General features: G+C 45.1%; 1 protein-coding gene and 1 long non-coding RNA gene across 2 annotated transcripts; both read left to right on the forward strand.

The window, feature by feature from the left end:
* The first annotated feature begins 28,975 nt into the window (after positions 1–28,975).
* On the forward strand, positions 28,976–31,034 carry LOC123184934 (cytochrome P450 709B1). Its single transcript, XM_044596966.1, has 4 exons — positions 28,976–29,334; positions 29,410–29,633; positions 29,731–29,975; positions 30,084–31,034. Exons 1-4 carry the CDS (start codon positions 29,061–29,063, stop codon positions 30,883–30,885), a joined length of 1,545 nt encoding a protein of 514 aa, XP_044452901.1. The 5' UTR covers positions 28,976–29,060; the 3' UTR covers positions 30,886–31,034.
* Positions 31,035–34,632: 3,598 nt separating this feature from the next.
* On the forward strand, positions 34,633–36,082 carry LOC123184935 (uncharacterized). The gene is made up of 2 exons (XR_006493123.1): positions 34,633–35,177; positions 35,630–36,082. It is a non-coding gene; the product is annotated as an uncharacterized lncRNA (long non-coding RNA).
* The last annotated feature ends 36,007 nt before the right edge of the window (positions 36,083–72,089 follow it).

A 72,089-nucleotide genomic window follows, 5' to 3' on the forward strand; every position in this document is an offset into this window, starting at 1 on the left:
TTGCATTCATCATTGTTAATTTATATTGGGTACGACTATGATTGGATCTCTTTTACCATGAATTACAATGTCTAGTCAGTTCTTGATCTTTAAAGGTGCTTTGCATTTATGTTTTGCAGTCTCAGAAAGGGCTAGCGAGATACCATCTTGTTATATCATATTATGATTGTTTTGAGAAAGTGTTGTCATCCGAGATTTATTATTATGGATTGCTAGTTGATTATGCTATTGACATGAGTAATTATGAGACCTGAGAATTATTGCAAATGTGGTTAGTTATGATCTATGCTGAAAACTTGAATGCTGGCTTGACATAGTTACAACAACAAGAGCAACCAGAGTTTGTAAAAGTTTTTCTTTCTTTCTTTCAGTTTGTCAACTGAATTGCTTGAGGACAAGCAAGGGTTTAAGCTTGGGGGAGTTGATACATCTCCGTCGTATCTACTTTTCCAAACACTTCTGCCCTTGTTTTGGACTCTAACTTGTATGATTTGAAAGGAATTAACCCGGACTGACGCTGTTTTCAGCAGAATTGCCATGGTGTTGTTTTATGTGCAGAAAACAAATATTCTCGGAATGACCTGAAACTCCACAGAACATCTTAGAAAAAATAATAAAAAATCCTAGCCAGAGATGAAGACCAGGGGGCCCACACCCTTCTCATGAGGGTGGGGGCGCCCCCCCCTAGGGCGCGCCCCCTACCTCGTGGGCCCCCTGGATGCCCTCCGACGCCAACTCCAACTCTATATATTTGCTTTCAAAGAGAAGAAATCATCACGTTTTACGATACGGAGCCGCCACCAAGCCCTAAAACCTCTCGGGAGGGCTGATCTGGAGTCCGTTCGGGGCTCCAGAGAGGGGGATTCGTCGTTGTCATCATCAACCATCCTCCATCACCAATTTCATGATGCTCACCGCCGTGCGTGAGTAATTCCATCGTAGGCTTGCTGGACGGTGATGGGTTGGATGAGATTTATCATGTAATCGAGTTAGTTTTTTAGGGTTTGATCCCTAGTATCCACTATGTTCTGAGATTGATGTTGCTATGACTTTACTATGCTTAATGCTTGTCACTAGGGCCTGAGTGCCATGATTTCAGATCTGAACCTATTATGTTTTCATGAATATATGTGAGTTCTTGATCCTATCTTGCAAGTCTATAGTCACCTACTATGCGTTATGATCCGGCAACCCCGAAGTGACAATAATCGAGACCACTCCCGGTGATGACCATAGTTTGAGGAGTTCATGTATTCACTATGTGCTAATGCTTTGTTCTGGTTCTCTATTAAAAGGAGGCCTTAATATCCCTTAGTTTCCAATAGGACCCCGCTGCCACGGGAGGGTAGGACAAAAGATGTCATGCAAGTTCTTTTCCATAAGCACGTATGACTATATACGGAATACATGCCTACATTACATTAATGAATTGGAGCTAGTTCTGTGTCACCCTATGTTATGACTGTTACATGATGAACCGCATCCGGCATAATTATCCATCACTGATCCGGTGCCTACGAGTTTCCCATATACTAGTTTATGCTTATTTACTTTCCCGCTGCTACTGTTACAATCACTACAAAATACCAAAAACATTACTTTTGTTGTCTTTACTTTTGTTGCCGCTACCACCACTATCATATTACTTGCTACTAAACACTTTGCCGCAGATACTATGTTTCTAGGTGTGGTTGAATTGATAACTCAGCTGCTAATACTTGAGAATATTCTTTGGCTCCCCTTGTGTCGAATCAATAAATTTGGGTTGAATACTCTACCCTCGAAAGCTGTTGCGATCCCCTATACTTGTGTGTTATCAGGCTCAAAGTTTTTAACGTGAAGCCGAAGGTGGCGGATGGCCAGCACGCGGAGTGTGGAGGAGCCATGGAAACCAAGCTGTCCAATGTCTCCTGGACCAAAGGTACCTTTGTGGACACGGTAAAGGAGTGAAAGAAGCAGTGGTTCTACATCACAGAACCTCGCGGCACCACTTGGGCCGCAGCTGCTGAATTTCGCTCCGGCGCTCCCATGCGACTCACCTCCTGGGTCAAGAAGAGTCCGGACTGGGGTTCCCCTGACGAGGTGATGGCGCTGTAGGCGCGCGTTCAAAGCATGTTAACCAAGAATGTCAAGCTCGTTGACGTGATCCAGGTGATGCTAGTTCGCCAGATCCTTTCGTGCCAGTGCCGAAGCCATCCTCTGTGGGAGTTCAACCCGAAGAAGCACCAGACCCTGGTGAGGCTCTTCGAGACTACTCACGAAGGTGCATGGAAGTTCCTCTTCAAGGGCAACGAGAAACCGCCGGCTGCAGATTCAGATCGCGGGCATAGCGCTAAACACCTCGCTAGCGAGGTATGTCTCTTTTGATGCATCCTCCACTTGTTTGTTTCAAGGCTAATGCCTGAGCTTTTATTGTTGCTTTTTTAGGACTGGATGGTGAGGGCGAAGCGGATCCAGTGTCCGGCTCCGCTACCCGAAGAACCGGTCATCCCGCGTCTAGCGAATATGCTGGTGTCAGTGGCTTATAAGGCGCCGGAGAAGAAGGCCAAGAGGAAGGCCAAGGGGGCCAAGAGTGGCCCTCAGTGCAAGGGTACTTTAGACGTGACGTTTGAAGACGATGAGGCTCCTTCCTCTGTCCCCGAGGATAATGGCGAGGAAGAGGAGGAGGAGGAGGAAAACAATCCTCCCCCTGAGGAGAGGAGGAAGAAGAAGAGGGCGGCTTCGGCGCATCCGGAGGCGGAAACGCCTAAGAAGGGGAAGGGCGCCCCAACAATCAACACTGCATGGGACGTTGATAGCAATCCGGAACGACGCCCCGCACTAAGCCCCAGGCCGCATCGTAAGTGACATGACTCGCTCATGCGCGCATCCGGCCCTTTCTCTTCATTATCCTGACATAGTTAATTGTATTATTGCAATCCAGTCGGCGACCTTATCCAGCAATCCTCATCTGGAGGTTCGTTGGCTCCGTCGGAGATGGCGAGCATGTCGCCACCACCTTCTTATTCCCCCGGGGCCAGGGACAACACCGAAGTGTTATCTTGGAGGACCGCTCCGATCCGGGGAGGAGCCCAGGACACCATCCGGGAGGTGCCACAAGGCGAGACCTCCACTGCCGTACACATGGAGGAGCCGATCCCCATGGAGACTAGCGAAGAGGGCGGCATCCAGTTCGGCCCTCAGCCGAATAGGATTCCGGAGGCCCATATGGCTCCGGACTCGGGCGAGCAGCCCCCTTTGAAGGATGGGGGGTGCGCCGCTTCCACCGGTGACCCCTGTCTATCCAGGGGCGTCGGATAACCTGATGGAGGCGCCTCCATCGTGGAAGAGCATCGTGTCCTTATGGGTGCGGTGATCGAGAAGATTCAGTCCGCCAAGAGTGGACTGAATGAAGCCTGCAGCAGCCTGTTGACAGGTTTCGAGGTAAGAAAGAGAAAAACCCCGTGTAGACAGTAGCCCTAAGACACTGTCTGGTGTTCGGCAAGAAGAACCAGACAGAGGATCAATCTTTTGTTATGGGAGACTAACGTAATATGTATGAATAAGTAGGCGTCACTGCTGGTCGTAACCACGCATGCTGCCGAAGTCTATGAACTGAGGCAGAGGCTGGAGCGGACCGAGAACAAGCTCGGCGAGGTTAATGTTCGGCTCCAGGAGAAGCAAGGTGAGTGACAACTTGTTGTGTGTTTGAAAAGGATAGGCGCTGCATATTGACCGAAGTGTCGTGATATGTGCAGGAGCCGCGGCCGAGGTCAAGGCCCTAAGGAAGGCCCTGGGCGAGGCCGAGGAGAAGGCTGTCCAGCAGCAAGGCACCCATAAGAAGCTCAAGGCCCGGGTCAAAGAAGTCCAGCAGGAGCTCCAGTATGCGGTCAAGAAATGTGAAGCCTTGGAGCATGATGCGTCGGTTCAAGGTACTAACCTCGCCAAGGCACGTCAGAGCACGGAGACCGCACGGAATGAGGCCCAGGCCGCCCTCCAGGAGATCCAGGAGGCCAAGAAGATCACGACAGGTAAGGCATTTAAGATGCAAAGCAAGTATGCAGAGAAGAATTACCTTTTACTAACCCGGGTTCGGAGTTCCCCAGGGGCTTCTGCGGATTTACCACACAGTGTATCAGATGCCGCGGAGTTCTATCGAGCCAAAGGAGGGGGTTCTACGGAGAAGCTATTCTAGTCGTAGTATGCGGCGCCAGAGCATCTCGTGACCTTCACCGATCAGCTAAAACAGCTGGTGGAGCTGCATAGGGTGGCCGAACTAGCCATGAAGGATTTCATAATCCGGCTATGGCCAGACGAAGCTCTGCCAAGCAGCTACTTCGGACTCGTGAGGCGGATGGTGAACGCATGTCCTCGGCTGGACATCGGCAAGCGCTCGGCCTGCATTGAAGGTGCACGCATGGCCTTTGCCCGTTGCAAGATGTGGTGGGCGAAGATGGACGTCGTCGAGGTGACCAGAGGGCCACCGGAGGGCAAGGAGCACCGCACACCCAAACGGTATTTTGCGGATGTCCTGGAGGGGTCTCGCCTTGCGGCAGCACAATGTTCACAGGACGTTGTATTCGAATAAATGTATTCAAGTTGCCTTTGCCTTGTCTTATAAAAAACAGAGCCTGTTTTGTGATGTAATTTTTTTATGCTTTAATTGTTTCCTCCTGTGCGGCCGTTTTGTATGTAATCTGAGGGTTGGTCAGTCGTCGGCTTCTGCCCTCACGTAGGTAGTACGGAGGTGTTCGAGATGGAATCTAAACAATCTTGATCCAATTATATGGTCCTTGAAGGAGTTGTTTAGCGCAACGAACAAGGCAATCAGACTATACGGCTTAAACGCCCTCACTTAGCCATAGGAGTTTTATAATAAAGCATGGGCGCATCCCCCGGTTCAAGCCAGGGTGTTGTCAGCATATGATTGGGAGGTGCCAATCTTTCGCATAATGCGGAAAAAATCTCCAATGATTTGTAACCCTCGAACAGCTGACCGACTCTCGCCGTATCTTGACAGTCAGTTTTTGGCTTTCTCTACTGAGGTGCTCATCTGGTCAAGGCCAGGGCACAATCGCAGTAGTTCTCCCTTTACTATCCTAGCCGATTTAGCGGAACGTAGGGTAGCAAGCACAGGAGCCGGGCAACTCAACTGTTGACCAAAGACATGATTCGGAGCCAATGCATATAATGCTAAATTCGGGATGCCGAACTTATCTTTAAGGATTGTTCGGACTTTGTTGTCGTATCGTGGGGCGATGGGGAGCCCCTGGGAAATATGAAATGTACCAGAGTGTACGGTTGCTAGTAAATAAGTAATATAGAGGAAAACAGAGGGAGATCAGACATAGGATCTGGAGCCCTTGAACTTGGATCATGAACTTTTTCCATTATAGTTGGGTTAATGCGTCCAAGCGCATTGGTACAAAATAATGCAATAAGCAACCGGCTATTTGACATGCCATACCCGAAGGCGGACTGCATGTGGGTCCTGAAAACGGTTAGCCTCTAGGGCTTCCCATGTATGCCTGTGCTCCATGTCAATCCGGTGTGTTTGTCCTTTGACGGGATTGATACGTCTCCGTCGTATCTATAATTTTTGATTGTTCCATGCCAATATTATACAACTTTCATATACTTTTGGCAACTTTTTATACTATTTTTGGGACTAACATATTGGTCTAGTGCCCAGTGCCAGTTCATGTTTGTTGCATGTTTTATGTCTCACAGAATATTCATATCAAATGGAATCCAAACGGGATAAAAACAGACGGAGCTTATTTTTGGAATATCTGGAAAATTCCGGAAGAAAAATCCACGCGAGACGGTGCTTGAGGTGGCCACGAGGCAGGGGGCACGCCCCTAACCCTCGTGGGCCACCCGTAAGGCGGTTGATGCCCTTCTTCGGCCGCAAGACAGCTAATTTTTGGTAAAAAAAATCACGGCGAAGGTTTCGGTCCAATCGGAGTTACGGATCTCCATATATATACGAAACGGTGAAAGGGCGGCATAAGAGAATGCAGAAACAGAGAGAGACAGAGAGGCGGATCCAATCTCGGAGGGGCTCTCACCCCTCCCATGCCATGGAGGCCAAGGACCAGAGGGGAAACCCTTCTCCCATCTAGGGAGGAGGTCAAGGAAGAAGAAGAAGACGAAGGGGCCCCCTCTCCCCTTCTCTTCCGGTGGTGCCGGAACGCTGCCATGGCCATCATCATCATCACCGCGATCTACTCCAACACCTCCGTCATCTTCACCAACATCTCCATCACCTTCCCCCCTCTATCTACAGTGGTCCACTCTCCTGCAACCCATTGTACCCTCTACTTGAACATGGTGCTTTATGCTTCATATTATTATCCAATGATGTGTTGCCATCCTATGATGTCTGAGTAGATTTTCGTTGTCCTATCAGTGGTTGATGAATTGCTACGATTGATTTAATTTTCTTGTGGTTATGTTCTTGTCCTTTGGTGCCCATCATATGATCGCGCGCGTGGATCACACCATAGGGTTAGTTGTATGTTGATAGGACTATGTATTGGAGGGCAAGAGTGACAGAAGCTTCAACCTAGCATAGAAATTGATGCATACGGGATTGAAGGGGGACTAATATATCTTAATGCTATGGTTGGGTTTTACCTTAATGAATGTTAGTAGTTGCGGATGCTTGCTAATAGTTCCAATCATAAGTGCATAGAATTCGAAGTCAGGGATGACATGCTAGCAGTGGCCTCACCCACATAATACTTGCTATCGGTCTAGTAAAGTAGTTGATTGCTTAGGGACAATTTCGCAACTCCTACCACCACTTTTCCACACTCGCTATATTTACTTTATTGCTTCTTTACTTACAACAGCCCCTACTTTTTATTTACTTGCTCTTTATTATCTTGCAAACCTATCCAACAACACCTACAAAGTACCTCTAGTTTCATACTTGCTCTAGGTAAAGCGAACATCAAGCATGTGTAGAGTTGTATCAATGGTCGATAGAACTTGAGGGAATATTTGTTCTGCCCTTAGCTCCTTGTTGGGTTCGACACTCTTACTTATCGAAAACTGTTGTGATCCCCTATACTTGTGGGTTATCAAGACCTATTTCTAGCGCCGTTGCCGGGGAGCAATAGCGCGGGGTGAATATTCTCGTGTGTGCTTGTTTGGTTTATCACTAAGTAATTTTTATTTGCTGTTCTTAGTTGTTTTCTATCTTTAGTTATGGGTAGGAAATTCAAAATACCAAAAAAATTAGTTGTACCTACTAAACCAATGGTTGAAGAACCACTCAAAATCTATCACACTCCTGAATCTTATTACTTGGATCATCTTCGATCCCTATGTGCTTGTGGTGAAACCCCAACTAGCTTAGTTGAGGGCAAATCCTTAGATGAGCATGCTTGTTATGTGCGACACCGAATATCTAAAAAAAGGGAAAATTTTACTGGGTCAAATTCATCGTTTGCAATGCTATGCTTGGAATTTATGCGAAATATATGATATTACTTGTTGTTCTGAAAACCCTAAGAAACATCTTCCCTATAAATGTGAGTCTAGTGATAATGGAATCGTATCTTTGTATGCTAAGGGTGTTTATAGTTACTATGATGTTCAACAAATTGAAGAATTTGTTGCTTTTAAGGGTGCTTATGAAATTGCTTCTTTGATTGAAACATATGATGCTACTCTTTACAAATCTGAAAATTTTGACATACTTAAATATTGCTACGATAATTATGCTTCTAATGACTATCTTGAACCATATATTGACGACTGCCCCGCTGTCCAAGAAGAGACTAATATTTTGCAGGAGTCTATGGAAGAAGAAATTGATGAAACTGTGAGCTCATTGGATGAAAAACATGAGGAGGAGAGCAAACAACAAAAGGAGGAAGAGCGGTTTAGCTACCCATGCCCACCTTATAATGAGACTAACTCTTCAACTCATACATTGTTTAATTTCCCTTTGTGCTTACCGAAGAATCATTGCTATGATGATTGTTATGATCCCGTTGATTCTTTTGAAATATCCCTTTTTAATGATGCTTGCTATGCTTGTGGCCAAGATGCCAATATGAATTATGCTTATGGAGATGAACTTGCTATAGTTCCTTATGTTAAACATGAAATTGTTGCTATTGCACCCACACATGATAGTCCTATTATCTTTTTGAATTCTCCCGACTACACTATATCGGAGAAGTTTGCCCTATTAAGGATTATATTGATGGGTTGCCTTTTACCATTGCACATGATGATTTTGATGAATATAATATTTATGTGCTTGCTTCTCCTACTTGCAATTATTATGAGAGAGGAACTATATCTCCACCTCTCTATGTTTCCAATATGATAAAATTGCAAGAAACTGCTTATGCTATGCATTGGCCTTTACTATGTGTGCATGAATTGTTATGTTATGACATGCCGATGCATAGGAAGAGAGTTAGACTTCGTTGTTACATGATATATGTTACTTTGTGCTCACTACTAAATTACAAATCATTTTTAATTAAAATTGTCTTTGATATACCTTGGGATCCGGGTGGATCCATTACTTGAGCACTATATGCCTAGCTTAATGACTTTAAAGAAAGCGCTACCAGGGAGACAAACCGGAAGTTTTAGAGAGTCATTTATTTCTGTTGAGTGCTTTCATATAGTTTTAAAACAACAAAAATAAAGAGGGGAACCCAAAACTTTTTCAAAAAGGAAAGTGAAAGTGAGAAAGACAAGCTTTGTTGAAGTAGGGGAGCTCCTTGAACTTTGTTCATGCTCACGGAAACTTTGTGAATCTTGATTACAGAAACTTTTCAATAAAAATAATTATCCCCTTGTACAATTCCATTGTATTATAAAAATAATGTGCCAATGTTTGCCTTTAGGATGTTTACTTTGCTTGTTGGTTTGTACGGTGCATGACAGAAACTTTGGCTGTAGTGCGCGATTATACATTTTTAGATGGAATGCCAAATGGTTCTGATTATTTTTGAACTGTCTTTCTATACAAATTGTTTATTTTTTCTAATTTTTGAATAATTTTTCAAGTAGCATAAGTATGGTGAATGTTCAGATTATTATAGACTGTTCTGTTTTAGACTGATTCTGTTTTTGATGCATAGTTTGCTTGTTTTGATGAAACTATCAATTTATATTAGTGGATTAAGCCATGAAAAAGTTATATTACAGTATACACAATGCAAAACAAAATATGAATTGGTTTTCAACAGTACTTAGAGTAGTGATTTGCTTTATTATACTAACGGATCTTATCGAGTTTTCTGTGGAAGTTTTGTGTGGATGAAGTGTTCGATGATCGAGAAGGTCTCGATGTGAGAAGAAGGAAGAGAGGCAAGAGATCAAGCTTGAGGATTCCCGAGGCACCCCAAGTAAATATTCAAGGAGACTCAAGCGTCTAAGCTTGGGGATGCCCCGGAAGGCATCCCCTCTTTCTTCAACAAGTATCGGTATGTTTTCAGATTCGTTTCGTTCATGCGATATGTGCAATCTTGGAGCGTCTTTTGCATTTAGTTTTCATATTTTTCTCATGCACCATGCTGGTATGAGATAGTCCTTGGTTGATTTATAGAATGCTCTATGCACTTCACTTATATATTTTGAGTATGGCTTTATAGAATGCTTCATGTGCTTCACTTATATCATTTGAAGTTTGGATTGCCTGTTTCCCTTTACATAGACAACCGCCATTTGTAGAATGCTCTTTTGCTTCACTTATATTTGTTAGAGAGCGGGCATATCTTTTGTAGAAAGAATTGAACTCTCTTGCTTCACTTATATCCATTTAGAGAGATAACATGAATTGGTCATTCACATGGCTAGTCATAAAATCCTACATAAAAGTTGTAGATCACTGAATATTATATGTTTGATTCCTTGCAATAGTTTTGTGATATAAAGATGGTGATATTAGAGTCATGCTAGTGGGTAGTTGTGGATTAGCAGAAATACTTGTGTTGATGTTTGTGATTCCCGTAGCATGCATGTATGGTGAACCGTTATCTAACGAAGTCGGAGCATGAGGTATTTATTGATTGTCTTCCTTATGAGTGGCGGTCGGGGACGAGCGATGGTCTTTTCCTACCAATCTATCCCCCTAGGGGCATGCATAGTAGTACTTTGCTTCGAGGGCTAATAAACTTTTGCAATAAGTATGTGAGTTCTTTATGACTAATGTTGAGTCCATGGATTATATGCACTCTCACCCTTCCATCATTGCTAGCCTCTCTAGTATCGCCCAACTTTCGCCAGTACCATAACCCACCATATACCTTCCTCAAAACAGCCACCGTACCTACCTATCATGGCATTTCCATAGCCATTCCGAGATAAATTGCCATGCAACTTCCATCATCATCATATACATGACTTGAGCATTCATTGTCATATTTCTTTGCATGGTCGTAAGATAGCTAGCATGATGTTTTCATGGCTTGTCCGTTTTTTGATGGCATTGCTACGCTAGATCATTGCACATCCCGGTACACTGCCGGAGGCATTCATATAGAGTCATATCTTTGTTCTAGATATTGAGTTGTAATATTAAGTTGTAAGTAAATAAAAGTGTGATGATCATCATTATTAGAGCATTGTCCCAGTGAGGAAAGGATGATGGAGACTATCATTCCCCCACAAGTCAGGATGAGACTCCCGACGAAAAAAGAGATAAAGAGCATAAAAAAGGAAGGCCCAAAAAGTAATGAGAGAAAAAGAGAGAAGGGACAATGCTACTATCCTTTTTCCACACTTGTGCTTCAAAGTTGCACCATGTTCTTCATATAGAGAGTCTCTTGAGTTATCACTTTCATATACTAGTGGAAATTTTCATTATAGAACTTGGCTTGTATATTCCAACGATGGGCTTCCTCAAATGCCCTAGGTCTTCGTGAGTAAGCAAGTTGGATGCACACCCACTTAGTTTCGGTTTGAGCTTTCATATACTTATAGCTCTAGTGCATACGTTGCATGGGAATCCCTACTCACTCACAATGATATCTATTGATGGGCATCTCCATAGCCCGTTGATATGCCTAGTTGATGTGAGACTATCTTCTCCTTTTTGTCATCGGGGTTGTGCATGATGTGAATATTTTGTGTGGTGAAGATGGAGCATAGCCAGACTGTATGATTTTGTAGGGATAGCTTTCTTTGGCCTTGTTATTTTGAAAAGACATGATTGCTTTATTAGTGGGCTTGAAGTATTAGTGTTTTTTATGTCAAATGATAGACTATTGCTTTGAATCACTCGTATCTTAATATTCATTCCATGATTAGATATGTGATCAAGATTATGCTAGGTAGCACTCCACATCAAAAATTATCTTTTTTATCATTTACCTACTCGAGGACGGGAAGGAATTAAGCTTGGGGATGCTGATACGTCTCCGTCGTATCTATAATTTTTGATTGTCCCATGCCAATGTTATACAACTTTCATATACTTTTGGCAACTTTTTATACTATTTTTGGGACTAACATATTGATCTAGTGCCTAGTGCCAGTTCCTATTTGTTGCATGTTTTATGTCTCGCAGAATATCCATATCAAACGGAATCCAAACGGGATAAAATGGATAGAGCTTATTTTTGGAATATATGGAAAATTCAGGAAGAAAAATCCACGCGATACGGTGCCCGAGGTGGCCACGAGGCAGGGGGCGCGCCCCTGACCCTCGTGGGCCACCCGTAAGGCGGTTGATGCCCTTCTTCGGCCGCAAGAAAGCTAATTTTTGGTAAAAAATCACGGCGAAGGTTTCGGTCCAATCGGAGTTACGGATCTCCATATATACGAAACGGTGAAAGGGCAGCAGAAGAGAATGTAGAAACAGAGAGAGACAGAGAGACAGATCCAATCTCGGAGGGGCTCTCGCCCCTCCCATGCCATGGATGCTAAGGACCAGAGGGGAAACCCTTCTCCCACCTAGGGAGGAGGTCAAGGAAGAAGAAGACGAAGGGGCCCCCTCTCCCCTTCTCTTCTGGTGGCACCGGAACGCTGACGTGGCCATCATCATCACCGCGATCTACTCCAACACCTCCGCCATCTTCACCAACATCTCCATCACCTTCCCCCCTCTATCTACAGCGGTCCACTCTCCCGCAACCCGCTGTACCCTCTACTTGAACATGATGCTTTATGCTTCATATTATTATCCAATGATGTGTTTCCATCCTATGATGTCTGAGTAGATTTTCGTTGTCCTATCGGTGGTTGATGAATTGCTATGATTGATTTAATTTGCTTGTGGTTATGTTGTTGTCCTTTGGTGCCCATCATATGATCGCGCGCGTGGATCACACCATAGGGTTAGTTGTATGTTGATAGGACTATGTATTGGAGGGCAAGAGTGACAGAAGCTTCAACCTAGCATAGAAATTGATGCACACGGGATTGAAGGGGGACCAATATATCTTAATGCTATGGTTGGGTTTTACCTTAATGAACGTTAGTAGTTTCGGATGCTTGCTAATAGTTCCAATCATAAGTGCATAGAATTCCAAGTCAGGGATGACATGCTAGCAGTGGCCTCTCCCACAAAATACTTGCTATCGGTCTAGTAAAGTAGTCAATTGCTTAGGGACAATTTCGCAACTCCTGCCACCACTTTTCCACACTCGCTATATTTACTTTATTGCTTCTTTACTTACAACAGCCCCTACTTTTTATTTACTTGCTCTTTATTATCTTGCAAACCTATCCAACAACACCTACAAAGTACCTCTAGTTTCATACTTGCTCTAGGTAAAGCGAACATCAAGCGTGCGTAGAGTTGTATCGGTAGTCGATAGAACATGAGGGAATATTTGTTCTGCCTTTAGCTCCTCGTTGGGTTTGACACTCTTACTTATCAAAAACTGTTGCGATCCCCTATACTAGTGGGTTATCAGGGATCGTTAATCAGGCCGTCGAAGGAGGCCCCCATAGGAGAAACCTGAAACAAGGGAAAAGGAGATAGTAAAGTTATATGTGTGTCCGGGATCGGTCTAGCCGAACCGTGGATCCCGGGATAGCTCGTGCCTCCGTCGATGCCCATGGAATTTTGAGTGCATAGTTATGGACGTGTGGTATGAATGCCACTATCTCATCAGGATTGGGACGGAGGCCGAATGGCTAATCGAGCTCTTGACGAGCCATGCTGTCATGTTGCAATGTAGTCCGGACCCTCTTAATGATGTCCAGGGGCTTGGCAGCCAGACTATGATGTTGCTTGAGAAGGCCGCTTTGTACCTCTGCTGCTAGGGCGGCGGTGTGCTCCTCTGTCCGGAGGGAGCGTTCTGTGTTTCCGTTGACTGTTATGACACCGCGCGGACCGGGCATCTTCAGCTTGAGATAAGTATAGTGTGGCACCGCGTTGAATCTAGCAAACACGGTTCGTCCGAGCAGTGCGTGGTAGCCGCTGCGGAAGGGGATGATATCGAAGATTAACTCCTTGCTTCGGAAGTTGTCCGGAGAACCGAAGACCACCTCCAGCGTGATTGAACCTGTGCAGCGGGCCTCAACGCCTAGTATGACTCCTTTAAAGGTAGTCTTTGTGGGTTTGATTCGTCAGGGATTAATGGCCATCTTCCGCACTATATCCTGATAGAGCAGGTTGAGGCTACTACCACCGTCCATTAGGACTCGTGTTAGGTGAAATCCGTCGATGATTGGGTCGAGGACCAGTGCGACTGAACTGCCATGCCGGATACTGGTTGGATGATCTCGACGATCGAACGTGATCGGGAATGACGACCACAGATTGAATTTTGGGGCGACTGGCTCTACCGCATAGACGTCCCTAAGTGCTCGCTTGCGCTCCCTTTTGGGGATGTGTGTAGCGTATATCATGTTCACCGTTTTGACTTGAGGGGGCAATTTCTTCTGCCCTCCAGTGTTCGGCTGCCGGGGCTCTTCATCCTCTTCCTCACTTTGTGATCCATTTTCTTTGTTTTCGGCATTTAACTTGCCAGCCTATTTGAAAACCCAACAGTCTCTGTTGGTGTGATTGGCTTGTTTATCTGGGGTACCATGTATCTGGCACGGACGATCGAGTATGCGATCCAGGCTGGATGGTCCCTGACTGTTCCTTTTGTAGGGCTTCTTTCACTAGCTGGACTTGGAGCCGCTGAATCCGGCGTTAACGATGGTGTCATCGGTGTTGTCGCCATTGCTTCGATGTTTGTGTTTGTTGCGCCGGAGCTTGCCGGCGCTGTTCTTGGCCTCAGAGGGGCCTGTCTCGCTAGCTGTGTTTTTGCTATGAGCCAGCCAGCTATCCTCACCCGTGCAAAAGCGGGTCATGAGTGTCGTAAGGGCTGCCATGGACTTCGGCTTTTCTTGGCCGAGGTGACGTGCTAGCCATTCGTCACGGATGCTGTGTTTAAAGGCCGCTAGGGCTTCGGTATTCGGACAGTCAATGATCTGGTTCTTTTTGGTTAGGAACCTAGTCCAGAATTTTTTGACTGATTCTCCAGGTTGTTGAACTATGTGGCTTAAGTCATCGGCATCGGGTGGCCGGACATATGTACCTTGGAAGTTGTCAAGGAAGGCCTCTTCCAAGTCCTCCCAGCCACCGATGGAATTCTCGGGCAGGCTATTCAGCCAGTGTCTAGCTGGCCCTTTGAGTTTCAGTGGGAGGTATTTGATGGCGTGGAGGTCGTCTCCACGGGCCATGTGGATATGGAGAATAAAGTCCTCAATCCATACTGCGGGTCGGTTGTTCTGTGGTATGATTCAATATTGACGGGCTTGAACCCCTCGGGGAATTGGTGATCCAGCACCTCATCTGTGAAGCAGAGAGGGTGTGCGGCGCCTCTATATCGGGCTGCATCACGGCGCACCTCCGATGGAGTCCGTCTGCGGTTATCAGCCCGGGTGTGACTAGGTTTGTCACGCCCGAATAGGTAGCCGTCATCCCGAGTCGGGAAGCGTCCTCGCGATTCGTAGATTGATCTGGTGTGTTCTGCTCTACTGTCCAGCTCCTGCCGAAGGTCATATGTATGGTCCCGAGCTATTCTGTCCCTGTTTTTGCGAGGTGGTGGGGCGGGCTGTTGTTTGGACTGAGTTGCCGCTTTATCCCGACTGCGGGATGGTCGGTCTGCCGCACTATCCCGACCGCGTGGTGGTCGGTCCGCATTGCGTGAGGGAGGTATGGGATCTGGTGCCTCCTCATCGAACTGAGGTAGCAGTCTGTGCTTTGGGTAACTCTTGGATGGGCGCTTGAGGCTGTATTCTTCGGCTGCCAGGACATCAGTCCACCTATCAATGAGAAGGTCTTGATCCGCTTGAAGCTGCTGCTTCTTCTTCTTCAAGCTTCTTGTAGTGGCTATTAGTTGGCACTTGAAGCTCTCCTGCTCGAGGGGTGCCTCAGGCACGATGAAGTCCTCATTGCCGAGGCTCTCATCATCCTCAAAGACTGGACGATGACTGTCATCATCTGGGTCATTAGGCATGGCCTGTTTATCAGGGTTATCTTGCCTGTTGTATTGTTTCTCCTGTTCGGATGCAGCCCCGACAGGGTCTTCATTGTTTTCGGCGTCGCCCGGAGTACTATTTTCTCCGGTTCCAGTGGTGCCATCGTTTGAGTGACGAGGCTTGAAGCGGCGTTTAGGGCGCCGGCACTTGGACTGTGTCTCAGAAGGTTTATTCGCAATTGGATCTCCTTTGTCATTGTAGCTAGCTTTTTTAGGTGTGTCGACCATGTACACATCGTACAAAGAGGTGGCCGTCCAATGTCTAGTAAATGGCAGGTTTTGGCCTTGCTCCTGGTCGGCATCGTCGTCCATACCATCAATGTCTTCAGAGCCGTAATCAAGCACGCCGGTTAAGTCATCGACAGTGGCTATGAAGTGGGTGGCGGGTGGGAAACGAAATTTCCTATCATCAGCCTCTGGCTCAAACCGAACATAGTTTGGCTGTGAGTCCTTCTCCAAGGACAAGTTCTTTAAAGGTTTAGCACATCATCCAAAGATGAGTGCTGGAAGATGTCTGTGGTGCTAAATTCGAAAATCAATAACTGATCCAGCTCAGTGTCCGCAGGCGTACCCAGTCCGGGACTTATAGCCGGAGACGAATCCGGAGTTCCATTGACACAAATATTGCATAGCAATGAGAGGGGAGAGTGTGTCCACGTACCTGTCGGTGTCAAAACCGGCGGATCTCGGGTAGGGGGTCCTGAACTGTGCGTCTAGGATCGACGGTAACAGGAGACGGGGGGCATGATGTTTACCCAGGTTTGGGCCCTCTCTATGGAGGTAATACCCTACGTCCTGCTTGATTTATCTTGATGAATATGAGTGTTACAAGAGTTGATCTACCATGAGATCGTAATGGCTAAACCCTAGAAATCTAGCTTGTATGGCTATGGTAATGAGTATGTCCTTTCCGGACTAACCCCTCCGGTTTATATAGACACCAGGGGGGGATCTAGGGTTACATAGAGTCGGTTACATAAGAAGGAATCTTCATAGTCGGTTGCCAAGCTTGCCTTCCACGCCAAGGAGAGTCCAATCCGGACACAGGTACAGTCTTCGGCCTTCATGTCTTCACAGCCCATCAGTCCGGCTCATGGATAACAGGCCGGACGCCCGAGGACCCCTTAGTACAGGACTCCCTTAGTACCCTCATAGACCGAAAATGGAAGCGTTTAGTAACGCGGTTGATGTAGTCGAACGTCTTCGCGATTCAACCGATCCTAGCACCGAACGTACGACACCTCCGTGTTCAGCACACGTTCAACATGATGACGTCCCTCGAGCTCTTGATCCAGTTGAGGACGAGGGAGAGTTCCTCAGCACAACGGCGTGGCAACGGTGATGATGAAGTTAACGACACAGGGCTTTGCCTAAGCACTACGACGATATGACCGAGGTGTGTAACTATGGAGGGGGCACCGCACACGGCTAAGAGAAGACTTGGTGTGCCTTTGGGGTGCCCCCTCCCATGTATATAAAGGAGGGGGGAAGAGGAGGCCGTCCCAAGGGGGGACGCGCCAAAGGAGGGAGTCCTACTTGGACTCCCGGTCCAAGTAGAATCCCCCCCCTTTCCTATTCCAACTAGGAGAAGGACGGAAGGAGGAAGAGGGGAGAAGGAAAGAGGGGGGGCGCCGCCCCCTCCTAGTCCAATTCAGAACAGCCATGGCGGGGCGCGGCTACCCATTGGGGCCCTTCTCCCCTTTCCACTAAAGCCCATTAAGGTCCACTACTTCCCCGGGGGTTCCGATAACCTCCCGGTACTCCAAAAAATACCCGAAACACTTCGGAACCATTCCGGTGTCCGAATATAACCTTCCAATATATCGATCTTTACCTCTCGACCATTTCGAGACTCCTCGTCATGTCCGTGATCTCATCCGGGACCCCGAACAAGCTTCGGTCATTAAATCACATAACTCATAATACAAATCGTCATCGAACGTTAAGCGTGCGGACCCTACGGGTTTGAGAACTATGTAGACATGACCGAGACACATATCCGGTCAATAACCAATAGCAGAACCTGGATGCTCATATTGGTTCTTACATATTCTACGAAGATCTTTATCGGTCAAACCGCATGACAACATACGTTGTTCCCTTTGTCATCGGTATGTTACTTGCCCGAGATTCGATCGTCATTATCTTCATACCTAGTTCAATCTCGTTACCAGCAAGTCTCTTTGCTCATTCTGTAATGCATCATTCCATAACTAACTCATTAGTCACATTGCTTGCAAGGCTTAGTGATGTGCATTACCGAGAGGGCCTAGAGATACCTCTCTGATACACGGAGTGACAAATCCTAATCTCGATCTATGCCAACTCAACAAACACCATCGGAGACACCTGTAGAGCATCTTTATAATCACCCAGTTACGTTGTGACATTTGATAGCACACAAGGTGTTCCTCCGGTATTTGGGAGTTGCATAATCTCATAGTCAGAGGAACATGTATAAGTCATGATGAAAGCAATAGCAGTAAAACTAAACGATCATTATGCTAAGCTAACGGATGGGTCTTGTCCATCACATCATTCTCTAATGATGTAATCCCGTTCATCAAATAATAACACATGTCTATGGTCAGGAAACTTTAACCATCTTTGATTAACGAGCTAGTCTAGTAGAGGCATACTAGGGACACTATATTTGTCTATGTATTCAGACATGCATGTACTAAGTTTTCGGTTAATACAATTCTAGCATGAATAATAAACATTTATCATGATATAAGGAAATATAAATAACAACTTTATTATTGCCTCTAGGGCATATTTCCTTCGGGTTTCTCAGTCGGCGAGACTGGTTAGTGTCGGCATACGGGCGGACAACTGCATTGAACAGACGTGGTAGATATCCGTCCCATCCCGTCCAGTCACGCATCTCCGACATTGAACAGGCGCGGACACCGAAGATGCATTGCAGGCGGAGCCCTCAGCTGGCGCGCTGTTTCAATGGCGGAGGCAGTGAGAGGTCACATCCGCCCTAAGCCATCTTCAATGTTGAGCGGCGCGCTCTACAGCGGCATGAATGCGGGCAACTGATGCCAGGTGGAAACGCGTGTGAATGAGGGTGAAGGGGTTTTGGTGAGCCAGGACGGTCAGAAGCGTGTTTGGGATCGATCCGGACTTCCGCAAAGCCCCCTACATTTGTCTTCGATTTGCACAGGAAATCGTGTCTAGACCGTGTCGCGGACCGATATAGACCCACACTGGATGGCTTCCATGGTCCAAACAGCGTGGTCCAAATAATTGCAGGAGGTTTGCTAGTCCGCCCTGATGATACCCTTAGTGCTGCTACACATGTGCATGGCGGGTGTATGTTGACTCCTATCCTTTGCTTCGATGAATTAGACTCCACCAGCTACTTCAAGCTGCATCTTTTCAAGAGCAAAATGGCATATGCATGTCGGTTTGGCAAAAGTTAGTAAGCATACACCGGCGACGATAGGCGGCAAGAGACTACAACAAAACACATGGAAAATAGGAAATTACCAAAGAAAATGATGAGGAAAACGGGCAGAACGTGCGCTAACTGGAACTAGTTGTTGATGAACCCGGCTTGGTATTTTATATAGCCGTTGGCTGATAATCCATGGAGTGGAAATCGTTGAAGTCGTAGCTAACGCGTGTGTGTCTGATGTTTGTTGTTTAAATTAAGGGACATTTTATTTCGGGTTGCTTTAATCATCAGCTCTCGGAGGCTACTAATTTATTCACTCGTGTAGTGCCTCTTCAGTTATACCTAGCTACCTCGACTATCATGTGAGTATCAAGCCTTGTTTTGCGTTTGCTTAATGTAATTTGATGTTCCCGGTAACGAAGGAAAAATACTAGTATATCGGTAAACGAATACTTCCTTGGTTCCAAAATAAATGACTTAATTATGTATTAATTTTATAATTTTAAAATTAGTATAAAGTTGAGTCATTTATTTTAAAACAAAAGTAGTATAAGGCATTTTAAATCATTAAAATAGTGAAGAGAGAGAGAGAGAGAAAGTACTAGTCGTGGACCATGTTTGACAAGAAATGGAATCATGCCCGGACGCCGCCGCGCTAATTTCTATCTGCAAAATCACTGTCCTGATCCGCAAGGTCCATGTTTGACCAGAAATGAAGATACTTGGCGAGAAAGACAGGTCAAGTTGGTTTAACCTGGGTGACCGTGTTTGTGTTGACAGCCTCTGTTCTTTGCTCGACAACGTCATATTAGATCGCTATATATATATATATATATATATATATATATATATATATATATATATATATCAGAAAATTACCGATCTATTCATTAACTCTCAAAATAGTATAATGAACACCAGAACTAAAAAATACATTCAGATCCGTAGGGCACCAAACGACGACGACAAGCACTGGAGCGAGTCGAAGACGCGCCATCATCACTTGCCTCTCGCTCGTTGGAGCCGGGCAAACATTATTGTAGTAGACAGTCAGAAAGTCTCGTGCTAAGGCCTTATAGAACCAGCGCACCAGAACAACAATCGTCGCCGATGAAGAGAAGCGTAGATCAAAGGATCCAACCTATAAACACACGAACTCAGACAAACGAAAAACGAATTCACGTGGATCCATCGAAGACAAGCGCCGGCCGAATCCCACGAGATCAGCCAGAGACAAGCCTCCGCACGTCCTCTGATGATGCTAAAAACATCACCGAAACAGAGGCTAGGCGGGAAGGACTTTATTCCATCTACAAAGAGCCACCGCCCCCTCACATCTTTAAGCAAGACACAAAACCTAACAATACTCAAAAAAAATATAAAAGGAACCCTTTCAGCAAGGGCCGAGATTCACCGCGCCTCTATGGTCCTAAGACCACAGAAGACAAGGTAGATCGACGATGGCGCCGGCAGAAGGCAGAAAAAATAATCCTACCACGCTTATTGCAGGGTAGGAGCAGCCATCACTGTGCGTGGTTACCAGATCGTAAAGTTCGCTATACTCATGCAGCGGTCTTACAAATAATATAGCGACCCATGTAAATACGCGGCTGTTTCTTCAAATGTCTAAATATTTCTAAATAGAGTACTGATATCCTTTTAAATCACACAACTGAGGATTTTATATTTTCACAGTATATCTTTGTAACACACACGTGCTCTATCGAGCTCCTTGCAGACAACGAAACCGGCCTGGTACTGTTTATGAGAACTCGGGGCCCTAGCATCTAGGAAAGTATCAGGTGATACCAATCCTTACATGTTATCATGATACCAACTTCTAAAATTCAAATTTAAACACGTCAACAAAATTCTAAAACAGTCATGGATGTTCACAACACATAAGTGGACAACCCTTAAAAAAATTCAAATCAAAATTTGAAACACACATGGAAAAACAAAAAAGATAAATTTAGATGTGAATAATGTCATTTTTTGCTTTTGTCTTCTTTTGACACTATATATGATAGTTTTGTCTTTTTCTCATTCTCCATGTGTATGTTGAATTTTGATCTGAAGTTTTTAGAGGTTGTCGACATATGTATTGTGAATATCCATGATTTTTTTCACAACTTTTTGACATGTTTAAATTTAAATTTTGGAAGTTGGTATCATGGTATCATGGTACCATGTAAGGGTTAGTATCACGTGATATTTCGCCCCTAGCACTTTGCAGTTGGCTAGTGATCAAAGCGTCAAGCAAATCGCCGAAGTCTTACCGTGTGTTGTGGCGATGTTTTCTTTATGGAGGGTCATCCCCGGCTTCTTCATCTGAATGATGCATGCAACCATATCATTAAGAAAAATATTTAAAAATGGTCTGAGAATATAACCTCCAAAGAAGAGCAAAAATAACATGATGAAGTGATAAAAAAGTTGCCACAACAGACGGAAATAGGTCACGATGACTAAACATCTAACCTATTATTGACCGTCATCCAAACCGGTTGTAAGTATCCCGTGCTACCATCTCCTAACGATTGCATCCAATAGCCATATACTCATTAGCTTCCGCATAACTGAGTAACAACCAACGGATCCAAGTAGTGGCTCTGTATATAACCTACAAAAAATCTATAAGAGTTTTTCTGTTAAAAATCATGTCATTTCTGTTGTTTCATATAGCCCAAAGTAATGTGCACACTCCTATCCAAATATGTCCTGCAGTACTTGGCTCCACTCATCCAGCCACGTCCCAAATAACGTGTAATACTAGTTGGAGGGCTAATATTAATAGCTATATGAATCATACACCATAGAAGTTTGGCAAGAGGACATTTGAGAAAGAGGTGTTTTATGGTTTCATCTTGATTACAAAAACAACATCGTTTACTACCCTCGCATCTTCATTTGGCCAAGTTACCTTAGTCAGAGTTACTTTCTTGTGAACAAATCACATTAAGATTTTGATTCTTAAAGGAATTTTAATCTTACAAATATGAATTGATTTCGGAATTGGACTAGAATCAATTAAGTCTAAATACATAGACTTGACGGGGAATATCCCATTCACAGATAACTTCCAATGAATCGAATCTGGCTCATCAGAGAGATGAACGGCCATCAACCTCCGCACAAGATGTAGCCAACTGTCTCATCAGTCACCTACTAGTGACCTCCTGAACTAGATATTTAAAGGATCTGACTGTAATATTGTAGCAATATAAGTGTCCTTATGTTGCACAATATTATAGAGAGAAGAATATTCTGTGGCTAGTGGTGTCTCCCCTAACTAAGTATCTTCCCAGAATCTAGTGTGTTACCGTCCCCAATTATGAATTTAGACTGTAATATTGTAGTAATATAAACGTCATTATGTTGCACAATATTATAGAGAGAAGAATATTGTATGGCTAGTGGTGTATCCCCTAACCAAGTATCTTACCAAGAATCTAGTTGTGTTACCGCTCGCGATTATAAATTTAGTTCTATGAAAGAAGTTTTCTTTCGTCCTTATTAGCCCCTTCCAGAAAGACGGCTCATTGGATCTTACAAGTATCTTCTCAGAATCTAGTCGTGTGGTTGTGATATTAATTGTGTAACGAAACAAGTTTATTCGTTCTTTCATGTACTTTCTACTTTTCAAAATACTTGTCGTGATTTTAATTTGAGTTAGTACTTATTATATATTTGCAAGGAATTAAAAGTTGCGTGCAAAGAAGAAGAAGAAAACCTCACGTATGCAATTTTTTTAGAGAACGTCGGCATTTATTGATTAAGCAAACAAGTTACAACGAGTCTCCCGGATATAATCCGGAGCAGAATGAAAAATACATAGACTCGAAGAGTTCAGACTAGATCTAGCTAAAACATGAGCTAAAACATTGCGATGCTGACGAACATGCTTGAAAGTCACAGACGGAAGAGCTCCAGTTGTCATCTTGAGATCAGCAACAATTGATCCCACAAAGGAGTGGTCCCGGGAGGAAGAATTCAGCTTTTGCACCACAGAGAGGCAGTCTGAATGAAAGATCACATCAGAGTAGTTCTCCTCCCGTACCAGTCGCGCCGCCCGTCGAAGAGCCCATGCCTCCGCCACCTCAGGATCAGTAACACCAATCAAGGGTTTAGAGGCAGCAGCTATGCATTGACCGGAGTGGTCCTAAACCACCACACCAGCGCAAGAATTACCAAGCTCCCATGAGACAGCAGCGTCCGATGAAACTAACAGCGTACCTGGCAGCGGCGGAGACCACATAGAGCTAGAAGCAGGGGTCTCATGCCTAGTTGCAGGAGTAGGCTTGTATAGGTGCTGGAAGATCATATCTATATAAGCTCAAGCCCTTGCTGTCGTGCGTTGGGGGTGAGGAGCTTCAGGTTCGTTCCTTGCAGAGTTCTGGGCCTCCCATATATGCCAGATAGTGACAGTCATTATGGCAGCATCGCGCTCGGAGCCGTGGGAGAGAAAGTCAAACAACCACTACTTAGGCGACGCAAAGGATGAGCGAGACGGCTTGATCCCCATGGACTCTTAGATATCATCCCAAACTGCTCAAGCATGTGCATAGAACAGCAAATCATGTTCAACACTCTCCTGCCGGCCATAGAAACAACAGTCCGTCCGCGTCGGAACCTGGTGGCGTTGGATTTTCTCACCCAAAGGCAAGTAGTTATGAGCAAATCTCCAAAGCACAATCTTCATTTTGTTATGAGCCTTGACCCTCCATAGCTCCTTCCACAATCTTTCCTCTGACTGCCAATTAGAGTGTTGGCCCCTGCCAATGCAGCTGTGGGCTTTCAGGAAGCCAGACGTCCTAGCCATGTTATAGGCAAATTTAACAGAGTACTCGCCCAGTTTGGATAGTGAAAATCAGTTAATGATATAGGCAAATCAGTTAGGACTCAGTTTCACTAGGTGGTAATGATAGTGAAATCTCTAAATCTGTTAATGATATCCTGGATCTTGAAGTGGAACGCGCTTTAGAACTGATTCAAAACTTAGCAGCGGTCAAACCTATGAACGATTCTGACATAGATGCGTTGGGAGTCAGGGTGCTCGATAATTTTTGTGCGGATCTTGCCCCATCCCTTCCCGAGACAGAGGAGGATGATGGTTCTATATCCCTAAGGGACACTACCCTATCGAGTCTCAGGCAGTTAGGTCCACGGAGCCCGGTTGTGAGGACCGGGTGGAGGATCAAAGCAAGCCTAAACGCAAGTGGAAGCGAAAGATTTATCCAGCTTCGGCGGTGTGCAGAAGTGCTAGGAACCGTACTACTAAAAAAATCATGATGAAATATGAGAGGAATCTTTTGGAATAGCAGAGGACCGACAGACTTTGCTAAAAGAAGGTTTCTAGTGGATGCTTCTATCGAGCATATGTTGGATTTTATCGCCCTCTCTGAAACTGGAAGAGATAATTTCTCTCCCCAGTTTCTAAGTACTTTATCAGGAGGTGTCGATTTTGATGGCATTGCCTACCTCCGAGAGGAAGATCAGGTGGGATCTTACTTGGGGTTAGATGTGAGTCGCTGGAAGTCCGAAGTGTGGTTATGGGAGATTACGCCGTCAAGTTTCGGGTTAGATCGAAGGCCGATGGGTTTAATTGGGCACTGGTGGCGGTATATGGCGCCGCGCAGCCAGAACTCAAACCAGATTTTTTTGGCGGATCTTGTTCGAATCTGCGGTTCTGAGCAGCTTCCAATCTTGGTTGGGGCGACTTTAATATTATTAGAAGGAGAGAGAAAAAGAACAATGATAACTTTGACGGCAGGTGGTCGTTTATGTTTAATACCATTATTCAAAGTTTGGATGTGAGAGAGATAGAGCTTTCGGGTAAAAAATTCACTTGGGCTAATACTTGCCAAACCCGACGTTTGAAAAGCCGGACCGAGTCCTCGCGAGCGTCGAATGGGAGCAGAAATTTCCCATGGTAACAGTCCAAGCGTTATCGCGCACAATCTCCGACCACACCCCTTTGTTGGTGGACTCTGGTGAGGCAACACATGTGGGGAATAAAAATACCTTTTCTTTCGAATTGGCGTGGTTTGAAAGAGAAGGTTTCTTGGATCTGATAGCCAGGTAATGGGCTAAAGATGCGGGACTGAGGACTTCTGTTGAAAGATGGCAAAATAAGATAAGACACTTAAGAAGTTTCTTACGTGGGTGGGCTAAGCATTTTAGTGGGATTTATAAGGTTGAAAAGGAGAGGCTCCTTACACTTATTCAGTCCCTAGATTTAAAAGCCGAGTCCACATTTTTAGAGACCACGGAGCTACATGCTAAAGTAAACGCGGAGATGAGATTGAAAGAACTCCTGTGAGAGGAGGAATTGAAGTGGGCATTGCGAGCTAAGGTTCACAAAGTTGTCCAAGGGGATGCTAACACTCAATTCTTTCATATGATCACCAATGGCAAGCACAGAAAGAAAATAATCTTTCAGCTTGAGCAAGACGAGGGGACGATTTTAGGACAGGAAAACCTAAAATTATACATAACCAATTACTACAAGCAGTTGTTTGGGCCTCCGGAGGATAATTTCATATCCTTGGATGAGTCCAGGGTCGAGGATGTTCCTCAACTTGCTGCGGGTGAGAATGATATTTTGACCGCCCCATTTTCGGAGAAAGAGGTGTTTGAAGCTATTTCACAGATGAAGAATAATAAAGCTCTAGGGCCGGATGGATTTCCGGCGGAGTTTTATAAAAAGTGCTGGCATATTATTAAAGGGGATTTGATACCGATGTTCCATGATTTATTCTCTGGACAGCTTCAGTTGTTTCATCTGAATTTTGGAACGATAACTTTGCTTCCTAAGAAAACAGAGGCCGTGAGAATTGAGCAGTTCAGGCCGATCTATCTTCTTAACGTAAGTTTCAAAATTTTCACCATGGTTGGGACTAATAGACTCACGTAGATTGCGCACTCTGTGGTGCAGCCGTCCCAAACTGCTTTCATGCCGGACAGAAACATCCTAGAAGGGGTTGTGGTCCTTCATGAAACGCTCCATGAAATTCACACGAAAAAACTAGACGGGGTTGTTTTCAAAGTGGATTTCGAGAAAGCGTACGATAAAGTCAAATGGCCATTTCTTCAACAGGCCTTGCGTATGAAAGGTTTTGATAGGGCCTGGAGACACCAGGTAGAATCTTTTACGCAAAAAAGGAGTGTTGAATTAAAGTGAATGACGACATAGTTCACTACTTTCAGACACATAAAGGCCTGAGACAAGGAGATCCGATGTCACCTATTCTATTCAACATAGTAGTCGACATGTTGACGATTCTAATAGGAAGGGCTAAGGATGATGGTCAGGTAGGTGGCCTGGTTCCTCATCTAGTTGATGGAGGTGTGTCTATCCTACAATACACCGATGATACTATCATCTTTATGGAGCATGACTTGGCAAAAGCGAGAAACATGAAGCTGGTGTTATGTTTATTCGAACAATTGACCGGGTTATAGATTAACTTCCATAAAAGCGAATTGTTCTGCTTGTGAAGAGCTAATGAGGAACAAGATGCTTACAAACAATTGTTCGGGTGCGAATTGGGGTTTTTACCTTTCACGTATTTGGGTATACCAATTCACCATCGTAAGCTGAGAAACAGAAAATGGAAGTGCATTGAGGATCGATTTGAGAAGAAACTGAGATGCTGGAAGGGCAAGACGATGTCATACGGAGGCCGATTAATTCTTATTAATTTGGTTCTCACGAGTATGCCCATGTTTCTCTTGTCCTTTTTCGAGGTACCAGTTGGAGTTCGGAAAGGGTTGGACTTCTATCGATCCCGCTTCTTCTGGCAGAGTGATGAACTCAAGAGAAAATATAGACTCGCTAAATGGGATATTATTTGTCGACCGAAAGACTAAGGGGGTCTAGGTATTGAAAATCTTGAGGTGAAGAACATATGTCTTCTCAGCAAGTGGTTGTATAAGTTATCTGTAGAGACGGAGGCGACATGGGCGCAGATTCTGCGTAATAAGTACCTTCATTCCAAAACTTTGTCCCAGGTGACAGTGAGGCCGACGGACTCGTCTTTTTGGAAAGGACCGATGAGAGTTAAATCAGTTTTTTTCAATAGGACAAAGTTTATAGTCGGAAATGGTAACACTACGAGATTCTGGGAGGATACATAGCTAGGGGAAACACCCCTCGCGCTTCGATATCCTTCACTTTATAGCATTGTTCAACGAAGAGACGCTTACATTGCAACAGTACTTCAGTCCATTTCTCTCAATATTCACTTCAGGAGGACGCTAACCGGAAACCGTTGGGAAGTCTGGCTCCATCTTGCGAGGATATTGATGGATATTTAGCTTTCTCAACGGCCCGATCAGTTGTGCTGGAAGCTGACTAGGAATGGAGAGTTTACGGTTAAATCCATGTATCTGGATGTTATCAATTCTAACTCTATTCCTAGTTCGAAACATGTTTGGAAAGTCAAAGTACCTTTGAAAATTAAAGTGTTTATGTGGTTTGTACATAAACAAGTCATTTTAACTAAGGACAACTTGGTAAGACACAAGTGGATAGGATTTACAAGATGTAGTTTTTGTGATCGGGATGAATCCATCAAACACCTCTTTCTTGACTGCCCTTTGGCAAAAAAATTATGGCAGACGGTTCACAGAGCCTTTAACATTACTCATCCGAATACTATCAGCACGTTATTTGAGACGTGATTTGACGGGATAGATTCCGAAACAGCAAGATACATTCATGTAGGAGTATGTGCTTTACTATGGGCAGTATGAAACTGCAGAAATGATTTGGTCTTTAACAGAACAACAAATATTCATTTTTTGCAGGTTATCTTCCGAGCCACTATGTTGATCCGTATGTGGTCGCTACTCACTCCGACGGAGGCCAGGGAGCGTATTGTTACTGGATCTATCCGATGGGAGAAGGTAGCACGGGCTATTTTTAACCTGTTTGGATGACGGTTATGTAATAGGATAGGCAATTAGTTTTCCTATCTTTCTTGTGCCAGCCGGTTGTGACTTTTACTTTTATTTTTTCTGCTCTTTGTGAGCAATTTTTGCTCTTTTGTTTGAGACATCAAGACTTGTGTTGAACATATTTGCTTATTAATTAATTTGGCCGTATGTATCGTTCTGATGCAGAGGTCGCGGAGCTCCCTTTTTCGAAAAAAAAATCGCCCAGTTTGGTAAATGGCCAGCGAGCAAAATCAGAGCCACCAAAACTACAGATTGAAACTTGGAGGATTTTGTTGGCCACATCATCCGAGAAAAAGGCCCTCACCGAATCTTCATTCCAAGTCCCACTCTCCTCATCAATCAAACAGTGGACCTTGGCCGAAACAGGTATGGGGTAAAGGGGCCGAAGTAGTGCTGGAGGGATCGATCAAACTCTCCTCATCAATCAAACACTCCTCACGTACGCAGTTATGCCGCGAGAGGCGCGTTAAAGGAATATCTCTATGCAGGCATCAGGATCTTGTTCTACAAGGACCAGGGGCGGACCCACGTTCATGGGAGTGGGGGCCTAGGACCCCACTCAAAATATGAAACTTCAGTGATATTTCTTTGAAATTTCAGAAATTTTTGCCAAAACTATGTGAATTTGTACAAAGTATGCCCCCACTCTCATAGTTTGCCCCCACTTAGAATAGTTTCTGGGTCCGCCCCTGACAAGGACCATGTTTGTTTGACAAGGAAATATATTCTTGGCGAGGAAGAGAAGTCAATCGTGATAAATCAGGTGCTCAATCTAGTCTAGCCATGTCTATGTTGACAGCCTCTGTTGTGTGCTCAAAAGCACCGTGGATTGCTACGTAGTACTATATATCAACCCACGTGTCGTTATCTAGAAGCCATCTTCTCAAAATGAAAGACGTTTTGTCTAGAAGCCAGCCAGCCCCGTGCGGATATGCCGTCGATGTCGACCAGCAGCTCCATGCGTACGACGGCTTCCCAACAGCCGGAGTCCATCCAGCATGGTCCGGGGCTCTACTTGCACGCGTCACGGCTGATCTCACAGGCGCGTGGGTCACATGCATGCGCGTGGCCAGCAACCCCAAGTTTTACGTGCCATGGTCAAAGCGCAGCCGCGAACGGCATATAAATACCCACCTCCCCCGACCAGAGTCTCACAACGGAAACAAACACATTTCCCGGTCTCAAACTCACAGAAGCAGAAGCGTACGTACAGTACAGGTCGCTGTTCCTGAACCCTGAGTGACCACCGGTCCACCATGGGTCTTGTCTGGATGGTGGCGGCCGCCGTGGCGGCGGTGCTGGCCTCGTGGGCGTTCGACGCGCTGGTGTACCTCGTGTGGAGGCCGCGGGCCATCACCCGGCAGCTCCGCGCGCAGGGCGTCGGCGGTCCGGGCTACAGGTTCTTCGCCGGGAACCTCGCCGAGATCAAGCAGCTCCGCGCCGACAGCGCCGGCGCCGCGCTGGACATCGGCGACCACGACTTCGTCCCCAGGGTCCAGCCGCACTTCCGCAAATGGATCCCCATCCACGGTAAAAAGCCGAGCCTGTAGATTCCTCTCCTCTAGCAGATCTAGTTCGTGATCTCACGCCATTTCCCGCTTGCAGGGCGCACGTTCTTGTACTGGTTCGGAGCCAAGCCGACACTGTGCATCGCCGACGTGAACGTGGTGAAGCAGGTGCTCTCCGACCGCGGCGGGCTGTACCCCAAGAGCATCGGGAACCCGCACATCGCCCGCCTGCTCGGCAAGGGGCTCGTGCTCACCGACGGCGACGACTGGAAGCGCCACCGCAAGGTCGTCCACCCGGCCTTCAACATGGACAAGCTCAAGGTACGCCAGCTCCAGCGCACACGCGTTGACGTCTGTGTCTTGTTTAAGCATGCCCAATACGTATGACTTGCGCTAACTGTTAGTATTTGTGTGACAGATGATGACGGTGACCATGTCCGACTGTGCCGGGTCAATGATGTCCGAGTGGAAGGCAAAGATGGACAAGGGCGGCAGCGTGGAGATTGACCTGAGCAGCCAGTTTGAGGAGCTAACCGCGGATGTCATCTCCCACACGGCATTCGGAAGCAGCTACAAACAAGGGAAAAAGGTCTTCCTCGCGCAGAGGGAGCTCCAGTTTCTTGCCTTCTCCACCGTTTTCAACGTGCAAATCCCAGCATTCAGGTAATGCATCTTCTTCTTCTTCTTGTACCATTATTGGTCCGAATCAACTCACAACATACATTTTCACCAAGCAGAAATTAATCTATGTGTGTTTGTGGAATTAATCAGGTACCTTCCAACTGAAAAGAACCTCAAGATATGGAAGCTTGACAAGGAGGTGAGGACCATGCTGATGAACATCATAAAAGGCCGCCTTGCCACCAAAGACACCATGGGCTATGGCAACGACCTCCTCGGGCTTATGTTGGAGGCGTGTGCGCCGGAGGACCGGCAAAATCCGCTTTTGAGTATGGATGAGATCATAGATGAGTGCAAGACATTCTTTTTTGCCGGGCATGACACCAGCTCGCATCTGCTCACATGGACCATGTTCTTGCTGAGCACGCACCCCGAGTGGCAGGAGAAGCTCAGGGAGGAGGTGCTAAGAGAGTGTGGCAACGGTACTCCCACCGGTGACATGCTCAACAAACTGCAGCTGGTCAACATGTTCCTACTAGAAACTCTCAGGTTGTACGCACCTGTATCGGCCATTCAGAGGAAGGCGGGTTCGGATCTCGAGGTTGGTGGCATCAAAGTGCCCGAAGGCACGTTCCTAACGATCCCCATCGCGACGATACATCGCGACAAGGAGGTCTGGGGAGAAGATGCCAACAAATTCAAGCCTATGAGGTTCGAGAATGGAGTGACAAGGGCCGGAAAGCACCCCAATGCATTATTGTCTTTCTCCAGTGGGCCGAGGTCATGCATAGGGCAGAACTTTGCAATGATCGAGGCCAAGGCCGTGATCGCCGTGATTCTTCAGAGGTTCTCATTCTCCCTATCACCAAAGTATGTTCATGCCCCCATGGATGTGATCACGCTGCGGCCTAAGTTTGGGCTTCCCATGATCCTCAAGAGCCTAGAGATGTAAAAAAATGTGTATGGTGTTAAGTATAACACAAGGTTTTTGTATTATTTGACTGGAGTTTAGTTATGTTGCGCACTAGATAAGCTTGTAAAATTATCGATGTATAATGTTTCCTATTTGTAAATATAAATAATAAAGTGTTTTATTAATAAGTTCTTGATTTTTCTTACCATCAGCCACCTTTATTTCCCCAAAGCATAGTCACTATCTATAGATAAACAAAAATTGCAAATTCCTTTTTATCAATCCTGACATGCAGGATGGAAAAGATCCATACAATTCAGTCTTACTTCTCCACTTTGGAAAATCTTCCTCAAATTGCACACAAGGAATAAATGCTATTGCTATTTTTCTAATCAAACAAATCATTTATCACTCATTTTATTTAGAGTAGATTTTTCTACGTTGATTGCAATTACCAGGACTTCATAATTTTTAGGACCGTTAAGGATCGCGATCCCTAAATGATGCTCGTTACGACAAGAGGAGAAAGCTTAAGTATGGTTCGGACATTTCATCAAACACCTCATGTGTATAGATGGTGAGAACAGAGCAGCACACACCTCCCACACGCCGGCCGGCCGGCCAAAAAACAGAGGAGTGAGCGGGCAGGGGCGAGCATATATAGGCATCTCTTTAGTCCCGGTTGGTGCCTAGAACCGGGACTGAAGACGTCTTCAGTTCCGGTTCTAGACACCAACCAGGACTACAGGGGTTGCGCCAGGAGCGAGGCCCTTTAGTCCCAATCCGTGTCTGGAATCGGGACTAAAGGGGCCTGATGAACCGGGACTGGTGCCCGCCGAGGCCCGGCCGGCGTTCTGGCTGATGTCCCGGTTTGTAACACGACCAGGACTATTGCTCCGAACTGGTAAAAACCAAAGCCCTGTTTCCTACTAGTGCGAGCATGTCATATAACCCAAAGAGTGACAATAATCCTGACAAAATCATCATATGGCAGACTATTAATGATTGCAAAAATCCATCATTTTGCATCCGGTTCTTTACTCCTTTCCATAGCTTCAACCAGGTTCGGATCTTCAAAAAGAAAAAAAAACACTTCTTTGCAGAAGCAAAGGCAGAACCAGAACATTCTAAACAAAAGGGTACAAGCCAGAAGGAAACAACAACCATGGTTAGACCAAAATTTTGTAGAAGTGAAAAAACAAATTTGATCTTATGTACTACTCCCTCTGTTTACAAAAATAAGATGTTCTAACTATTTTTTTGAATTGGATGTATATAGACATGTTTTAATGTGTTTATTCACTATTTCAGTCCGTATATAGTCCTTATTGAAATACACAAAACATCCTATATTTGTGAACGGAGGGAGTTCCTTTTATATGTAACTAGATAATACCCCGCACGTTGTTGCGGGAATATTTTGTAACATATCTCAATGTGATTCATTGTATGAAACATATATAAAAGGATAAAATTGAAACTACATATACTTTATTATGTTTGATCACTATATAGTTGTAAAATGTTTATTAAATATAAATAGAATAATAGAATAGAAATTCGCATGTTGAGATAGATCTTTTTTCATGCAGATTTCATGATGAAGTGGCATGCTTGCATGTTGCGAGACATATGATAGTGAACGTGGGGCCTTTCTCGTGCATGTTGTGCGATGATCTGGCATGCTTGCATGTTGAGAGAAATAGTTAGTGGGGGCTAGCTATTTAGATATAGAAGATAAGTATTCCTGAGCATTTTGCTTGACAAATAATTCTTTTTTCAAGTGTTCATGGGACATGCAGCTTACTAGTGTTATGCATAAAAAAGGAGGGAAGTGGAATTTTCGGCTCTCAATCGTTATTAGAAGTTTATAAATGGTTGCTCAACTCTAAAAAGTTCCTTGGACTGTTTTGAGTGGGTTTGGTGATGATGTCACCTGATTTTTAGTTTTTTTTGGGGGGGGGGGGTGTTCGGCTCTCAGTCGTTGTTTGTTTATAAATTGTTGCTCAACTCTAAAAAGTCCCTTGGACTGTTTTGAGTAGTTTTGTTGATGGTGCGACCTAATATATTTTTTTGGGCGGGGGGGGGGGGGGGGGGTCTCGGTCATTGCTTGGAGTTTATAAATGGTTGCTCAACTCTAAAAAGTCCCTTTGACTGTTTTGAGTGGTTTTGTTGATAATGTGACCTTGACAACATTTACAGTTGGAAGATATATTTCACAAAACAATATTGTATTACTCAATAAAAATGTCAAAATTAATGTACGGGCAATACAAACCTTAGGGTTCGGCCTGGCGCAGTGGTGAAGTCCTCCCCACTTGTGCCAAGAGGTCCTGGGTTCGAACCAGCCTCTCTGCATTGCACTTTGCAGGGGTAAGACTAGGTTCCTATAATCCCTCCCCAGACCCCACCTTGTGTGGGAGCTTCTATGCACTGGGTCTGTCCAATACAAACCTTAGGGCATCTTCAATATTGTCCATCAAATCGGACTCATTATCGATCCACGGACACGGATACGAGAGCTGTCCATCCAATGATATGCCTCAAATGTCCTTTTGCCAAATAGTGTTGCTATTTGTCTATATTTTATCATGTGATGTTCCCTTGTTTCCACAAAATAGCAACTATCACAAGTTGGGCCGGATTTCTAAAACTTGTTTTAATCACTTCTTCTGCCAAATAGCAGCGGCCTTCCGCCCTGTTGTATGGACGGAGAGGAGAGTGGGGTTGTGGTGTGAGGCACGTGATGACTTTTGATAGACCAGACGACCCCTAATAATGCGTGAGACTGAGTTTTTTTTAACAGAACACCGAGTATCTTTTTCGCCCAAGACAGGAGAAGAAGACTCCTAGCTAGTTCTCACAAGAGAAGTACCGTCAGATCCGGAGGAATTTCGGAGCAAGTTCTCACAAGAGAAGAACCGTCATTTGTCCTGTTGGGCTTGTTGGAACTCTGGCGGTTTGGAAACGAGTTTGTTCATCCATGGATGCACAGCTCGTGCCCCATCGATCGTCTATATGTACGTCACCATGAAGCCATGGGTCTCAATCCAAGAATCATAATCTAATCAGTCATGGGATCGCATTACGTCTACATATACGAAAACGCGCAGAGGACAAGCAAGCAACCAAGGAAGGATACCACCGTCCAGTTTGACATGCAGTCAAGCATTTGTGCCTAGAATGGTCCATTTAAACACGGCAATGCTACACTTACGTAAAGGAGTTACTTAAGTTTACGTATCAGCCAACATGGAAGAATAGGATTGGTGTTTAGGGGAATGAGGGGCCCACCCCCCTGAAAATCAGAGGGAGGGGGGGGGGGGATGTTTAGATTAAGTTTGGAAGTTTTCATAACCTTACGTTAGTCTTTCGTAGGTGTAGCATTTTCGATTTAAACATGTATACCCAATTTCCTCTTCCTGGGGATGCTTCAGCTTAAACGTAGGCACATATTAGTGCCGTTGGTAGTCTAGTTTGCCATGTAGAGGTTGGCTTAAATTTTTCATTTACTCAAATATCTTTGACATGTAATACATATGTGCAAAGGGAGGGAGCTGGCATGAACACTGAAGATATGGCAATATTACAATTTACTAAGAACCAAATCGTTTGGACATGAAAAGTGGAGGTGGTTATTGCAAACGTCTACTTGACGTCAACTACTAGCAGGAGGGTTTTCATAAAATGCACATTAAGTAGCTTGGGATCCCTCCACTTGAATTTGTACCTTCTACAATGGATCTGATGCCCCAGATTCGTTTTTCCATTTTTGCACCACAAGCTGCTTTTACAATAGAAAAGTAGCCTGTGGTGCAAAAATAAAAAAACTGGATCTGTTCCATTGGATCGGAGATTGATGGCCCAGATTTGGGTGCGGTGTTGTGTGTGCAAAATAGTCCCTACCTGATACCTAATTTGGTCCCGATGCCCCAACTCATCGAAATCCAAATCCCGTGGGCAGAGGCAGCGCACGAACCAAATCTTGTCCGAGGGCGGCGGCGGTGGCGGCCGCCCAAATCCATACTCCAAGTTGGGCGAGCGCTCCTAGTAGAGGTGATGCTCCTTCTCCCGATGGCTCCTTGTCGTTGTGTGGCTAGCGGCCCAGTTCGAGGCGGACCAAATCGGAGCTCATCAACAACAGCCTCCGCCCCACGGTGTGCTTGTCGCAGACTCCCTTCTAAAGCTCCTACACCGGTGGGTTTGTCGCCTCTCTCTCCCTCCCCCTCTCTCCCTCCATCCCCATTAACAACCCGCGTCCTCCTCCCCCTAGTCGGCAGCAAGCCGGTGGTGGTCTCCTCGGCTCCTTCCCATCCGGGCCGTGCAACGAGGTGATTCTTTTTCCTGGTAAATAGATGCTGATTTTTATTTGCTAGTAAATTTGTGCTACATCCCAAGTTTACTATCAAGTTGATCTATGTTGCATCTCTCGTTCTATTTTTTGTTCATGTCAAATCTTCTTAGTGAATGATGCATAATAACTTCGATTTGATGATGTATTGCTACTGTGCTAGGTGTTTTGGTACTCTAATTTGGAAGTTTTATTTCGGTCATACGTAATTTGGAGAATCAAGTTGGAAGATTCAGTCCGGTCAGATAACTTTGGCATCTTGTAGTATAGAACAATTCACTAAAAAGTTTAATACTTGCAGTTCCGTATACAGAGTCAATAGCTCGAAAAGATGGAAAGAAAGTAAATTGATTCTGCTAGGCAATAAATAAAATGAAATTTGTGCATTTATCAGCATATCAAAATCCTGATTCATTGCTGAATTTGCTCCAGTTTAACAGAGAATAATAAGAAGTTTCCCAGTGTATATGACTTATGATTCCCAAAGAAGGTGGCATCGAGGGTCGGCAAATTGTGCATCGAATACTAAGAGTCAACAATTGGAAGTGTCCTAGTATATATGCTGATACACAGACTGTTGCGATAGGTGGTGGCTCTCTGCTCCTTCAAAACCGACCTGTGTGACATGGTGCAAACCTAAAAGGCGTCACCATGGTGGTTAATTTCCCTGGTAAATAGATGTTATTTGATTTAGCTAGTACATTTGTGCTTGATCTCAAATTTTATTAGCTAGTTGATTTATGCCGCATCTCTATAGTTCTATTTTCTTGTACTTGTTCATGTCAAACCTGCTCATGTGGGAATGAAGCATATTGGTAACTTCATTTGATTATGTATTGCTACTGTTTATGGTGGTTTAAAATTCTATTTTGGTTTTCTGTTTCACTGTTAAGTACTCTGGAGAACCAAGCACAACCATTTGTTTCCCTGTTACCGCATTTCACATTTTTCCTACAGCTTTGAGACATTATTATGAGTTGTGAGCCACCAGAAAAGTAAGGTTATTGCTTGTTGTTTGAAATATAAATGGTATCAGGCTACATGAGTTGTGTTAATTGATTTCTTGTTGTTAGTCTTCCATGTTGGTTTTCACTAAGAAAGATTGATCGTCATAGATTCTACAACTCATGACAAATTGTTGACCACAAGTATTTTGATGCACAAGTTGCGGACCGAATAAGTACTATTCCTTTTCTTGGCAAAACTATAGAAGAACTGTTGTTGTAGTCTGTGCGTGTAGTGATGATGTTATGGTAAGTGTAGAAATGACTATATGAAGCGTATAGATTTGTTCATGCTTCACAATGTCAAGAATAGACACTGTTATGTGTCTATTATTATACTTGGTACATGGTTCACTGTTATATTAGGGAGTGGCTCTGCTAATATTGTTCTTGCCGAACTCATTACCAGTTTTGAGTTCTTAATGGGAGTGCTTGTTCAACGGTGATTATCACAGTCCTTCAGACTTGGCATAGCCTGTCATGTACCAAGGTGGATGCAATTTTTGCTAGCAATCATTGATACGCGTCGGTGCTATACAAACGGTTTTTAACCCCTTTCCGCGATGGCATTTGGAACCATCGTCAAGTGAGTGTGGGCAGTAGGGGGTCTTTCCCACACGACCCAGAAATCATCGAGGATAGGCCCTTCTAGGACACAGGCTGAGGCAAAATGAGCTCGTGTGCAATTGGGCGAGGCATCAAAACCCAATCATTTCCGTTCATATGTACATCCCACACAGTAAATCCACAAAAACATTTCCGTTCGTATGTATATCACACATAGTCAATTCAAGGAATATGTTTCTGTTCATATGTACATCCCACAAAGTGAATACACAAAAACATTTCCGTTCATATGTATATCACACATAGTCAATTCAAGGAATACGTTTCTGGTCTTATGTACATCCCGCACAGTGAATCCAGGAAAAATGTTTTTGTTCGTATGTATATCACACATAGTCAATCCAAGGAATACGTTTTCGTTCTTATGTACACCCCACAGAGTCAATTCAGGGAAAACGTTTCCGTTCATATGTACATCTCACACAGTTTTAAGTGTAGGCTCGTGTGTGAAAGGTGTAACTATCACACACGCTCAGCCTTGGTTAACTGATTGCTTTTATCAACTACATCACACGATTTGATGAAGAAAACTGTGTGGCATTGTGCTATCCATCACAAGCGCTTTTACTGCTAGAACTGTTTGCAAAGTTCCATCACACATTTAACAGGTTTACTAGTTTACAATTAATAATTCCAGTATTACCCAAAATCATATTTTATATTGAACAACTGTTTGCCAATTTCATATGGGACATATAAATATATTTTAACATCACAGTACGATAGCTACATGAAAACGGTGCAGTACAACATATAGCTAGTTCAACTTCATAAGAACAATATTAGAACAATATATTCATTTCCCTAATCGAGATCATCTAGGTTCGTCTTATCCACCTCTGCTTTCAGTTCAGTAAGAACCTGTTTTGCACTGGCCAACTGAGAAAGTGCCTCCTCCTTTGCCAACACCATCTTAGAAAACTCTGATTTAAAAAATCTGAGCTTATTCTCCACCTTCCTTTTTTTATCCCGCATCTTCAAATATTCTTTAGCGTTAACAACACTTTCTCTGTTCTCTTCCTCATACATGCTCCAGAGCTTCGCTAGGCATATCTTCGAAGACTGTGTCCACTCTTGATCAACCCACTCCAAGTAAGAACACTTCCGTTTATCCTAAAATATTTAAAACTAGATCAGTAACAATTGTAGGGAAAATGGGTTCATAGCAACATAGAAAACCACCAATGCTTATTTTCAAAAACTGAAGAAACATGTTAATTATGACATATCTTCTCAAAAAGATCAATGTGCAAATGAATTAATTGCTAATGAGACAACAACCAAATTCTGGAAAATCAGAAGCTATAATTAACTACAACAACCCTACAAGTTCTTACTCATGTACAATAAATAACAAATTGAACATTTTATGAGGAAGTAAATATAACTGCAACAACATAGCGACAGTGTTTGGATGACAACAAATTGATACTAACAAGTGTGTACATGCACAAATTTAGTAACATAGAACTAATAGCAGTAAGGTCGTCCACTATGTATGCCAAAACTGGTGTAAAGACAATTGTTGCTACATCTCGCACCGGTGCCCTGCACTGGCGAGCCGATGCAGCGAAAAAATAGGGACCCGGACTCCGGAGCACCTAGTTGCTCCGATGCCCGGTTCCTTCGTGCCATAAATATTTAGTATTTTACTGCTTGGCTGCTCGGATGCGTGGACCAAAGTTGGCTGCACAAACTGCTGAAGCGATGTCAAATAATTTTCTAATGGTACCGCTGATGAGTTGGCAACAATTTTAGATACTAGGTACAAACTGTGACACTGTCTTAAGATGTGTTTGGTTGAAGGTGTGGTATGAATGGGTTGAGACCGTGACAGTGTCTGAATCACATCTAACAAATAATTTGTAACAATGAAAGAGGGTCTAACCTTGTCTGCACATGCTAGAAACTTCCTCCCACTGTCCACAGATTCGAACGGAACTAGCTTCACGCATGGAGATTGATGGTGACAACGAGCAGATAGATCTTCAGCCACCCCGCTCCATTCGTTGCCACTGATGGTCCTGGGGAGCTACAAGAGGAAGAAGTGACTCAAATCGACCATCGGATAAAAATCCTTCATTCCAAGTCATAGCCCGAGAGAGAGAAGAGAGGCATACCCGGGTGATGAAGGAGTCGCCGTCGTCAGAGGAATCGCTGGAGAGGTCTTTGAAGAAGACCATGGCGACCCTGACGGTAGGATGCGAGACGGCAAGAGCGAGGAAGCGGCTATAGCTTAGGAAGGAAGAAAGGAAGGAGGAAACATGGGAAATGTGACTTGTGGTCGGCGAGAAAAGGGGGTGGGGAAGGGGGAGGGGCGGGGGTAGATATTTTTGCGGTAGGCCAAAATTTTGGAAATATGGAGGGAAACTTTGTGCGTGGTGGCGCCGGACCATTCACTTTGAACGATTGTGTGCATCACAAACGATTCTTCTGCTTTACGCGCATGGGATGAGTTTGATAATTCAAATTTTGGTGAAAATTTCCCCGAGTACGTCATTGCATAATTTAACAGCGCTTGCTAATTTGGGCACACAAAAGATCGTACAGTAGACATACCACACTTACTGAATCAAGTAATTTTAGTAAATAAATAGAGCCAGTTAACCTAAGCATTGCTCTAACATAAGACCAGCATTAAAAACAAAGCCTAAGTACATAAAATTTTAACAAATCCGCCGCCGCGCCGGCCTATGCATCGCCAATGTGAGATGAGACGTCGATGACTTGTCCTGGCGACATGCCTGTCGGTGTCAAAACCGGCGGATCTTGGGTAGGGGGTCCCGAACTGTGCGTCTAAGGTCGATGGTAACAGGAGACAGGGGACATGATGTTTACCTAGGTTTGGGCCCTCTTGATGGAGGTAATACCCTACTTCTTGCTTGATTGATCTTGATGAATATGAGGATTACAAGAGTTGATCTACCACGAGATCGTAATGGCTAAACCCTAGATGTCTAGCTTGTATGATTGTGATTGCCTCTACAGACTAAACCCTCCGGTTTATATAGACACCGGAGGAGCCTAGGGTTGTATAAAGTTGGTTTACATAGGAAGGAATCTTCATATCCGAACACCAAGCTTGCCTTCCACGCAAAGGAGAGTCCCATCCGGACATGGGAGGAAGTCTTCTGCCTCGTATCTTCACGACCCATTAGTCCGACCCATGTCATATAGCCCGGACGTCCGAGGACCCCTTAATCCAGGACTCCCTCAGTAGCCCCTGAACCAGGCTTCAATGACGATGTGTCCGGCGTGCAGATTGTCTTCGGCATTGCAAGGCGGGTTCCTCCTCTGAGTACTCTAAAGTAGTCCTCGAACGTAGAGAACGTGTCTGGCTCTGCAAAACAAGTACCACACACAACCGTAGAGAGTATAATATTTCATGGGTCCCATCTACTGACAACTTTTGTGGCGAAATGCCACGTCCCTGCTCGGTTATTATTTCGAACCGTTTTTAGCCTCCCGCTCCGTGTTTCGAGGTGCGGTTTCCATTGGCACATCTTCTCTAAGTAGAGATCGTGTCCCCTTATCACGGGATCCTCATCAATATGAGCGTGGGTAATCCAACCGTGTTGTTGGCGATTCCTTAGGAACAGGTGAGCTTTAAGGCCGTGAGGACGCGTTCGATATTCTTTGCCTTTATAAAGGGGTACAGACCCGTCTTTCTCCCCCACGCCCACCTCCTCCTCAACCTCCCCAACCTTAGGCTCAGCGCCCATGATTCGATTCCTTCCATTGTTACGAGGCCCTCTAGTTATGTCGGGATCCATCTCCCAAGGTAGGTGGGCAACCTCCTCAGTCACCGAGGAGGATATCGTGAAGCTTCAGAAGGCGAGGTACCTGACTACGGAAATCCCCCACAGGCTCCCTACTAAAGGGCAGGTCATCCCCACACCAAAATCCGGCGAGAGGGTGGTATTTATCTCTCACTTCCTCTGCAGGCTAGGGTTCACTCTTCATCCCTTTGTTCACGGCCTCATGTTCTATTATGGGCTAGATTTTCACGATCTAGCACCGGACTCTTTTCTCCACATCTTGGCGTTCATCGTCGTGTGTGAAGCCTTTCTCCGCATCCCCCACCCTTCGGCCTATGGCTCAAGACCTTCAATGTGAAGCCGGAGCTGGTTAACAGGGAGCAAGCAGAGTGCGGCGGTGCTATGGTGAGCAAGCTTGCCAATACTAGCTGGCCAAAAGGCACCTTCACGGAAACCTCCAACTTATGGCAACAAGAGTGGTACTATATCACCGAACCCCGCGGCACCAAATGGGCAGCCGCACCTGTGTACCGATCTGGCCCTCCATTGCGGCTCGCATCGTGGATAAATAAGGGGATAGACTGAGGATCAGCTGGTGAAGTACAGACGCTGCAAAGTCGTATCTGGAGTATCCTCGAAAGGGATGTTGGCCTTATTTAACGTGATGCAAGTGATGCTAGTCCGCCGGATCCTCCCATGCCAGCGATGACCTCTCTGTATGTGGGAGTTCAATCCGGAAGGACCGCGGACCCTTCAGCAGTTCTTTGGCACAACACACGAAGGGATGTGGAAACTATTCTTCAAGACTCGAAAGAAGTGGTCGGACACGTCAAAGGACATCGGTTTCGACCGCAACCATCCGGATACCTCGGTAAGCACCCAATTTCTGACTGCAACTCGGTTGATTATCCCATAGTGATGTACTGAGAGTTCTTTCTTTGACCAGGGCTGGATAAAGAAGGCGGAACGAATGAGGTGTTCAGCTCGACTTCCTGAAGACTCGACAGATCCTGTGTTGACGAGGATGCTGGTCCAGGCGCCGTATCAAGTGCCAGCGCAAGAGGACAAGAAGAAGAGAGAAGAGGCCAAAAGTGGCCTCCACTCTGTAGCCTGCAGGTATGCCGGACACTATGTCCGGGGAGACTGAAGCTCCCTCTTTGAAATACGAAGGGGAAGGAGAAGGTGATACCCCTTCCCCTCATGGGATAAAAAGGACTGCATCCGAAGACTTGGAGGTGGAAGCACCCAAGAAAGGGGAGGTATCACTACCATATGGTTCGGGTTCCGAAGCCGATGTCGTCGCAAGGCACCTATCTGGGGACAAGCCCCTTTTCGAGTCTTAAGTGAACAAGGATGCTCTAAACATACCCCTTTTTCGGGTTGCAAGGGTAACATTTAAACTATATGCTTGCAGTTCGTCCCACAGTCCACCCCGACAGTCCTCCACATCAGGGGACTTATCCCCAGGGATGATGGAAAGTGAGACGCCTTCTCATGCTTCCTCGCTTCTTAGGGCGGACGACTTTGAGGTGTCCTCCCGGAGAATCTCCCCTGACCATCAAGCGGTGTGGGGGACAATGAAAATAACGCACGAGGGTGGTACTTCAATCATCAAGGGTCCGGGGGGTGCAGCCCCTACGGGGGCCAGCAATGAAGGCGCCGAACTATCCGGCCTACAACCGAAGATGACTCAAGGGTCGAGCCGATGTACCCCTTTGAAGGGAATGCATACTCCTACAGCAGCCTCTAGGAATCCGGAGGTGCCGGATGCTATGATGGGCACATTACCAAGTGTGTCCATCTCAGAGGAACATCGTACCTTAATGGGTATGGTAGTTGAAAGGGTTCAACACACGAGAAGTGGATTAAATGAAGCTTTCCTGGGCCTGCTGAGAGGCTTCGAGGTATGCAAAGTAATAGCTTAACTATTTTTATATGCATAATGTGGCCGTGTGCAGGTAGTAGCCCCTGAGACTCTGGTTGGCCTTCACAGGGAGGCGATCAGAGGATCAAAAATATATGCTCGGGAAGTAACCTAATTAATTCAAACACAGGTTGTTGCGTCGATGGCGATCGCCCAAGCTGCGGAAGTTACAGATCTAAAGCGGAAACTTGGGTTAGAGGATGAGGACATCACTCTTATTAACAGGCGGCTCGACGAGGCACAAGGTATGTGTTGGGGCAGCTTGTTTATGCATGTATACTAGTATGAGAACGAGGTTGAAAATCATATCCTGTGATATGCATAACTACAGATAGTGCTGCCGCGGTTGAGACCCTTCGGGCTGAACTTGCCCGGGCCAAGGAGAAGGCCAGAGTGAGCGACGCGGCTACCAAGAAGGCGACTGCGGATTTAAAGGCTGAACAGGCCGTTCGATGCCAGTGCCAGGAGAGAATATCTACTATGGAGCGGGAGCTGAAGGATGTCACTAGCAAGTGAAAATCTCTTGAGGAGGATAACAAAGCCAAGGCAGCCAAACTTGACAAGGCCTTACTAGAGGTGAAAGAAGCGCGATCCAAATATAGAGCGGCTCGGGAGGAGATCCAACAGGCTGGGGAGATAGCGGCTGGTAAGACCTTTCTTTTACAGACTAAGTTTGGCGACCCGAAGTATGCTCTTCTTAACCAAATGTGGAGTTCTCCAGACGTGTTCTTGAATCTGTCGAGGAGTGCTTCCTATGCGGCGCAGTTCTTCCAAGCACAGGAAGGACATGCTGCGGAGAGGCTTTTCTGGCCGCAATTCAACATGGCAAGGTGTCCGGCATTGCTGAACGAGCAGATGGCCCAGTGGGCCGAGCTACACAAGATGTCCGAAGCTGCCATGAAGGACGTTGTGGTTTGGCTATGGCCGGCCGAACCCGTTCCGAGCAGCTATTTCGGTTTGGTGCAGCGGCTTGTCGATGTAGTGCTGCGTATTGACGCCGTCAAGTGGTCGGTGTGCATAGAAGGTGCCCAGATGGCCCTCGCCCGCGTCAAGATGTACTGGGCAAAGATGAAGGCCACCGATGTTGCAACTAAGGGTCCGCTTGGAGGCAAGGACCATCGCACGCCGGAGCATTATTTCAAGGACGTCCTATAGGGTGCCCGCTTGATAGAGGGTCAGTGCTCGAAGGATATTATATTTGAATAAATGTACCAAAATTGTGAAAACAATATTATGATATGTTAAAGTTGTGTTATATACCTTTGCCATTATTTCCTCATGTGCGGCTGTTTCTTATAACCTAAAATTTTGCCAGTCGTCGGCTTCGCCCCCCTCGCATAAAATGCGGGGGTGTTCGGAATAGCACCTGATCACTCTTGACCTAATGTCTTGGTCTGGAACGAAGGTGTCGGTGCGGCGAACTAGGCAATCAGACTATAGGGCTTTAACACCTTCACTTAGCCATAGGAGTTTTACGGCGGGTTTGCTATGTAGCCCCTGGTATGCACGCAGTTATCCGAATATGGTTGCATTGCGTAGGTTGACCAAAGAAAAAATGGTCCTTCGTGTAATACGGAAGAAATCACAAATGATTCTAAGAAGTCAGCGAGTGGTTGAGCAACTCTCGCCACATCATGACAGTCAGTTTTCAGCTTTCTCTACTGAGGTGTTTGACCAGGTGAACCAGAAACACAATTGCAGTAGTTCTCCCTTTACTACCCTAGCCGATAAGACGGAACTTAGGGTAGCAAGCACAGGAGCCGGGCAACGCAACTATTGGCCAAAGAAATGATTCGGAGCTGATGCATATAATGCCAAACTCGTGACGCCGAAGTATGCTATAGAGTTGTTCGGACTTTTTCGCCAACCCATATGTTGCCGTATCAAGCCCCTGGCGATTTTGTGCCTAGGTGTTGAGGGCTGAGGGAAAAGGCTCTGTACAGGTTTCAAATAGAGTTTTTGGTCTACAAAAATCTTTTGGACCTCCTATCACACGTCTGCGCTGCTTGTGCTTCCGTGAAAAGGCCTCCTTACAGGGAGCAATCTCTGGTTATCTGTAGGAAAACTGGGCTCATAAAGAGTCCTTTCAGGTCCATAGGACGGACAAGTATTGATTCACCTGTGGCAAAAAGATAAGAAAATAGTTAGGAAAAAAGAGAAAAGGCGAAAGTCTGGACAAACTGCTTTGTAGGCCTGTCCGTATTATGCCTCCGCCGCTGACCAAGGTGTTTTGAGTGAATAATTATGTATGCGCGGTGCAAACTTCGCGAGCATATAAGGCAAACGACGAAGGCAGAGCTGCTAATCCAGCTCTAAAATTGGCCGGTCCTGTGTAGCAGAGGCGGGCGGTTTAATGACCGATGAGATATGCGGCTTGAGTAGGCCGCTTTGTACTTCGGCTGTGATTGCCGCAGTGTGCCCCTTAGTGCGAAGGGAGCATTCCGTATTTTGGGACCGCATTGAAACGAGCAAAAGAGGTCCGCCCGAGCAGTGCGTGGTAGTCAATGCGGAATGGGACAATATCGATGATCAAGTCCTCGTGTCGGAAGTTTTCCGGTGAACCGAAGATGACTTCCAGTGAGATTGAGCCTATGCCGTGAGCTTCTACGCCGGGCATTACTCCCTTGAAGATAGTTGTGATGGGCTTCATCCTTGAAGGGTCAATGCCCATTTTGCGGACAGTGTCTTGATAGAGTAAATTGAGGCTACTGCCACCGTCCATGAGGACTCGCATGATATGGAATCCGCCAATAATTGGATCAAGGACCAGAGATGACGAACCTCCATGACAGATACTGGTTGGGTGGTCCTCGTGATCAAAAGTGATCGAGCAGGCTGCCCATGGATTGAATTGTGGGGAGTCCGGCTTTATGGTGTGGTCGTTTCATAGTTCGTGCTTGCGCTCTCTTTCAGAGGTATGCATCACGTATATCACATTGAATGTTTTTTTAATTCGGGGGGAAATTGCTTCTGTCCCCCGGTGCTTGGTATGCAAGCTTCTTCTTCTTCACTGTCACTAGGCGGCCCCTTCCCTTTGTGTTCGGTGTTGAGCTTGCCGGCTTGTTTGAAAACCCAACAATTTCTGTTGGTATGGTTGGCGGGTTTGTCAGGGCTGCCATGGATCTAACAGGGCCGATCCAGTATCTTGTCTAGACCAGATGGACCATCTCTGTTTGCCTAAAATGGCTTATTCCGTTGACCAGCTTTGGAGCCACTAAATCCGGCGTTGATCGTTGTGTCTTGGGTTCCTTCATTATTATTGTGACGCTTGTTTTTTTGTGTCGTGGCTTGCCATTGCCGTCCTTGACTTCGGAGGTGCCAGGATCGCTCGCGCTGTTGCTTCTACGAGCGAGCCAACTATCTTTGCGGGTCATTAGTGCGGTAGAGCTGCCATGTACTTTGGCTTTTCTTGGCTGAGGTGGCGGGCGAGCCACTCGTCACGGATGCTATGTTTAAAGGCCGCCGGTGCTTTGGCATCCGGACAGTCGATAATTTGGTTCTTTTTAATTAGGAACCTAGTCTAGGGTTTCCTGGCTGATTCTCCGGGCTGCTGGATGATGTGATTGAGGTCATCGGCGTCTGAAGGCCGAACATATGTACCTTGAAAATTGTCGCGAAAGGCGTCTTCCAAGTCTTCCCAGCTGCCAATGGAGTTCTCTAGGAGACTGTTTAGCCAGTGCCGGGCTGGTCCCTTTAATTTTAGTAGGAGGTATTTAATGGCGTGGACATCATCACCGCGAGCCATGTGGATATGGAGAAGAAATTCTCAATCCATACTGCAGGGTCAGTTGTTCCATCATATGATTCAATATTCATGGGTTTGAACCCCTTTGGGAATTTGTGCTCCATTACTTCATCAGTGAAGCAGAGGGGGTATGCGGAGCCTCTATATCAGGCCATGTCACGACGTGGCTCGGATGGAGTCCGTCTGCGGTTTTCGGCCAGGACGTGGTTATGCTTGTCACGTCCGGCTAGATAGCCGTTGTTGCGTGTCGGGGCATGCCCCCGTGATCCATAGATCGATCTGGTCTGACCTTCTCTCTTTTCCAGGTCCTGCCACAGGTCATATGTATATCCCTGAGCTATTGTGTCCCTACCTTTACGGTGAGGTCGTATAGGCTGGTGTTTGGCTTGAGTTGCCATTTTGTCCCGGCCACGTGGTGGCCGGTCAGCCGCGTGATGCGCTGATGGTACGGGCCCAAGTGCCTCGCCGTCGAAATGAGGTAGCAGTTTGCGCTTCGGGTAACTTTTGGTTGGGCGCTCGAGGTCGTATTCCTTGGCTGCTAGGACATTAGTCCACATGTCATTGAGTAGGTCTTGATCAGCTTGAAGCTGCTACTGTTTCTTTTTCAGGCTCCTTGCAGTGGCTATTAGCCGGCCCTTAAAGCGCTCCTGCTCGAGGGGTTCCTCGGGAACGATAAAATCTTCGTTGCCGAGGCTCACCTCCTACTCGGAGAGTGGGAAATAATTGCTGTCCTCCGAGTCTTCATTTATGGCCTATTCATCTGGGCTAACTTGCCCATCTTCCCGATCGTCCTATGCAGAGGTTGGCTCGACGGGGTCTTCTTAGTCTTCGGTGTCATCTGTAGTGTTGTTGTCTCTCGTGCCAGCATCGCTGTCTTCTCCATGGCATGATTTAGAGTGGCACCGCTGGCGTCGCCGCTTTGGATGTATCACAGGAGGTTTATCCTTGACTGAATCTTTATCGTTATTGCCGTCACCCTCGTTGGGTGTATCCACCATGTACACATCATATGAAGAGGTAGCCGTCCACCGTCCGGTAAACAGCGGGTTTTGGGCCTGCTCTTCTCTGGCATCGTCGTCCATACCGTCGATGTCTTCGGAGCCGTAATCGAGCATGTCAGTTAAATCCTCAATAGTAGCTATGAAGTGGGTGGTGGGTGGGACATAAAATTCCCTGCTCTCAGCCCCTAGTCCGGGCTGGGCATTGTTTGGACATTGCTCCTCTGTAATGACAAGGGATCGCATCAAGTCCAGAGCCTCGCTAAAAGGCGAGGTTTGGCCGGGGATAAGAGAGTCCATGGAGTACGGTGGGAAGGAGACTCCTTGGACGAGCTCACACGATGCTGACCACGAGGATTCGGAGCCAGTGTGCGAAGGAGAGTCCGGCTTCATGATGGTTGCCAGTGACACTACTTCCTCCGGCTCTCCCGTACTGGGCTTAGTAGCCGCAGATAGTTCGGCGGGCTCAGGAATCCCGTCTTCGGACCTGGTGATGCACTCCGGATCTAAGGCTAGAGCGGAGGTTGGGGTCGTGAACCCTTGGAAGATCAAGTCTCCTCGGATATCAGCGACATAGTCCAGATTTCCAAAACTAATCTGGTGACCTGGGACGTAGCTGTCGATCTGCTCTAGATGGCCAAACGAGTTGGCCCGTAAGCCGCCGAATACGAAGATCTGGACGAGGAGAAAAAACCTCCCCTAGGGTGGCATTGTTGTAGATGACTAATGGAGCCATCGAACCTTCTGATGACGACAAAGTGGAACTCTCAATGAAAGCACCAATGTCGGTGTCAAAACCAGCGAATCTCGGGTAGGGGGTCCCAAACTGTGCGTCTAAGGTCGATGGTAACAGGAAACGGGGGACACGATGTTTACCCAGGTTCGGGCCCTCTTGATGGAGGTAATACCCTACTTCCTGCTTGATTGATCTTGATGAATATGAGGATTACAAGAGTTGATCTACCACGAGATCGTAATGGCTAAACCCTAGATGTCTAGCTTGTATGATTGTGATTGCCTCTACGGACTAAACCCTCCGGTTTATATAGACATCGAAGGGGCCTAGGGTTGTACAAAGTCGGTTTACAAAGGAAGGAATCTTCATATCCGAATGCCAAGCTTGCCTTCCACGCAAAGGAGAGTTCCATCCGGACACGAGAGGAAGTCTTCTGCCTCGTATCTTCACGGCCCATTAGTCTGGCCCATGTCACATAGCACGGATGTCCGAGGAGCCCTTAATCCAGGACTCCCTCAATGCCGTCATTGGTGGACTCCGCGTCCCCCCTGCTGAAGTCGGCCGCGTCCTCGTCCTCGTCCTCGAGGTTGTACTGATCGTACTAGTGGCTGTTGACGATGACATGTACCTAGGATAGGGTCATAGGCCTGACCTAGATGCCCTACCCAAGGACACTGCCCTAGAGTCAAAGACATTCAAAATCCAACAGAAGATACTGACTGAAATCACCTTAGAGTGCAATCCACTCGACCAGCTATTCCACTGGGATACCCCAATTCCACTCGACCAAGATAGTGTCACTCGACCATACTAAGGAATCACTCGGAGCACAGAAGACCTACAGTCACCCCAGTATGGCAACGGTCAGATATTCACTCTGTAATCTTAAAGATCATTGATAGTCATTTACAGCAGGCGTTACCAGTAACGCTCCCGCCTTAACTTAAATTGAACCCTATGTAACTGAGGGCAGGAGGGGCCTGGCGCACTCTATATAAGCCACCCCTCCTCTAGCACAACGTTTGCACCCCCTATAACTCACATGAATATTCCAGCTGACAAGCCTCCGAGGCACCAAGACGTAGGGCTGTTACCTCTTTCGAGAGGGGCTTGAACTCGTAAACCTGCGTGTACAACTTCGCCATACCTAAGGCCTTGCCTCCTCCTACGTACCCCCTACTCTTACTATCAGACTCACTCCCATGACAGTTGGCGCCCAGCGTGGGGCAAGGCGTCTTAACGACTTCCGGTCAGGTTGCAGTTTTTTCGATCTTCATCAACATGGTTTCCGGCGGTGGTTTGGCTTTGGGCCACGAGATCCGTCTCGGCGTGCTCGTCTTTATCGCCGACGACTCCGCCTGGCTCCAAGAAGCCCCCCTCGATGTCGAGGCCCTTCCCATCCGTGGGGCGGCGCATTTCCGCGCGAATGTCTGTGGCGTCCTCCCGCGGCAGCCGTCGACCGAGTATCGGTCGGCTCCGGCGGCATCCACTCTCCCCGCTGTATGCCGACGCAAGCGATCCTGTCGATCGCGGCTCCAGCGATGGGTCAAGCGTGTGGTGGCTCGCCAGTCAGGCACCCCTCAAGTTGCGGCTATCGAGCCCGACGAAGCTCTCTACGGACCATTCGACTGGTTCCGCGGACACTCTTTTCGAGTGCGGTAGCAGCGACCCTGCGGCGGAAGTCCTCGTGGTCGACTTGCGTTGCAGCCCGCCTGGGTTCCGTCGCAGCGGCGGCGATGGCGGCGGCGGCCCGTCGCATGGTCACGACGAATATCATCCCCAAGCCCTCACTTCGGAGTAGAGGGAAGAGCTGCATCGTCGCAATGGGGAGGCGCTCCATACCCCCATCATTGGGGAGACCTCTAAGGCTCGGGCCTTGGAAGCTGCACGCCTGGCTACCTTAGCTGAGCGCGCGCATCTGGAAAATCTCCAATGCTCACTCGACGAACGCGCCCGTCAGCACATCCCTGGATCCAGTCGATAGCAACGACAATTGTTTTTGACTGAACCTCAGGTATACCGCACTCCAGTTCAAAATCTTGCAACAATAGCATGAATAGCAGAGTCAATTCAGCTATCTCGTTCAGAAGCTAGTAGAGGTTTGCTGCAGATCTGAGCACTGCTCCGAGTAGCAGGTGAGCAGAATTCAGCTGTTTCTCAGTCACGCAACAGGATCCATAGCAGATATGTGGTTTGCGGATACGGTCCAATCAGCACACAGCCCGAGATCACCTCTGCAGCGTGAAGATCATGGTTACCATCAAGATCGGTACCTTGGTCGGGGTCACGGGTAGTTTGATCCTCGTGATGACCACCGTCGAGTGCCTACACCTCCTCTGAGAGGCGGGTCATACGCACCCCGGCGGGTCATACGGATAGCCCTGATTGATCCCAGAGAGCCTGGATTTGATGCAAGATCAGCTCTGGTCTAGGGTTTGGTTGACAGAGGCAGGGCACAAAGGGAAGGTCAGGAAAGAGATCGCCCAGGCGGCAACATGGCATTTGTTTCGGGACCCGAGTGTTTCAGCAGAGCCATCCGGGCCGCTGAGATCCCTCCCAATTTCAGATTGGCTGCCAGAGTCAGCAAGTTCACCGGTGAGTCGAAGCCAGAGGATTACCGAGTGGCTGTTCATATTGGTGGGGGTAACGATGATGGGCCACAGCTTGGTTGGATCAGTTGGCCCTAGGGAGTATTTTCTGCTAGGAAGATTTGGCCCAAGTGTTCACCAAAACATTCGAGGGTACTTGCAAGCGACCTGCTGGGCTCACCGAACAGCAACATTGTGTTCAAAAGCCAAATGAAACTTTGAGGGATTACATCTAGTGATGGTCTACCCTTCATCAAGTGGTAGAAAATGTGTCAGAGCACCAAGCAGTCTGCGCTTTCAAAGAGGGCGTTCGATACAGGGAGCTTGATGACCCACAAGTATAGGGGATCTATCGTAGTCCTTTTGATAAGTAAGAGTGTCGAACCCAACGAGGAGCAGAAGGAAATGATAAGCGGTTTCCAGCAAGGTATTCTCTGCAAGTACTGAAATAAGTGGTAACAAATAGTTTTGTGATAGGATAATTTGTAACGAGCAACAAGTAACAAAAGTAAATAAAGTGCAGCAAGGTGGCCCAATCCTTTTTGTAGCAAAGGACAAGCCTGGACAAACTCTTATATGATGTAAAGCGCTCCCGAGGACACATGGGAATATCGTCAAGCTAGTTTTCATCACGCTCATATGATTCGCATTCGGTACTTTGATAATTTGGTATGTGGGTGGACCGGTGCTTGGGTGCTGCCCTTACTTGGACAAGCATCCCACTTATGATTAACCTCTATTGCAAGCATCCGCAAATACAACAAAAGTATTAAGGTAAACCTAACCATAGCATGAAACATATGGATCCAAATCAGCCCCTTACGAAGCAACGCATAAACTAGGGTTTAAGCTTATGTCACTCTAGCAACCCATCATCTACTTATTACTTCCCAATGCCTTCCTCAAGGCCCAAACAATGGTGAAGTGTCATGTAGTCGACATTCACATAACACCACTAGAGGAGAGACAACATACATCTCATCAAAATATCGGACGAATACCAAATTCACATGACTACTAATAGCAAGACTTCTTCCATGTCCTTAGGAACAAAAGTAACTACTCACAAAGCATAAACATGTTCATAATTAGAGGGGTATTAATGTGCATATAGGATCTGAACATATGATCTTCCACCAGTTAAACCAACTAGCATCAACTACAAGGAGTAATTAACACTACTAGCAACCTACTAGCACCAATCCCGGACTTGAAGACAAGAATTGGATACAAGAGATGAACTAGGGTTTTGAGATGAGATGGTGTTGATGAAGATGTTGATGGAGATTGCCCTCTCCCGATGAGAGGAGCGTTGGTGATGACGATGGCGATGATTTCCCCCTCTGGGAGGGAAGTTTCCCCGGCAGAACAGCCCTGCCAGAACCCTAGATTGGTTCCGCCAAGGTTCTGCCTTGTGGAGGCGGAGTTTCATCCGAGAAGAAGGCTTATGATTATTTTTCCATCGAAAGAGTCCATATAGCAGAAGATGGTCACCGGAGGGCCACCAGGGGGCCGACGAGGTAGGGGGGCGCGCCCAGGGGGGTAGGGCGCGTGCCCTACCCTCGTGGGCAGGGTGTGCCCCCCTGGTGAAGTTCTTGCGCTCAATGTTTTTTATATATTTGGAAAACATCATCTGTGAAGTTTCAGGACTTTTGGAGCTGTGCAGAATAGGTCTCTAATATTTGCTCCTTTTCCAGCTAGAATCCCAGCTGTTGGCATTCTCCCTCTTTATGTAAACCTTGTAAAATAAGAGAGAATAGGCATAAGTATTGTGACATAATGTGTAATAACAACCCATAATGCAATTAATATTGATATAAAAGCATGATGCAAAATGAACGTATCAACTCCCCCAAGCTTAGACCTCGCTTGTCCTCAAGCGAAAAGCCGAAATTGAAAATATGTCCACAAGTTTAGAGATGAAGGTGTCGATAAAAATAAAATACGGACATGAGGGCATCATGATCATTCTTAGAGCAGCAACTTATATAATTCTTATCATATGATATCTTATGCTAGAGTAATAATTCAATCACAATATCAAGTATGAATCGTAAACTTCATTGAAAACTGACAAACTATAATCTCAGTCATTGAGGCAATTGCAATTTATCATAACATAGGAAAGAGTCAATGTATAAGAGCTTTTCAGCAAGTCCACATACTCAACTATCATATAGTCTTTCACAATTGCTGACACTCACGCAATACTTATGGGTATGGAGTTTTAATCGGACACAGAGAAAGATAGGGGCTTATAGTTTTGCCTCCCACCGTTTTACCTCAAGGGTAATGTCAACAGTAATAGTTCATGAAAACCCACATCCAATTAGCCATATATACCAGGATCTTTCCAACATATTGTGCTTGCCAAAGGATAAAATGTAAAAAGGAAGGGTGAAGATCACCATGACTCTTTTGCAGTGTAGGAGATAAAAGTAAAAGATAGGCCCTTCGCAGAGGGAAGTAGAGGTTGTCATGCGCTTTTATGGTTGGATGCACAAAATCCTAATGCGAAAGAACGTCACTTTATATTGCCACTTGTGATATGGACCTTTATTATGTAGTCTGTCGCTTTTATTACTTCCATGTCACACGATCGTATAAAGCTTATTTCTTCCACACCAATCAATCATACATGTTTAGAGAGCAATTTTTATTGCTTGCACCGATGACAACTTACTTGATGGATCTTACTCAATCCATAGGTAGGTATGGTGGACGCTCATGGCAAAACTGGTTTAAGGGTATTTGGAAGCACAAGTAGTATTTCTACTTGGTGCAATGAATTTGGCTAGTATGAGGGGTAAAGGCAAGCTCAACATGTTGGAGGATCCAAGACAATATAATTTATCTCAGATGTAAGAAAACATAACCCATTACGTTGTCTTCCTTGTCCAATGTCAACTCTTTAGCATGTCATATTTTAATGAGTGCTCACAATCATAAAAGATTTCCAAGATAGTATATTTATATGTGAAGACCTCTCTTTCTTTATTACTTCCTATTAATTGCAACGATGACCAAAACTATGTTTGTCAACCCTCAATAACTTTTATTCATCATACTCTTTCCATGTGAGCTCATTACTCTCCATAAGAGTCACATGATCTCTTTGTTTCTTTTTATTTCTTTCTCTTTTCTTTTATTCACTTGGGATCATGGCAAAAGTAATCAAGCCCTTGACTCAACACTAATCTTTATTATATAGCTCATGGACTCGATTACATAGAAGGATAATAAAGCAAAACTCACAACTAGATCATACTAAGAACTTTTATTCTACTAGATCAAGATATTCCGAAAAGGATCGAACTAAGAAAAACGGTAAAGATAAAAGTGATGGTGATACGATACCGGGGCACTCCCCCAAACTTGGCAGTTGCCAAGTGGAGTGCCCATACCAGATACTCAATTCTTCTTTGTTGGTGGAGGCGGTGGTGATTTTGTTGATGGCGTGGGCTTCTTCCTTAATTTGCGTTTGAGGACAGAATTTTGGTCCCTTATGTCCTCGATCTCCTACTCCAAGCTCAGTATCTTTTTGCATAGTTCCTGCTTGTTCTCCTACAAGAGGCGGAAAGGGATAAACTCGATCTTAGGTTTCTTTACCCTATCTGAGAGGCTTGACTTTTTGAACTGCACATGCATGTCCCTAGGTTGAGGTAGTGGGACTTCATCTTCATCTGAGCTCGTCTCCTCCTTTCCCTTTGTTTCATAGTCCTCTTCTTCTTCCGTAGTCCAACCACAGTGCTCCACATCCCCATAGACCTTAGGATCTGCGAGATAATCAGCCACACAGCTTCCTCCTTCCGAATCCTAGGACAACATGTTGCTCTGTCTGCAGCAGGACATCTCAAAACAAAGACAAGAGATATTTGCGTGATACGGGAGTCAAAACCCCCGGGAGATTATATAATGAATTTTTACCGACCAAAATACGTGTCATGTAAGAAAATGGAGTCCGGAGAGCACATGAGGTGCCCACGAGGTAGGGGGGCGCGCCCAGGGGGTAGGGCGTGCCCTCCACCCTTGTGGAGCCCTCGTGTCCTTTTTGGACTGCTGCTTATTTTTCTATTTTTCTAAATATTCCAAAACGGAGAAATATTGCCTTCAAAGCTGTTTTGGAGTCGGTTTACTTACCGTACCACATACCTATTCCTTTTCGGAGTCTGAAACGTTCCAGAAAGTGTCCTTTATGTATTCCTCCGGGGTTGCGGTTTCAATAACATTGGTTTCAACATTTATGGGATTACCTGAGATATAATGTTTGATTCTTTGACCGTTCACCACCTTCGGATTTGTGCCTTCAAAGTTGTTGATTTTTATGGCACCGGAACGGTAGACCTCCTCAATAACGTAAGGACCCTCCCATTTAGAGAGAAGTTTTCCTGCAAAAAATCTTAAACGAGAGTTGTATAGCAATACATAATCACCTACGTTAAACTCACGCTTTTGTATCATTTTGTCATGCCATCTTTTAATTTTTTTTCTTTAAACAACTTGGCATTTTTGTAGGCTTGAGTTCTCCATTCATCAAGTGAGCTAATATCGAATAACCTTTTCTCACCGGCAAGTTTAAAATCATAATTAAGTTCTTTAATAGCCCAATAAGCCTTGTGTTCTAGTTCGAGAGGTAAGTGACATGATTTTCCATAGACCATTTTGTACGGAGACATACCCATATGATTTTTATATGCAGTTCTATAGGCCCATAATGCATCATCAAATTTCTTGGACCAATTCTTTCTGGACCTATTAACAGTCTTTTGCAAAATTAATTTAAGTTCTCTATTACTCAATTCTACTTGACCACTAGACTGAGGGTGATAAGGAGATGCGATTCTATGATTAAGATCATATTTAGCAAGCATTTTACGGAAAGCACCATGAATAAAATGTGAACCACCATCAGTCATTAAATATCTAGGGACTCCAAACCTTGGAAAAATAACTTCGTTAAGCATTTTAATAGAAGTGTTATGATCAGCACTACTAGTTGGAATAGCTTCTACCCACTTAGTAACGTAATCAACAGCAATTAAAATATGTGTATAACCATTAGAGGAAGGAAAAGGTCCCATATAGTCAAAGCCCCAAACATCAAATGGTTCAATAACAAGTGAATAATTCATAGGCATTTCTTGACGTCTACTAATATTACCAATTCTTTGACATTCATCGCAAGATAAGACAAACTCATAGGCATCCTTGAAGATAGTAGGCCAATAAAAACTAGATTGCAGTACCTTATGTGCAGTTCTATCTCCAGCATGGTGTCCTCCATAAGCTTCGGAGTGACACTTGCGTAGGATCTGTTCATGTTCATGCTCAGGTACACAACGTCTAATAACACCATCTACTCCTTCTTTATAAAGATGTGGGTCATCCCAAAAGTAATGCCTCAAATCATAAAAGAACTTTTTCTTTTGCTGATATGTGAAACTAGGTGGTATAAATTTAGCAACAATGTAATTAGCATAATCAGCATACCATGGAGCAGTATGAGAAGTATTTATGACATTTAATTTCTCATCAGGAAAGCTATCATCAATAGGTAGTGGGTCATCAAGCGCATTTTCTAGCCTAGACAAGTTGTCTGCAACGGGGTTCTCGGCTCCTTTTCTATCAACAATATGTAAATCAAATTCTTAAAACAAGAGAACCCATCTAATAAGTCTAGGTTCAGCATCTTTCTTTTCCATAAGATATTTAATAGCAGCATGATCAATGTGAATAGTTACTTTAGAATCAACAATATAAGGTCTAAACTTGTCACAAGCAAATACAACTGCTAAGAATTCTTTTTCAGTAGTAGCATAATTTCTTTGAGCATTGTCTAGAGTTTTACTAGCATATTGAATAACATTTAGTTTCTTATCAACTCTTTGTCCTAGAACAGCACCTACAGCATAATCACTAGCATCACCCATAATTTCAAAGGGTAAATTCCAATCGGGTGGCTGAACAATAGGTGCAGAGATCAATGCTTTCTGAAGTATTTCAAATGCTTCTACACAATCATCATCAAAAACAAATGATATATCTTTTTGTAATAAATTAGTTAGAGGCCGAGAGATTTTTGAGAAGTCCTTAGTGAACCTCCTATAAAAACCGGCATGACCAAGGAAACTTCTTATACCTTTGATGTCCTTGGGACATGGCATCTTTTCAATAGCATCAACCTTGGCTTTATCAACTTCAATACCTCTTTTGGAAACTTTATGCCCCAAGACAATACCTTCATTAACCATAAAGTGGCACTTTTCCCAATTCAAGACAAGATTAGTTTCTTCACATCTCTGCAAAACTCGATCAAGGTTGCTCAAGCAATCATCAAAAGAAGATCCATAGACAGAAAAATCGTCCATGAAAACCTCACAAATCTTTTCACAAAAGTCAGAGAATATAGCCATCGTGCATCTTTGAAAGGTAGCAGGTGCATTACATAAACCAAAAGGCATACGTCTATAAGAAAAAGTACCAAAAGGGCATGTAAAAGTAGTCTTTGATTGATCTTTGGCTGACACATGTATTTGAGAGAAACCAGAATAACCATCTAGGAAGAAAAAAATGTGTATGTTTGGATAATCTTTCTAGCATTTGATCGATAAAAGGTAAGGGGTAATGATCTTTTTTAGTAGCCTTATTTAATTTGCGGAAATCAATTACCATCCTATAACCAGTAATAATTCTTTGAGGAATCAATTCATCTTTATCATTAGGAACAATAGTAATACCTCCCTTCTTAGGGACACAATGGACAGGACTTACCCACTTACTATCAGCAACGGGATAAATTATACCTGCCTCAAGGAGATTTAGTATCTCCTTTCTTACCACTTCTTTCATTTTAGGATTCAGTCGGCGCTGATGATCGCGAACTGGTTTAGCATCTTCTTCCAAATTAATTTTATGTTGACATAGAGTGGGACTAATGCCCTTAAGATCATCAAGAGTATACCCAATAGCAGCGCAGTGCTTCTTCAGAGTTTTCAATAATCTCTCTTCCTCATGCTCTGAAAGTTTAGCACTAATAATAACAAGATATATCTTTTTCTCATCAAGATAAGCATATTTAAGAGTATCAGGTAACGGTTTAAGCTCAAACACGGGATCACCCTTGGGTGGAGGAGGATCCCCTAGGATTTCAACATGTAAATTGTTTTTCAAAATAGGTTCCTGCTTAAAGAATACTTCATCTAATTCCCTTCTTTCATTCATAAACATATCATTTTCATGGTCTAGAAAATATTGTTCTAAAGGATCACTAGGAGGTACGGCAATAGAAGCAAGACCAATAATTTCATCCTTACTAGGAAATTCTTCTTCACGGTGTTGTCTACTAAATTTAGAAAAATTAAATTCATGAGTCATATCATCTAAACCGACAGTAACAACATCCCTTTTGCAATCTATGGTAGCATTAACAGTATTTTAGAAGGGTCTAGCAAATATAATGGGACAAAAACTATCTTGTGGGGAACCAAGAACAAGAAAATTAGCAGGATATTTAGTTTTCCCACACAAGACTTCAACATCTCTAACAATTCCCATTGGTGAACAATAGTATCTCTATTAGCAAGTTTAATTGTAACATCAATATCTTCCATCTCAGCGGGTGCAATATCATGCATAACTTCTTGCTATAAAGAATAAGGTATTGCACTAGCACTAGCACCCATATCACACAAGCCATGATAACAATGATCTCCTATTTTAACAGAAATAACAGGCATGCCTACCACAGGTCTAGGTTTATCTGTATGACAGGGTTTAGCAATTCTAGCAGTTTCATTACAGAAATAAATAACATGCCCATCTATATTATCAGATAAGAAATATTTAACAATAGCAATATTAGGTTCAACTTTAACTTGCTCATGAGGTGTATATGTTTTAATATTGCTTTTAGGAACCACGGTTGAAGCTTTAGCATCATCCTTTATCCTAACAGGGAAAGGTGGTTTCTCAACATAAGAAGTAGGAACAATAGGATCATTATAAGTAATAGTCTCTTCTTCAACTTTAATAGGTGCAGCTACTTTTACTTCTATGGGAGGATGATATTTAAACCACTTCTCCAGCAAAAGATTCACAGAAAGAAGCTACTATCTTAGAGTCAAGTCCATATTTAGTGCTAAATTTACGAAAAATATTGGTATCCGTAAAAGATTTAACACAATCAAAACTAGGTGTCATGCCTGACTCCTTACCATTGTCGAGGTCCCAATCTTCGGAGTTGCGTTTAGTTCTTTCCAATAAATCCCATTTTAATTCAATAGTCTTCATCATAAAAGAGCCAGCACAAGAAGTATCAAGCATCGTGCGATTGTTACCAAAAAGCCGAGCATAAAATTTTTGAATAATCATTTCTCTTGAGAGCTCATGATTGGGGCATGAATATAACATTGATTTAAGCCTCCCCCAAGCTTGAGCGATGCTTTCTCCTTCGCGAGGCCAAAAATTATATATATAATTGTGATCATGATGAACAAGATGCATAGGATAAAACTTTTGATGAAATTCCAATTTCAATTGTTTGTAGTTCCAAGACTCCATATCATCACATAGCCTATACCATGTCGATGCATCTCCCCTCAAAGATAAAGGGAAGACCTTCTTCTTCACAACATCTCCGGGTACACCTGCAAACTTAAATAATCCACAAACTTCATCCACATATATTAGATGCTCATCAGGATGTTTTATTCCATCTCCTAAAAAAGGATTAGCTAGCAGTTTTTCTAACATACCCAAAGGAATTTCAAAGCAAGCATTTTCATTTTCAGTAGGTTGAGGAGCAACTCTTTGCTCTATTGGTCAGGGTGAAGATACCCCGAACAAGCCCCTCAGAGGATTACTTTCCATAGTAACAAGTGACAGTAAATTTCAGCACACTATATAAATTTTTCCTTACCAAATTCCACCTACCAAAGGCGCTTCACTCCCCAGCAACGGCGCCAGAAAAGAGTCTTGATGACCCACAAGTATAGGGGATCTATCATAGTACTTCCTATAAGTAAGAGTGTCGAATCCAACGAGGAGCAGAAGGAAATGATAAGCGGTTTCCAGCAAGGTATTCTCTGCAAGTACTGAAATAAGTGGTAACAGATAGTTTTGTGATAGGATAATTTGTAACGAGCAACAAGTAACAAAAGTAAATAAAGTGCAGCAAGGTGGCCCAATCCTTTTTGTAGCAAAGGACAAGCCTGGACAAACTCTTATATGATGTAAAGCGCTCCCGAGGACACATGGGAATATCGTCAAGCTAGTTTTCATCACGCTCATATGATTCGCGTTCGGTACTTTGATAATTTGGTATGTGGGTGGACCGGTGCTTGGGTGCTTCCCTTACTTGGACAAGCATCCCACTTATGATTAACCTCTATTGCAAGGATCCGCAAATACAACAAAAGTATTAAGGTAAACCTAGACATAGCATGAAACATATGGATCCAAATCAGCCCCTTACGAAGCAACACATAAACTAGGGTTTAAGCTTCTGTCACTCTAGCAACAAAAGTAACTACTCACAAAGCATAAACATGTTCATAATCAGAGGTGTATTAATGTGCATATAGGATCTGAACATATGATCTTCCACCAATTAAACCAACTAGCATCAACTACAAGGAGTAATTAACACTACTAGCAACCTACTAGCACCAATCCCGGACTTGGAGACAAGAATTGGCTACAAGAGATGAACTAGGGTTTTGATATGAGATGGTGCTGGTGAAGATGTTGATGGAGATTGCCCTCTCCCGATGAGAGGAGAGTTGGTGATGACGATGGCGATGATTTCCTCCTCCAGGAGGGAAGTTTCCTCGGCAGAACAGCCCCGCCAGAACCCTAGATTGGTTCCGCCAAGGTTCCGCCTCGTGGTGGCGGAGTTTCGTCCGAGAAGAAGGCTTATGATTATTTTTCCATCGAAAGAGTCCATATAGCAGAAGATGGTCACTGAAGGGCCACCAGGGGGCCGACGAGGTAGGGGGGCGCGCCCAGGGGGTAGGGCGCGCGTCCCACCCTCGTGGGCAGGGTGTGCCCCCTGGTGAAGTTCTTGCGCTCAATGTTTTTTATATATTTGGAAAACATCATCCGTGAAGTTTCAGGACTTTTGGAGCTGTGCAGAATAGGTCTCTAATATTTGCTCCTTTTCCAGCCAGAATCCCAGCTGCCGGCATTCTCCCTCTTTATGTAAACCTTGTAAAATAAGAGAGAATAGGCATAAGTATTGTGACATAATGTGTAATAACATCCCATAATGCAATAAATATTGATATAAAAGCATGATGCAAAATGAATGTATTAGAGCTCATCCTGAAGTTTGGTCGGTCCAGAGACATTTCTCTGGGTCGAATGATGGTGATTGCCCTCGGTATGCAAACAGAGAGGAAGAAGACCAACTCCGTAATAGTAAAGGGAATCCAATCGACCAGGACACTGGTGGTGGAAACACCAGTGATGTCGCTTGAAGCTACATCGGTATTTCCCCAAAGATGAAGGGATGATGCAGCACACCGACGGTAGGTATTTCCCTCAGATATGACACCAAGGTTATGGAACCAGTAGGAGAACCAAGCAACACAACGTAAATAGCACCTGCACACAAATAACAACTACTTGCAACCCGACATATAAAAGGGGTTGTCAATCCCTTTCGGGTAGCGACGCCCCAAGAAGGGCAAACAAGCGTGAGAGAGTTGTAAATATTGATAGATCGAACGCCAAATAAAAGAAATTGAAGCAAGGTATTTTTGAATTTTTGGATTAAATAGATCTAAAAATAAAAGGCAAATAAAACAGATTGCAAAGGCAAGTAATATAAGAAAGAGACCCGGGGGCCATAGGTTTCACTAGTGACTTCCCTCGAGAAAAATAGCAAACGGTGGGTAAACAAATTATTGTTGGGCAATTGATAGAACTTCAAATACTCATGACGATATCCAATCAATGATCATTACATAGGCATCACGTCCAAGATTAGTAGACCGACTCCTGCCTGCATCTACTACTATTACTCCACACATCGACCGCTATCCAGCATGCATCTAGTGTATTAAGTTCATGGAGAAATGGAGTAATGCAATAAGAACGATGACATGATGTAGACAAGATCTATCTATGTAGATATAGACCCCATCGTTTTATCCTTAGTAGGAACGATACATACGTGTCGGTTCCTCTGTTGTCACTGGGATCAAGCACCGTAAGATCGAACCCACTACAAAGAACATCTTCCCATTGCAAGATAAATAGATCAAGTTGGCCACAAAAACCAAATATCATAGAAGAAATACAAGGCTATAAGCAATCATGCATAAAAGAGATCAAAGAAACTCAAATACTTTCATGGATATAAAAAGATAGATCTGATCATAAACTCAAAGTTCATCCGATCCCAACAAACACACCGCAAAAAGAGTTACATCATATGGATCTCCAAGAGACCATTGTATTGAGAATAAAACAAGAGAGAGGAAGCCATCTAGATACTAACTACGGACCTAAATGTCTACAAAGAACTACTCATGCATCATCGGAGAGGCACCAATGCAGGTGGTGAACCCCATCTATGATGGTGTCTAGATTGGATCTGGTGGTTCTGGACTCTGCGGCAGCTGGAATTGATTTCCGTCAACTGCCCTAGGGTTTCTGGAATATTGGGGTATTTTATATAGCAAAGAGGCGGTCCGGAGGCACCCGAGGTGGGCACAACCCACCAGGGCACGCCTGGGCCTCCTGGCGCGCACTGGTGGGTTGTGCTCTCCTCGGAGCACCCCCCAGGCGCAGCCTTGGCCCATTAGGTGTCTTCTGGTCCATAAAAAATCTCTGTAAAGTTTCGTGGCATTTGGACTCTGTTTGGTATTGATTTTCCGCGATGTAAAAAACATGCAAAAAATAGCAATTGGCACTTGGCACTATGTCAATAGTTTAGTACCAAAAAATGATATAAAATGATTATAAAACATCCAAGATTGATAATATAACAGCATGGAACAATCAAAAATTATAGATACATTGAAGACATATCAACCAGTCAAAAACAGAAGCGCAAGGTGGAAGCTGCAGGTCCCGCAGAGGCTACAGTTCTAAACCAAGGAAGTTCAATGGAAAACCTAAGGGGCCGTGGGTGCCCGAAAAGGTGAAAGATGAGTCAGGCAACAACGTCCTGGATTTACCATGTCACATACACATGAAGAAAGATGAGGAGGGTAACCTGATTTTACCCAAGCACACCATTCGACAGTGTCGACTCCTGATTCAGCAGTTCTGAGAGGGCCTGGCCCTAGAGAAGGACTCTGATAAGGAGGAAGAGAAGGAAGAAGATGATGGTTACCCCAATGTCAATGCTACTTTGGTGATTTTTTCTGACATCGAGAGCAAAAGTTGACTAAAAGTTATCAACAGAGAAGTGAACATGGTTGCTCCGGCAACTACGACGTATTTGAAGTGGTCGAAAACTCCCATTACATTCGACCAGTCTGATCACCCAGCACATGTTGATACCCCCGGGCAGCAAGCGTTGGTGGTCGACCCAGTCATTAGAGCCACCTGATTGACCAAGGTTATCATGGATGGTGGCAGTGGATTGAACATTCTGTATGCTGAGACCCTCCGAGGGATGGGCATTCCGATGTTCAAGCTCAGTGAAAGCAACATGCGATTCCATGGAGTCATCCTAGGAAAGTAAGTAGATTCAATCGGTCAGATCACTCTTGATGTGGTTTTTGGTGATTCAAAAAATTACCGCAAGGAAAAGTTGTCATTTGAAGTAGTGGATTTTCATAGTGCCTATCATGCTATTCTAGGAAGACCCGCATATGCTCGTTTCATGGCCCGCCCATGTTACGTGTATCTTAAGTTGAAGATGCATGTACCCAGAGGTGTAATCACAGTCACAGGGAATCGACAGAGGGCGGAGGAATGCCTCCAGAAGGGCTCCAAGATTGCTGACGAGCAGATGGCAGCGATGTAGTTGGAAGAGTACCAGAAAAACACTGACCCAAGTGATTTGTTGCGAGCTAAGAAGCCCGCTTCGGAATCAACATTCCAGTCGGCCGGAGAAACAAAGCCAGTACAAATTCACCAAGAGGACCCCTCTGCTGCTCCGACTCACATTTCAACAACACTCGTCATCAAATAGGAAGAAGCGATCATCCAGTTCCTCTGTGAGAACTGGGACATCTTTGCATGGAAACCATATGACATGCCAGGTGTACACAAGGGACTGGCTGAGCACCATTTGTGTGCTGACCCAAAAGCAAAACCCGTTAAGGAACATCTCCGTCGGTCCGTCGTGGAGAAAAGGAAGGCAATTGGAAAGGAAGTGGCTCGGCTCCAGTCAGCTAAGTTCATTCGCGAGATATACCACTCCGAGTGGCTTGCCAATGTCTTCATGGTCCCCAAGAAAGATGATTCACTGCGCATGTGCATTGATTTCAAGCATATCAATCGGGCATGCCCGAAAGATCATTTCACTCTGCCCCGCATCGACCAGATTGTCGACTCGACTGTGGGGTGTGAGCGTTTATCCTTTTTGGATGCCTATTCCGGGTACCATAAGATCCGTTTGTATGGGCCCGATGAAATAAAAACAGCCTTCATCACCCCTTTTGGGTGTTTTTACTATGTCACCATGTCTTTTGGTCTCAAGAATGCTGGTGCCATGATACATCTCCAACATATCTATAATTTTTGATTGTTCCATGCTATTATATTATCTGTTTTGGATGTTTAATGGGCTTTAATAACATTTCTATATTATTTTTGGGACTAACCTATTAACCGAAAGCCCAGTGCAAATTGCTGTTTTTTGCCTATTTCAGTGTTCCGCGGAAAACGAATATCAAACGGAATGAAACCTTTGCGAGGATCTTTTTTGGAACAAACGTGATCCAGGAGACTTGGAGTGGACGTCAAGGAAGCAGCGAGGCGGCCAAGAGGTAGGAGGGTGCACCCAGGGGGCCAGGCGCGCCTCCCGCCCTCGTGGGCCCCTCGCAGCTCCACTGACCTACTTCTTTCGCCTATATATACTCTTATACCCTGAAACCTTCAGGGAGAGAAACGAAACACCTTTTCCACCGCCGCAACCTTCTGTACCCGTGAGATCCCATCTTGGGGCCTTTTCCGACGATCTTCTGGAGGGGGATTCGATCACGGAGGGCTTCTACATCAACACCATTGCCTCTCCGATGATGTGTGAGTAGTTTACCACAGACCTTCGGGTCCATAGTTATTAGCTAGATGGCTTCTTCTCTCTCTTTGGATCTCAATACAAAGTTCTCCTCGATCTTCTTGGAGATCTATTCGATGTAATTCTTTTTGCGGTGTGTTTGCCAAGATCCGATGAATTGTGGGTTTATGAACTTGATTATCTATGAATATTATTTGATTCTTCTCTGAATTCTTATATGCATGATTTGATATCTTTGCAAGTCTCTTCGAATTATCGGTTTTGTTTGGCCTACTAGATTGATCTTTCTTGCAATGGGAGAAGTGCTTAGCTTTGGGTTCAATCTTGCGGTGCTCGATCCCAGTGACAAAAAGGGAAACGACACATATTGTATTGTTGCCATCAAGAATAAAAAGATGGGGTTTATATCATATTGCTTGAGTTTATCCCTCTACATCATGTCATCTTGCCTAAGGCGTTACTCCGTTCTTATGAACTTAATACTCTAGATGCATGCTGGATAGCGGTCGATGTGTGGAGTAATAGTTGTAGATGTAGAATCGTTTCGGTCTACTTGACACAGACGTGATGCCTATATTCATGATCATTGCCTTAGATATCATCATAACTATGCGCTTTTCTATCAATTGCTCGGCAGTAATTTGTTCACCCACCGTAATACATGCTATCTTGAGAGAAACCACTAGTGAAACCTATGCCCCCCCCGGTCTACTTTACATCATATAAGTTTCCAATCTACAATTCTAGTTTACTATCTATTTTGCAATCTTTATTTTCCAATCTATACCACAAAAATACCAAAAATATTTATCTTATTATCTCTATCAGATCTCAATTTCGTAAGTGACTGGTGAAGGGATTCGGAGTCCCAGGAGGAAAGTTACTCGGTTTTATCGTTTCCGAATGAGGAATCGATGCTATCCCAGAGAAGACTGGAGCAACTCTCCGAATGAAACGCCCTGTCTGTGTGCATGACGTATAAAAGCTTACAGGTTGTTTGGCTGCATTGAGTCGGTTCATTTCTTGTCTCGGTGAAAAGGCATTGCCTCTTTACCGACTGATGAAAAAGCTTGATACATTTGAATGGACTCCTGAAGCTGAAGCAGCGTTTGTAGACCTCAAAGCCCTGCTTTCCACCCAACTGGTGCTTGCTGCCCCAATCAGCAAAGAGCCTCTTTTGTTATATATTGCACCCACTGGACAAGTTGTCAGCACGGTGCTCACAGTCGAACGGGATGAGGAGGGTAAGACTTACAAAGTTCAACGCCCAGTGTATTATATTTCTGAAGTCTTGACTCCATCCAAGCAAAGGTACCCACATTACCAAAAGCTTGTCTATGGAATCTACTTGACTATGAAGAAAGTTGCGCGTTACTTTGGAGACCATTCGATTATAGTCGTCAGCGACGCCCCATTGTCATATATTTTGAACAATCGAGATGAAACCGGTCGACTGGCCAAGTGAGCGGTTGAACTTCTTCCTATGGATGTCAAGTTTGGAGCCAAGAAGGCGATCAAGTCTCAAGCAATTGTAGATTTCCTAGCCGAGTGGATCGAACTGCACCAGCTGACTCAAGTTCACTCGGAGCACTGGACCATGTTTGTCGGTATCAAAACCGGCGGATCTCGGGTAGGGGGTCCCGAACTGTGCGTCTAGGCCGGATGGTAACAGGAGACAGGGGACACTTTGTTTTACCCAGGTTCGGGCCCTCTCGATGGAGGTAATACCCTACTCCTGCTTGATTAATATTGATGATATGGGTAGTACAAGAGTAGATCTACGACGAGATCAAGGAGGCTAAACCCTAGAAGCTAGCCTATGGTATGATTGTTGTGTATGGAGTTGATTCTGTCCTATGGACTACAACCCTCCGGTTTACATAGACACCGGATAGGGTTAGGGTTACACAGAGTCGGTTACAATGGTAGGAGATCTTGAATATCCGCATCGCCAAGCTTGCCTTCCACGCCAAGGAAAGTCCCATCCGGACACGGGATGAAGTCTTCAATCTTGTATCTTCATAGTCCAGGAGTCCGGCTGAAGGTATAGTCCGGCTACCCGAACACCCCCTAATCCAGGACTCCCTCAATGTTCTTTCATGGATCCAAGATGTTGAATGGTTCTGGTGCTGGAATGGTCTTAGTATCCCCAAGAGGTGACAAGCTCAGTTATGTCCTTCAGATTCACTTTGATTCCTCCAACAATGAAGCTAAATACGAAGCACTTCTATACAGGTTGCGTATGGCCATCTCACTCGGCGTCCGTCGCCTGATGGTTTATGGAGACTCAGATTTGGTGGTCAATCAGGTAATGAAGGAGTGGGATATCAGGAGCCCTGCCATGAATGGTTATTGCAATGTTGTGAGAAAATTGGAAAAGAAGTTTGAGGGGCTAGAGCTCCACCACATACCCCGAATAAAGAATCAAGCAGTTGATGATCTGGCAAAGATAGGTTCCACTCGGAAACCTATTCCCAGTATTGTGTTCTTGGAGCATTTCCACACCCCTCGATACAAGAAGATCCTTTTACGTAAGAGCCCCTCCAACTGATAAGTTCAACCAACCCGACTAAGATTGAAGTTCCAGCAGTAGTCGACTTGATCATGGAGGTTTTAGTGATCACTCCTGACTGGACGGTGCCATGTATCACATATTTGCTAAGATAGGAGCTCCCAGAGGATGAAGATGTGGCCCGCCAGATCGTCCGCAGATCCAAAGCCTTCAAGGTGATAAGTGGAAAACTTTTCAGAGGAAGTGTTACTAGAGTAGCTCAGTGTTGCATCTCTCTAGAAGAAGGTCAACCGCTTCTAGAGCGGCGCATGCCTTGATGACGGGCTGGTACGTGAAACCATCCGCCGCAGCCGACCAATCGTCGACCATCGCCTGGTACGTTTCGAGCGCCTCGGAGAACTGTCCCGCATCAACGAGGCCCTTGATTGCGGCGTTCCACGCGAAGGAGTTCCTCCTGGGCATTCCGTCGAGCACGAGAAGTGCGTGCTCGATCTGCCCGAGCCTAGCATACACCTGCACCAGCTGGGCGAAGAGGACCGCGTCGTGGCGGTGGCCGCAGACGAGCACCACAGCGTGCAGCCGGCGGGCCTTGGTGAGGGCGGGGCCCGACTGCAGCCGGAGGAGCAACACACGTGCGAGACGGGCGAGCCGTCCGCGTGAGAGCCGCGGTGATGCGCGGTTGAAGGGGAAACGGGAGCCTTTGCCGGCGAGGCCGGAGGAGGAGGGAGCCATGGCCGCGATTTGAGCCCGTGCCTGACGGCGGAGAAGAGCATCGACGGGAGCGTCCGACAGCGCGCGTGGTCTCAATTAAGAAGCAAGTTGCTTCAAAAGGTTTGAGTCAAGTGCAGAATGAGGGCCATCATCACCTCGAGCCCGTGCCATTGGGCCTCGTCGTGGTCGTGAACGGACTCCTCCAAAACCCACCTCATGAGCTCCTCCTCCTCCTCCTCCTTGGTGATCATGGGAGGTGGCGGTGGCAGGGACAAAGACGGGGTGATCCCGCGGACCCGCACACGGTCGCGTGCGCGTGGCACGCTCGGACCATGATCGATGAAGTACAACTGCCACCGCAGGTCGTGCTCGTCGCGGAACCAGGTGTCCCACAGCGGCAAGTCGAACACGTACTTGTCATCGTCGAGTAGGTCTGGGGGCGAGGAGGGCGTGGCGGCATTGGACCTCCTCGTGACGGGCTCAGCCGCCGACCGGCACCGGCGGGATGGGCACGCGCCGCCGACAAGTGCCAGTTGTTGGGGAAGTGGATGCCGCTTCATGGCAGCGGCGTCCCCGTCTCTCGGTAGCGCTTGCAAATTTCGGTCTTCACGTGCGGCCGGTTGCGAGGGTTGGCCGCCGGTGGGGCGATGGAGAACGACGAAGGAGGAGGGGTGGCGGGGTTGAGTGGCTGCATGGCGGTTGGTGGAGGACCCAGCCTCATAGTCATGCTTACCCTTGCGACCGGAGATCCACTGCCACCCCATTGCTGATGGTGAGGACATGGTGGAGGCGAGGGGTGGATCTCCGGCGGCCTGCGACTAGGGTTTGGTCGTGTCGGGTTTCAGGGAGAGAGGGGTCGCCGGGAGTGGAAGTGTGGACTGGCCGGTTGCTACCTCTTGAGCACTGTGTTGGTTTTCCCTTGAAGAGGAAAGGGTGATGCAACAAAGTAGCGTAAGTATTTTCCTCAGTTTTTGAGAACCAAGGTATCAATCCAGTAGGAGATCACGCTCAAGTCCCACGCACCTACACAAACAAATAAGAACCTCGCAACCAACGCGATAAAGGGGTTGTCAAGCCCTTCTCGGTCACTTACGAGAGTGAGATCTGATAGATATGATATATTTTTTGGTATTTTTATGATAAATATGCAAAGTAAAATAAATTTCAAAGGAAATAACTAAGTATTGGAAGATTAATATGATGAAAGATAGATCCGGGGGCCATAGGTTTCACTAGTGGCTTCTCTCAAGAGCATAAGTATTACGGTGGGTAAACGAATTACTGTCGAGCAATTGATAGAATTGAGCATAGTTATGAGAATATCTAGGTATGATCATGTATATATGCATCACGTCCGAGACAGGTAGACCGAAACGATTCTGCATCTACTATTATTACTCCACACATCGACCGCTATCCAGCATGCATCTAGAGTATTAAGTTCATAAGAACAGAGTAATGCTTTAAGGAAGATAACATGATGTAGAGGGATAAACTCATGCAATATGATATAAACCCCATCTTTTTATCCTCGATGGCAACAATACAATACGTGTCGGTTCCCTTTCTGTCACTGGGATCGAACACCAAAAGATTGAACCCAAAGCTAAGCACTTCTCCCATTGCAAGAAAGATCAATCTAGTAGGCCAAACCAAACTGATAATTCTAAGAGACTTGCAAAGGTAAACCAATCATACATAAAAGAATTCAGAGGATAATCAAATATTGTTCATAGATAATCTGGATCATAAACCCACAATTCATCGGATCTCAACAAACACACCGCAAAAGAAGATTACATCTAATAGATCTCCAAGAAAATCGAGGAGAACTTTGTATTGAGATCCAAAGAGAGAGAAGAAGCCATATAGCTAATAACTATGGACCCGTAGGTCTGGAGTAAACTACTCACACATCACCGGAGAGGCCATGGAGTTGATGTAGAGGCCCTCCATGATCAATGCCCCCTCCGGCGGAGCTCCGAAAAAGGCCCCGAGATGGGATCTCTCGAGTACAGAATGTTGCGGCGGTGGAATTAGGTTTTCGTGGTGCTCCTGGATGTTTGGGGGTACGTGGATATATATAGGAGGAAGAAGTGCGTTGGTGGAGCAACGGAGGGCCCACGAGGGTGGAGGGGGCGCCCAGGGGGGTAGGCATGCCCCCTGCCTCATGCCTTCCTCCCTTGTTTCTTGACGGCCACTCCAAGTCTCCCGGATCACATTTGTTGAGAAAATCACGTTCCCGAAGGTTTCATTCCGTTTGGACTCCATTTGATATTCCTTTTCTTCGAAACCCTAAAATTGGCAAAAAAACAGCAATTTGGGCTGGGCCTCCGGTTAGTAGGTTAGTCCCAAAAATGATATAAAAGTGTAAAATAAAGCCCATTAACATCCAAAATAGATAATATAATAGCATGGAGCAATAAAAGATTATAGATATGTTGGAGACGTATCAAGAATCCCCAAGCTTAATTCCTGCTCGTCCTCGAGTAGGTAAATGATAAAAGAAGAATTGTTTATGTGGAATGCTTTCTAACATATTTCTCAATGTAATTTTTCTTTATTGTGGCATGAATGTCCAGATCCGAAAGATTCAAGATAAAAGTTTAATATTGACATAGAAATAATAATACTTCAAGCATACTAACTAAGCAATTATGTCTTCTCAAAATAACATGGCCAAAGAAAGTTATCCCTACAAAATCATATAGTCTGGCTATGCTCTATCTTCACCACGCAAAATATTTAAATCATGCACAACCCCGATGACAAGCCAAGCAATTGTTTCACACTTTTGATGTTCTCAAACTTTTTCAATCTTCACGCAATATATGAGCGTGAGCCATGGATATAGCACTATGGTGGAATAGAATGGTGGTTGTGGAGAAGACAAAAAGGAGAAGATAGTCTCACATCAACTAGGCGTATCAACGGGCTATGGATATGCCCATTAATAGATAAAAATGTGAGTGAGTAGGGATTGCCATGCAACGGATGCACTAGAGCTATAAGTATATGAAAGCTCACAAAAGAAACTAAGTGGTGTGCATCCAACTTGCTTGCTCACGAAGACCTAGGGCATTTTGAGGAAGCCCATCATTGGAATATACAAGCCAAGTTCTATAATGAAAAATTCCCACTAGTATATGAAAGTGATATCATAGGAGACTCTCTATTATGAAGAACATGGTGCTACTTTGAAGCACAAGTGTGGAAAAAGGATAGTAACATTGTCCCTTCTCTCTTTTTCTCTCATTTTTTATTTGGGCCTTCTTTTTTTGGCCTCTTTTTTTCGTCCAGAGTCTCATCCCGACTTGTGGGGGAATCATAGTCTCCATCATCCTTTCCTCACTTGGGACAATGCTCTAATAATGATGATCATCACAATTTATTTACTTTACAACTCAAGAATTACAAATGAATACTTAGAACAAAATACGACTCTATGTGAATGCCTCCGGCGGTGTACCGGGATGTGCACTGATGCATGAGTGACATGTATAAAAGAATTATGAACGGTGGCTTTGCCACAAATACGATGTCAACTACATGATCATGCAAGCAATATGAAAATGATGAAGCATGTCATAATAATGGAACGGTAGAAAGTTGCATGGCAATATATCTCGGAATGGCTATGGAAATGCCATAATAGGTAGGTATGGTGGCTGTTTTGAGGAAGGTATATGGTGGGTTTATGGTACCGGTGAAAGTTGCGCGATACTAGAGAGGCTAGCAATGGTGGAAGGGTGATAGTGTGTATAATCCATGGACTCAACATTAGTCATAAAGAACTCACATACTTATTGCAAAAATTTATTAGTTATCGAAACAAAGTATTATGCGCATGCTCCTAGGGGGATAGATTGGTAGGAAAAGAACATCGCTCGTCCCCGACCGCCACTCATAAGGAAGACAATCAATAAATAAATCATGCTCCGACTTCATCACGTAACGGTTCACCATACGTGCATGCTACGGGAATCACAAACTTCAACATGAGTATTTCTCAAATTCACAACAGCTCAACTAGCATGACTCTAATATCACCATCTCCATATCTCAAAACAATTATCAAGTATCAAACTTCTC

The sequence above is a fragment of the Triticum aestivum genome, chromosome 2A (assembly GCF_018294505.1).
Source record: "Triticum aestivum cultivar Chinese Spring chromosome 2A, IWGSC CS RefSeq v2.1, whole genome shotgun sequence".
Taxonomy (NCBI): Eukaryota; Viridiplantae; Streptophyta; class Magnoliopsida; order Poales; family Poaceae; genus Triticum; species Triticum aestivum.

Bases quoted from the DNA above. Each gene is read 5' to 3' on its own strand.
- LOC123184934 (XM_044596966.1), top strand. From the start codon at position 29,061: ATGGGTCTTGTCTGGATGGTGGCGGCCGCCGTGGCGGCGGTGCTGGCC. The intron at 29,335-29,409 runs GTAAAAAGCCGA...TCCCGCTTGCAG, and splicing joins CAAATGGATCCCCATCCACG to GGCGCACGTTCTTGTACTGG. The intron at 29,634-29,730 runs GTACGCCAGCTC...TTTGTGTGACAG, and splicing joins TCAACATGGACAAGCTCAAG to ATGATGACGGTGACCATGTC.